The sequence below is a fragment of the Haliotis asinina genome, chromosome 4 (assembly GCF_037392515.1).
Source record: "Haliotis asinina isolate JCU_RB_2024 chromosome 4, JCU_Hal_asi_v2, whole genome shotgun sequence".
NCBI lineage: Eukaryota > Metazoa > Mollusca > Gastropoda > Lepetellida > Haliotidae > Haliotis > Haliotis asinina.
The window spans coordinates 81,635,485-81,707,573 of NC_090283.1; the positions used below are offsets into that span (position 1 = coordinate 81,635,485).

The following is a 72,089-nucleotide window of genomic DNA, read 5'->3' on the forward strand; positions in this document are numbered from 1 at the left end:
CTGGGAAATGAATATAAAGAATTATTCACAAATACAATGTTGTAGGTTAGTGATTGATGCACAATATGGAATGTCCGGGTTGTGTAGCTGTGACTGTGACTATGTCACAACTGGTGGGATCTATTATTGTGAAGGCGTGCGCCTTTGTCAAGTGATTGTCAGCATGTCCAAACAGTCGCTGTTTGACATCTCAGTGTTGAGAAATCATCAGCAATGTCCTAACTTTCTTTAGACAGTTAGCTGCAGATGGTTGAATATTTCCTATTCAGGCTATTCAGACAGTGAACAGCATTGAATCGAATTCTGAACGTAACTGACTTTATGTTGTACAGTTAGTAAACCAAACTTGATAGCTTATCACTCTAAAAACAATTCAGTTAAAACATGAAATGATATAATCTGTTTTTTCGAAGAGTTGTTTTCCAGAACAAGTTCTGTAACGATTCCCTGCATGCATGTTTCGCTGGAATGCAACAAAAACAACATTCCTTGCTCCTCTATTGAATGAAGTTAACTCGACCAGCCGTTTGTCCCATTTGACCTCCTGGCTCATGCATATGTAGGGTAGCTCAGGTCAAGCTGGACAACCAGTAGTTAGACATAGCCTGCAGAATGTTCATAATTTTCAGTTCAGTGTTTTAAAGTGTTTTAGACTTGCTTCTTATTGCAGGTGTTGTTCTCCCATGTTTCACTTGTGAATTTCACCTATGTATGTTACCTGTATGTTTCATGTGTGATTCCCCTTGCAGCTGATGAGAGGCGAAGATGGATCACAGCGCTGCCAGTATCCCTGAGTCTGTTATCTCCCAGACCAGTGAGGTATGTTCCAGTGTTGGGGAAGATCGCTTTGTAGATTCGGATCGAGCAACAAGTCTTTTGATAGGCTTCTCCAAACTCTACAAGAACAAGGAGTTTGTAGATGTGATTCTGTGTGTGGGAACGCAAGAGTTTCCGTGCCACAAAAACGTCCTTGCCGTCTCCAGCCCCTTCTTCATGGCCATGTTCTCCAACAACATGGCCGAAAGTCATCAAGAGAAGATAACTTTGAAGGACATGGAGTGCCAGACGCTAGCCCTTGTGTTGGACTATATCTACACTGGACAGGTTGTGTTGACAGAGGAATCTGTTCAGAATCTGCTCTCTGCATCCAATCTATTTCAGTTGATATCTTTACGTGATGGGTGTGCAGAGTTCATGATGAATCATGTGACAGTTACAAACTGTATCGGGGTGTATTTTTTTGCCAAATGTCACGAATGTGGTGTCCTTGCAATGAAAGCCAAAGAAATAATTAATAACAAATTTTCCACGCTGTGCAAACAACAGGAGTTTCTGTCACTCCCTGCAGACAAACTTGTAGAAATCATCAGTGATGATGACATTAATGTGACAACAGAGGAGACGGTGTATGAAGCATGTATGGAGTGGTTACAGCACGACACAGATAGTCGGCTCATACACTTAGTCGACATAATGACCTGTGTTCGATTTGCAAATATTAGCTCGTACTACTTCTGTGATCGAATCGATACATGTTCATTGTTGTTGGAGAGAGAGGAGCTTCGTAAGACGCTAGACATGATTAGGTATTATCACATGTTGAAAAATCGGCAACAAGAAATGGACTTGAGTTTGATGCCGCGTCGAGGAATGGCGTATGAGAGAGGTGTGATGATCATTGCAAACCCATATACCGAAGACGCTCTCAAGAAATACAACAGTATGGAACTACTGATGCCTAAGACAGGGGAGGTAATCCATATCTGCAAACTGCCACAGAGTCTATATACACCAGGTAAGCAATATGTAACCATGGTAACAACAATGCTCAATACTGTAACACTTTGAACTTTTATTGAAGATACGTACTTAAATTTTGATGTGTAACAGTGGATTGGAAGATCATGTCAAGTTCTGACAACATTGCAATGCCTTCAGACTTAACTTTTGTTATATACCTATTTCTTTGTCTCCAAGTTCCACTATACATTGTCGTAGGGTTCAGTACGTCTTAGTCCTTGCAAGTGGGCAGTGTGTTTGACATTCATGGAAAAACCTGGGATGCATTTCTGTGGCATTTCTGCCTAATTATACCAACTGCTGCTCACAGAAATTTAGTTTACGTTCTGTGGACAGCATCCAAGAGATACAGGTGGGGGCCTAAGTAAATATAATGCAACAGAAATCGTTCACCACAGTCATGCAAAAGACTATTTAGTCATGGAAAAATGTCCCTGAGCGATGAGGTCAGTCAATGAAAGTGTGTTTCTAAAAAGTCTTTCATTTGGTATCTTTCGGTTTCAGTTTTTTTTCATGATTGTGAAAATAATTACAGGTTATTGAAACAGTTCATTAGCATACAAATTAAAGGTCACATGCAACCCTAAAATCAAACATGATTGAATCACAGCTATCATATTGGTGATTGTGAAAAAACAAACAAAATTATAAGCGTATAATCGCAAATCAATAGTGCAATATTTTGTACTTGGGTTTACCTCCCTCGAAACGAAGCAGCCGCGATACTGAACCCAGTCAGAGCCGGTGGTTATGCACTCAAGTGTAATGAAGCTTTTTCATTGCATGTGGTCAGTATTTGAAGTTGTGTATTGCACATTGTCTTTAGCAGACAGGCAGACATATAGGTGTCAGTGAACCAGACATTTAGTTTTCTCTGTGACAGAGTCTGCATATCACAATTAACATGTTTTATGTGACTCTTAGATTATTTACTTGTTTGTGTACACAACCAAGATTAGACTATTGCTTACAACCTCATTCTCCAGGCAAGCGTACTGTTTCAAGCTCCACAGACCTCCCTGTGCATGCGTTATGACCCCAGCGGAGCACAGCTGTTGAAACAACTTTTTTTACCAGCACTGGGGGAAAATTAGTGAATTGTTTGAACTCTAATTTCACAACGTTTCATCAGGTTATTTATTGCAACTTTATAGGTTGAATTGGCATTTTTGATGATTTGTTTCAGTAAGTGCATACCGAAAGGTATCAGAATCTGCAAAGTTGTGTTTTAGGTTGACTGTGACATGTAAGTAAATACAATTAGCTAAAAACTTCCAGCACCCAAATCTGAAAGAGCCCACTTAACATTAACCTAGCCGGGTAAATGGACCCTATTATCATCATTATCGAGTACTGGGTCTCCATCAGTGTTCACCTCTGCATGGTTGCCTAGGGATTTCAGGGAACAGATTTTTAAAATAAACCAGCATGCGTAGGGTGAGGCTTCAAAATTGTTTTTTTAATTCACAGTTCACTTTATCTACAGAGTGAGCATGTTGAGTTGATTTTCTAAACGTGCTAAACATACATCTTTGTTTAGTAAATAGCTCATAAAGTTACCATGGTTACAGGATGTGCTATATCGGGAGACAATCAGATCTTCTTGGCAGGCGGGGCTATCAGGAAGATCAACTACCGAGGATCGATCACCACAGAGGGCGTATCGAACAACCTGTATATGTTCGACCAGATAGAGGGAGCATGGCAGACCAAAGCCAAGATGCACATGTCTCGTTCACAGTTCTCTCTCACCGTTGTTGATGGGTGAGTTATATAAACCTTATACACCTTATATAAACCTTGTCACTGGACAAGTGATGTTCAGTTTTATGTAGTGTAGAATTTCCGGCACCGCTGAACTTCCAGGGTTCATTTCCTCATTGATGAGGTCAGTTGTTTTGTTCTCATATGTGGCTGGATAGCAAGGTAAACAAACGCTGTTTGATGTAAGTTTTCAGGAAATGTTTGTTTTTTATGTATTGACTCTACAGAAGTGATCTCTTTAACCTTGCTAACACAACAAGCAGAAAGGAAATGTCTTTTTTTATTAGTTTTACTTTCTACATTGAATTAAATGTTGTATGACCTTTGAATTTAAGAAGGTTACAATTTGGGGAAGAGTTCATGATTTTGAACAGAAAAATTGTTTCTGTCCCAATTTCGCGTGCTAGGTTTGCTTTGTTTGAAAAGCAGAGTTGTGGATCAATGTTTCAGATTTGCGTTTGCGGTTGGAGGGCAGGATGGTACAGAGATACTGAGCAGCGTGGAGCGTTACGACCCCCACACCAACACGTGGATGTTGGTGGCACCGCTTCCTCAACCTTTGCGCTTCACCACGTCACTCAGCTACCGTGGCAAGCTGTATGTGTTCGGTGGAGAAAACACTTCTGAGATCAGTAGCAGTGCCTACAGGTAGCAATTCATACATGGTGGTGTCTCAAGTTTCTGATTGTAATGGACTATTTCACTGATCGGTTTACATACATAATGATGAGGATCTTCTGTCTTTGTTCATAAACGCTAATGTTATGTCGGATTAGAATGACATGGATGACTTGATGTAACCTCTTGAGTTGCTTGATGGAAGCAACAACGATGTTGATGGAAGCCACGACTAGGTCGATTGAAGCCATGACTAGGTTGACATGACTAGGTTGTCATGACTGGGTTGATGGAAGCCACGGCTAGGTTGACATGACTAGGTTGACACGACTAGTTTGGCATGACTAGGTTGACACGACTAGGTTGGCATGACTAGGTTGGTGGAAGCCACGACTAGGTTGACATGACTAGGTTGTCACGACTGGGTTGATGGAAGCCACGGCTAGGTTGACATGACTAGGTTGACACGACTAGGTTGGCATGACTAGGTTGACACGACTAGGTTGGCATGACTAGGTTGGTGGAAGCCACGACTATGTCGATTGAAGCCACGCCTATTTTGACATGACTAGGTTGTCATGACTGGGTTGATGGAAGCCACGGCTAGGTTGACATGACTAGGTTGACACGACTAGGTTGGCATGACTAGGTTGACACGACTAGGTTGGCATGACTAGGTTGGTGGAAGCCACGACTAGGTTGACATGACTAGGTTGTCACGACTGGGTTGATGGAAGCCACGACTAGGTTGACATGACTAGGTTGATGGAAGCCACGACTAGGTTGACATGACTAGGTTGATGGAAGCCACGACTAGGTTGACATGACTAGGTTGGTGGAATCCACGACTAGGTTGACATGACTAGGTTGGTGGAATCCACAACTAGGTTGACATGACTAGGTTGGTGGAAGCCACGACTAGGTTGACATGACTAGGTTGTCACGACTAGGTTGATGGAAGCCACGACTAGGTTGATGGAAGCCACGACTAGGTTGACATGACTAGGTTGATGGAAGCCACGACTAGGTTGACATGACTAGGTTGACACGACTAGGTTGACATGAGTAGGTTGTCACGACTAGGTTGACATGACTAGGTTGATGGAAGCCACGACTAGGTTGACATGACTAGGTTGTCACGACTAGGTTGATGGAAGCCACGACTAGGTTGACATGACTAGGTTGATGGAAGCCACGACTAGGTTGACATGACTAGGTTGGTGGAAGCCACGACTAGGTTGACATGACTAGGTTGTCACGACTAGGTTGATGGAAGCCACGACTAGGTTGACATGACTAGGTTGATGGAAGCCACGACTAGGTTGGCATGACTAGGTTGGTGGAAGCCACGACTAGGTTGACACGACTAGGTTGATGGAAGCCACGACTAGGTTGACATGACTAGGTTGATTGAAGCCACGACTAGGTTGACATGACTAGGTTGATGGAAGCCACGACTAGGTTGACATGACTAGGTTGACACGACTAGGTTGACATGATTAGGTTGATGGAAGCCACGACTAGGTTGACATGACTAGGTTGGTGGAAGCCACGACTAGGTTGGCATGACTAGGTTGTCACGACTGGGTTGATGGAAGCCACGACTAGGTTGACATGACTAGGTTGATTGAAGCCACGACTAGGTTGACATGACTAGGTTGGTGGAAGCCATGACTAGGTTGGCATGACTAGGTTGTCACGACTGGGTTGATGGAAGCCACGACTAGGTTGACATGACTAGGTTGACACGACTAGGTTGATGGAAGCCACGACTAGGTTGGCATGACTAGGTTGATGGAAGCCACGACTAGGTTGACATGACTAGGTTGGTGGAAGCCACGACTAGGTTGACACGACTAGGTTGACACGACTAGGTTGACATGACTAGGTTGATGGAAGCCACGACTAGGTTGACATGACTAGGTTGGTGGAAGCCACGACTAGGTTGACATGACTAGGTTGACATGACTAGGTTGGCATGACTAGGTTGATGGAAGCCACGACTAGGTTGACATGACTAGGTTGGTGGAAGCCACGACTAGGTTGGCATGACTAGGTTGTCACGACTGGGTTGATGGAAGCCACGACTAGGTTGACATGACTAGGTTGACACGACTAGGTTGATGGAAGCCACGACTAGGTTGGCATGACTAGGTTGATGGAAGCCACGACTAGGTTGACATGACTAGGTTGGTGGAAGCCACGACTAGGTTGACACGACTAGGTTGACACGACTAGGTTGACATGACTAGGTTGATGGAAGCCACGACTAGGTTGACATGACTAGGTTGGTGGAAGCCACGACTAGGTTGACATGACTAGGTTGACATGACTAGGTTGGCATGACTAGGTTGATGGAAGCCACGACTAGGTTGACATGACTAGGTTGGCACGACTAGGTTGATGGAAGCCACGACTTGGTTGATGGAAGCCACGACTAGGTTGGCATGACTAGGTTGATGGAAGCCACGACTAGGTTGACATGACTAGGTTGATGGAAGCCACGACTAGGTTGACATGACTAGGTTGGCACGACTAGGTTGATGGAAGCCACGACTTGGTTGATGGAAGCCACGACTAGGTTGGTATGACTAGGTTGATGGAAGCCACGACTAGGTTGACACGACTAGGTTGATGGAAGCCACGACTAGGTTGGCACGACTAGGTTGATGGAAGCCACGACTAGGTTGGCACGACTAGGTTGACACGACTAGGTTGGCGGAAGCCACGACTAGGTTGACATGACTAGGTTGATGGAAGCCACGACTAGGTTGGCACGACTAGGTTGACATGACTAGGTTGATGGAAGCCACGACTAGGTTGACATGACTAGGTTGATGGAAGCCACGACTAGGTTGGCATGACTAGGTTGACACGACTAGGTTGATGGAAGCCACGACTAGGTTGACATGACTAGGTTGACACGACTAGGTTGATGGAAGCCACGACTAGGTTGACATGACTAGGTTGGTGGAAGCCACGACTAGGTTGACATGACTAGGTTGTCACGACTGGGTTGTCACGACTGGGTTGATGGAAGCCACGACTAGGTTGACATGACTAGGTTGGTGGAAGCCACGACTAGGTTGACATGACTAGGTTGTCACGACTGGGTTGATGGAAGCCACGACTAGGTTGACATGACTAGGTTGGTGGAAGCCACGACTAGGTTGACATGACTAGGTTGGTGGAAGCCACGACTAGGTTGACATGACTAGGTTGACACGACTAGGTTGATGGAAGCCACGACTAGGTTGGCATGACTAGGTTGATGGAAGCCACGACTAGGTTGATGAAAGCTACGATTAGGTTGATCTTGTTCTCAGAACTACCTGAACATCCATATGAAACATTGTCTCTCTTTTACTAATGAAACATGATATTAATTTTAGCATCATATTCTTGTAGATTGTTGTTCACTCTAATGTTTTTTTTTGTTTGTTTTTTTTTTAGGCATGGCCATGATCGTGATGACCACTTGTGTATTGTAATCAAAACCCAACAATCACATGTCACATACAGATGATGCTGTTGATTAAAAGCATGTAAAGAACTTTTACACACAGAAAGCTCTAATTAAATAAGATTTGTGCTATTCTGTTGCTGTGTATAACTGCCAAAATACGGACACAGTGGAGATCAAACTTACCCATCACTCTTTCACTATACTTATAGGAACTGACTAAATTTTTATGTAACTTATTTTCTCCTTGAAACAAGTAAGTTTAAGGTGTGTGCCATGTATTCTGTCCGATCTCCGATCTTGTTGGTTGAGGCCATTAGTGGTTGTGAGCCATATACATTGACTGTCCTCCTTTCATATATGATCCACTCATGAAGATCCTGGTTAGAATTGATCTTTATAAACCTGTGCTTGTTGTAAGAGGCGAGTAACGGGTTCAGGTAGTCAGGTTTGCTTAGCTTGTTAAAACGTGTCATCTGTTCCCACTTGTGTACATTGATAGTCATGGTGTTGATGCTCACAGATTTGTCTGATCCTGACTTGATTATTTCCAGACTGCTGCCATATAGCTGGAATATTATAGTGCTCACTCACTCACTCACTCACTCAGAATCTGGCAGAGGACTTTTGGTTAGAGTTACCTCCCAACAACTTTGTTTTCCTGTTTCCAGATATGATCCTGCAGACGACTTGTGGGTAGAGTTACCTCCCATGAAGAAGCCCCGTGTGCTGGCTGGCAGTGTTGTGTACAAGGAGAAGATATATGTCATTGGTGAGGGAGTGGCTGTTGTTGATGGCTTGTACATGTTATGTGTTTATGTTGCTAGTGCATGTTGATAGCTAAAGACAAGTGGATGCTGAGAGTTTGTGGGGCATTGTTGCTAGTTCATGTTTGGAGCTGAAGTTGTTTATCCTCTGCCAACATTCATTGGATTCTGTTCCTATTTGGTACCTGGATTCATCATAGTAACAGACAGGTCTCAGTCAGATTTGGTGACCTTCACCTTCATTTCAAGGTCACAAGGGGAACTTTAACCTTTTACGCTTGTCAGTGAGATCTCTCAAGAACCATTCAATGGATTTTCTTCATATTTAAGCCCAAGCTTATTCTAGATAAGGCACAGGGCCCAGTCAATTTTGGTGACCTTCACATACTTTTCAGGGTCATGGTGACACTTTGAAGATTTCAGCATGTTAAGCTGCATATTAAACTTGTCAGGGAGATACCTCAAACACCGTTCTGTGTAATGCGGGGGAATATAGTTAACGCCTCGTCTGTCCGTCCGTTCGTAATCATTTTGTTTCCAGAGAATAACTCAGAAACCGTTCAATATTTTTAGATCAAACTTGATAGATATAGTAATCTCAGCCAATGGTTGTGCCTTTTGCTATTTACAGATTTTTGGCATTTATATTTTTTTGTTTTTCCATGGAACATTTTTGTGTTAGTCTTAAGGCGGGGTGGGCTTCGTTTCCGGAGCAGAATTCAAAAAGCGTACCATGTTTTTCTGCAAAACTCGGTAGATATATCAATCTGAACCTATAGTGGTGCCTTTGGTTTTTGTGATTTATTATTTTCTTGGTTTCCATGGAAATGTTTCAGACACAGTGATAGTCTCAAAATTGAGAGGTGTGTTTCGTTTCGGGAGCAGAACTCAAAAACTTCTTAGTATCTGTCAGTGTTACTTGGTAGATATGTGTGGCAGACCCCAAAGTGGTGCCTTTTGCTATTTGCAGGTTTTTATGATTTATTATTTTCTCTGTTTCTATTTAAATGTTTTGGACTTAGTCTCAAAATGGAGGGATGGGCTTCGTTTACGGAGCATAACTCAAAAACCATTCAATATTTTTGTGCAAAACTTGGTAGATATATCAATCAGAACCTAAAGTGGTGCCTTTTGCTCTATACAGTTTTTTTGTGATTTATTATTTTCTCGTTTTCCATGGAAATGTTTCGGACATAGTCTCAAAAGTGAGAGGTGTGTTTCGTTTCCGGAGCAAAACTCAAACACTTCTTAATATCTGTCTGTGTTACTTGGTAGATATGTGTGGCAGACCCCAAAGTGGTGCCTTTTGCTATTTGCAGGTTTTTATGATGTATTATTTTCTCGGTTCCATGAACACGTTGCTGACTTCATTTCCAGAGCACAACTCGAAAACCATTTCATATCTTTCAAAAGATCTTGGCAGATATTTGAGACAGATCTTGAAATGGTGACTTTTTTTTATTACAGATATATGTCATTTATATTTTTCATGAATTCCATGGAGACAATTCAGACTTGGTCTAAAAACAAAATAAGTAACTGTCAGATGATTTGTCCTTTCAAATATGTAGGGGCTGGGGGAATATATCATCTTCTGATGACTCTTCTTGAATTCACTTTCAACATCAAGCTTCATCTAGGGAAGGTGCAGGGCCCAGTAGATTTTGGTGACCTTCACATAAAGTTCCACGTCACGGAGACACTTTGATTAATTAGGCATATTCACTTGTATGTTAAGCTTGTCAACACGATGTCTCAAGAACTGGGCCCTTATTCTCGAAATGTTCGTAGCCCTAAGAATTCTTAACTTTGATAGTAGCCAATGTGTTAAGAATGGGCTTATGAAGTTAGTAGGGCTACGAACCTTTCTACAATCGCTAACCTGGTCACTAGATTTCCTTAATTGTCACCAAGCTTCATCTTGGGATGGCACATTTAACTTCATCTTAAACTACTACCTTCATTTTCATTACGTTTTAAGTTTGATTTGATAATTGCGGTATGGGATAGTCCCCATAGTGACAGTGCTTGTTTTTAATGTTTGTCACTTTGTGAGTTGTTGATGTTTACATTCAGTAGACAGCACGTTTAAGAATTTAGTGACAATGTTGAAAGTTAATGTGGATTGCTTGGTGTTGATAGTAAGGGTTGAGAGTCTGTGAGCTGATATTGAAATTTCAATAACTTGTCAAGCTTTAGAACCTGTTCTTTGATGTTATGTTTAAAGCTGGTGTTAAAAGTTCTGGTGTTGAGAGTTGTGTTGATGTTAAAGTGTGGTTCCTCTCGTCAGGTGGCAACTCTTGTATCAGCGACAAGTGGCGGAAGGAGTACCTGCCAGAACACTGCGTTAGCTCAGTGGAGATCTTGGACCCAGCTGATGAGACATGGAGCAGAGGACCGGAGCTTCCTAATGCCCTATGTGGAGCTGGTGAGCACTGAACAGACAAGTCTGTTTCCTTAATGTTTATGACGGGACACGTAGCAGCCAGTCATTGTGGTAGAGATAATGTCTGAGGAGAGTTGTCTATTTTAGGCATGCCAGGATCTTATTTTGGGTTTGAATCCCAGACCAACTTTTGGTTTCCTGGCACCACAAAAGTCAACATAAAGCATGTCCAAAGCAGCATAAAACACAGCTCACTGCCTCACTACCTTACTAATTCACTCACTCACTAATTAAGAAATACAACAGTGAACCTGGATTGTCAGGCAGATGTTCCAAAATATTTTTGCTGTGGGATGATAAATACTTACCATGGTTAAGATGCTCATTAGAGTCTTGGGCTTATTTCCCAAACTTAGTTCAGTATATGTCTTAGGCTGTCAGATTGCTCAAAATATTGTTAAGAGTAGCACTTGCTGGATCCCTCCCTCCCTCACTATTATTAGTATTGATAGTTTCCTGTCCCCAACTGTCTAGGTAGAGTTCTGTCACACTCTTCCCCATTCCTGCCCTGCAGGTATCGTGAAGTACAGCAACACCATCCTGATTGTGGGGGGTGAGGACGACAAGAGCTGGATGGCAGGGCTGTGTTGGCTGAAGGAGGACCGAGGCAAGGAGTCCTGGGTGGAGGGGCAGGAGCTCCCCACCGTCATGAGCACCTTCGGCTGCGTTGTTGCAAACATTCCCCACGAAGTTCTCAAGCAGCAATGACACATCATCATGCACACTCCAGCACCAGGAAGACGTGCAGTCAGTAGATTCTGAACATGTAGCAGGCTCTGTGCAGACAAGATGCTTTAAAAACTGCTGACACAGCACATTTCAAACAGACACAATGAAACTGTAAATGCAGGCACAATGAATGGGCAAATTTTGTACCAGCAGTGCTTGTGATAAAGACATCAGTGTTTTAGTGGTGCTGCAGTGACACAGAGTTGACAAGGACATTCATAATGGAGTTCAAATCCTGGAGTAGACGTGGTTTATAAACAAAGTGCGCCATGACAAACCTATAAGATGATGGAGTTGCAAACATGACATGATCACAACTGACATTAAGGTGACAAACATACTACAGACTGCAACTCACTTGGTGAAACTGTAAGACTGAGACTTGTGATGCCAACAAGTGATGTCCCGAAGTGACGACGCCCTTGAGACGAGCACAGACAAGCATGTTTTTCATGTATGGCTTCAGTGCTTTATGTTTAACTAGTTTAGTTTCAAACTCAAGTAATGAAAGTTCCAGTGAAAAGATTTCCATATGGTGATGAGAAAGGTCTTGAGGACGGTGGATGGGTGCAGTGCAATTCACATATTTTGTGACCCTGTGAAAACAGCAATATCAGTGCATCCTCAGAAGTCAGAATAATTGTCCAAATGTTGAAATTATTACAGGCAGTGTATACTTTTGGAGGTGTGGTACCAAAGACATTGCCAAAGTCAGTGTCAGAGTGAGTGTCACTGCCCTATTCCTTGCACTGGTCCATCACATGAACCGTTCATCTTATGACAAGCGGGCATGCCAGGATATGCATGGATACAGTCCCATACCAGTCTGTCATTGTCATCAATATTTGGGTACAAAGGTGACTTTTTTTCTGCGACACCTCATAAGTCTTCATCTGGAATCTACTATCATAGTTGACAGCGTCTAACATCTACTGCATTACCGTTACTATGGCTACAGCTTCAGTACCTAAAGACAAGACCAGCTTCAAGGCCATTGATGAGTGGTAAGGTCAGAGAGTATTTCTGTATGTCTGTATTGCTGTGCTGTTATTAGCCTGAGATCTGATGTCATACTTCATTGTTGGTTATCTGTAGTGTGAAAGTGTAAACCTCAGACACCAAGGGAGATAAGTCATGTTTTGCTAATGTTTTACAAGGGTACAGTGAGGTGATTTTGTGTCTGCACATTGTGTTATATGGAAAGGCTGGCTACCAACCACTGTGATTGCGTATCACAGACAGTATTATTGATCATGTTTATGCAGATCACAGAATGTGGTCCTGTATTTTGCTTCATGCCAAGTTGTTTGTTTTCAGCTGTACATATGTATCCAGTGTCTTTCAGTATATTGTTTGGTAATATTATACATATCACTTGTACACACGGCTTAATAGCCAGTTGATGATAAAAACTAGATTCTGCATCTAGTCAATGTTTACTAGGCATTTCACAATGGCTGAGTATTGCATTGACTTCTAATTTCCTCATGTTCCTGATGTCAGCACCCATGTCTACAAGACTTCATCAATGCCAGAAAAACCTTATCATGTTTGCTCACAAGTAGTGTTCAGGGCTTGCTTTGTAAATTCACCTCTAACTCATTACTCATCTTCATTCAGTTAGGTGGGCGGTGGGATAGCCTGATGGTTGATATTTTTGCTTGTCACGCCGAAGACCCAGGTTAGATTCCCCTTGCAGTGGTAATCCCATTTCTGGTGCCTCCTGCCATGACACTGGGTGAATATTGCTAAATGTGACGTAAAACCATGCTCAATCCATGTATTTTTGAGATATTTTTTGTTTTTGTTTTATATTTGACAAATCAGATATTTCTGAATTATGAATCTCATTGTACATATGAAACGCTTGGATTGTTTGGATATTGTTTGAATGATTGAATTGTGTTGTTTGGTGAACGACTGACTGACCAAATCTTTGAAATGTTTAAGTGCTAATTCCATATCAATTTGTTTTTTTGTTTTGTATTTCCAGTAGTCAGTTATGCCAGCTAGGAAGCATCTTTGTAAAAATTCAAATATTTAAAAACCTAAGAATTCTTGTGATAGACCTCATGCTGCCAGGTAAAGAATTTGGGTTCCTCGTATGTATATTGGTATAGAGGCAGTCTCAGGTGTCCCAGCATCCAGTGATGTTGCTGCCCTGACTGAGAGAGAGAGTCGTGGCATGTTGTCTGTTCATCTATCTGTCTGCCAGTAATCACACAGTGGCCAAATTGAAAATGTCACTGATATATTTCAGTTTTTGCAACTTTAAGCAGCTCATATGCAAAATACATGATGACCTATGTCTTACTTTTTGCTTCCTCTCCCCAAAAACATTGAGATATAACAGCTTGTCTACTGTCAGATTCCTACACAATGGAAACTCCCTCTACAGATCAATGGTGGACTGCTGCCTCTTGTGGATTTGATCATACTGTATGTTATTCTTCCTTTCAGTCTCATGATGGAATGTGAACCTAATCTGAATGTTCTGTTTTCAGAGAGATATCAGAAACTGCTGAGTATTTCTGGATGTTTTCTCTTTCTTCTTGTTACTGTTGGTTGTGGAGGACGCTAGTGACAAGCATGCTTCCGTGATGACCTATCTATAGCTGATAACTTGTTCAGCAGTTTTAGCCTCTTACCAATTACACGATGCAGGATGTGGACATATAAATGGATATTATATACTGTACACAGTGCAAAAACAGTGGTAAATAATTTGTTTTGTCCAAGTTTACAGTTTTGGTCAATAAAACATTAGGAACATATTTTTGGAGCAGGGAAAATGAACTTTGATATATTTCGTATTCTTGAAAAAATATGATAGGTGGGTCCAATAAAATTGGTCTGGCAAGGAGGTGTATTGATAGAAATGTAGTCAGATATACATACATGTAGGTTCAAAACAAAAGCTGTGTTTGCTTTTCTAAAGATGAACATATTTTCCAATAGAAAAATTAAAATAATTAGTATGTAAAAAGAGGTGAAGACTTAATTCTGGAGAGCTTGTCTTTTCTTTGAGCTCATTTAGAACAAGATTTAACAGTAGAAACATGGCAGTATGAAAAGAGGTGATGCTTCATTCTTGTGAGCTTAACCTTTCTTTGGGCTTGTTATAGACGAAACAAATGGGTTTGCTCTTGTACGCAATGTTACTTCCTTTCCTCATCATGATTATGCATTTATACCACAGTGTTCACTGATTCTAGTTTTCCTTCACATTATTCATGTTGGTTGCTTGTTCTCATCGTTGTTGGTTCAAGCTATACCATGATTGAAATATTTCCTACTTCACAGTATAAAACACCACTGAGAAATGCTCCCCAAAGATACAGAATAAATGGTATTCAGAAAATAAGGTATCAGAGATTATGTATTTGTGGATGAAATAAACTAGCTTTACCTCTAGTTGCCAGAAACATAACAAATACTTGTGTAATGAAGCATGTCAAACATGGAAACATTTGAATAATGAATTCATGTCAAGGTCATAAGTTGTCTTTGCAAGAATAACAGAAACCCCTACACTTCCAAAAAACCCTAAATACGAGGATACTGTTCAAATACCAGTTAAGCAAACGATAAACTCATGAAAAATGTGACACTATTTCAGGCCATCTCTTGTAAAATGTGACACTATTTCAGGCCAACTCTTGTGTTCCTAGCCTGGAAATAACTGAACATTTATGGCTTAATTTAACCAGTTTATGTATATTGTGTAACTGTAATATGTATATATATGTATATGGTGCCTACTACATAATTTGTGACTACACATTATACCTATGAAATTTGTAAACTTATAAAATTATCTTCATTGCTTCAGCGCAGCAAAGCACATGGCCAAACCATTAGTCCCACCTTTGGAGTTACCTCCCTTGCCCCCATGTGCATAAAAAACATGGATTGCAATCCAAAACAATTAAATCTTTCAGTTACAGGGCTTATTCAGAACAAAACTGCTCACCTCACCAAACTCCATCACACCCACCTCTAGGACATGTGTCAGTTTGAGAGTGATGACGTCATTCTGGAGAGGTTAACCTTTCTCTGGGCTCATTCAGAACAAAATTGTTCACCTGACCAATCTCCATCACACCCACCTCTAGGACATGTGTCAGTTTGAGAGTGATGACGTCATTCTGGAGAGGTTAACCTTTCTCTGGGCTCATTCAGAACAAAATTGTTCACCTTACCAATCTCCATCACACCCACCTCTAGGACATGTGTCAGTTTGAGAGTGATGACGTCATTCTGGAGAGGTTAACCTTTCTCTGGGCTCATTCAGAACAAAATTGTTCACCTTACCAATCTCCATCACACCCACCTCTAGGACATGTAACAGTTTGAGAGTGATGACGTCATTCTGGAGAGGTTAACCTTTCTCTGGGCTCATTCAGAACAAAATTGTTCACCTTACCAATCTCCATCACACCCACCTCTAGGACATGTGTCAGTTTGAGAGTGATGACGTCATTCTGGAGAGTTTAACCTTTCTCTGGGCTCATTCAGAACAAAATTGTTCACCTCACCAAACTCCATCACACCCACCTCTAGGACATGTGTCAGTTTGAGAGTGATGACGTCATTCTGGAGAGGTTAACCTTTCTCTGGGCTCATTCAGAACAAAATTGTTCACCTCACCAAACTCCATCACACCCACCTCTAGGACATGTGTCAGTTTGAGAGTGATGACGTCATTCTGGAGAGTTTAACCTTTCTCTGGGCTCATTCAGAACAAAAATTGTTCACCTTACCAATCTCCATCACACCCACCTCTAGGACATGTGTCAGTTTGAGAGTGAGGGCTTAATTCTGTTGAGCTTGTCTTGTTTTTTGGCCACATTTTGAACAAGACTTTTCATTTTGCCAATCTCCATCAGTCCCATCTCCAGGACATGTGTCAGTTTGAGAGTGAGGGCTTAATTCTGTTGAGCTTGTCTTGTTTTTTGGCCACATTTTGAACAAGACTTTTCATTTTGCCAATCTCCATCAGTCCCATCTCCAGGACAAACTGCACCATGCCCAGCTCCTGGTATTGTCGGATTGAGAGGTGTTACGGTGAAGAATTTGCCGTGACAAAAGGAGTAAGAAATCCCCTGAGAAACAGCAAAATAAAGCATTGACAAATCTAAAATATTCAGTAATATGTATTGACCAGAGAGCAAGATACAAAGATTCACAATAGAGGTTTCTAGCACAATGATGCTGATTTAAATCTAAAGTAATGGGTCATAAATATACCAAAGTCTTGGTTTGAGAGTGAGAAACAGTTATACTGAATGTAACATTGTGATGTTGGATATATGTTGACAATCAGACGAGGTACATTGACGAAGAATATTCCAGTTGATGTCAGGTCCAGTAAATCCATGCATAAGTGTGTATGTGTGTGTGTCAGTACAACAACCAGCCTTACATATACACAGTCACTGATTCTTGGGCATTACAGCGAAGTATGGAACCTTCGCAAACGGCCTCATTAAACAATAGTCAAAACACGCCAACAGGAGGCAACAATGTGCTTTTGGACACATGTTACTTCCCTTTACATCCAGTTTACTGGATCAGCTTTAACCATGCAGGCTGGCCAAGCCTCATTAGTGAAAAAGAGTCCTCATAAAATAACATCTTGAGACGTACCAATAGGATGCACTAACATATTATCTGTATAAAGATCCTCCAAATTGTCAGTGTCAAGTGCTGTTACTTTCATGAGAGGTGTTGCCATGAATTGGGAGTTTTCACCCATTTTACATTGGCATGTACTTCTGTCACTGTTCTGAGGGATGACCACCCAGAATCTGCTCAGCAAACACAATATTGAATAACCCAGTTCCCTGTTAGTTTCAGACAGGAGATTGGCTTGAAGCTTCTAATTGTCCGTCCTCTCATGTGGGTTTCAGGTGATCCTGGATTTATTGATGAATAACAGTGCTCTCTGTTCCTGTACTTACCTGATAAGCTGTCAGTTTTGTGATATTTCACTCAGTCCCAGCTTGAACTGAATATTTTTTATTCGTACTTATCCGCTCATTAAACTTCTCTTGTTCCCCCTCAAACTGCCAAGTGATATTGGTGATTCCTTGTGTCCCTGTTGACCCGTTAACTCCATGGACTTAAAGAGATAAGAAATGACGTACTGAATTTCATATTCATATTAACTAAAGAATACATATATTCTAGAAAGGTAGCAAACATTCTAACTTCTCTCACTGGTTTGAAACCAATATGGAATTACAATTACCAATTGTATAAATTCAATGCATATTCCCAGTGCAAATATGACTCTTTTGTGACATTCTGGTCGTCTTGCCATAATCTATGTACACAATAATAGTTTTGTAAATTTGGTTTGTTTCTAATTGTGTATACACAGATATGCTGACTTGTCAGTGCTGTACCCAGAATGAAAAGAAATAAAGTGTTTAGAAAAAAAAGAATAAAAACTAAGCACAATACATCAGGTTATAATTTAGAAAATGTAGCAGATACGGACCAAAGCAATGGTGTACAGACTTATAATTATTTACAGACATATTTATCTGAAAAAGAAATTGGTGTATTATTTATTGACCTGTTTGCGCAAGAGTAGCAATGTTGTATTTTTTCTAGTACTCACATATTGAGAAATAAAAAGTGTATAGTTCCGATGTTGAAAAATTGTCTGGAGCCCTGATGAGAAAAATGCATGAATTTTGGTCTTTCTCACCTTTGCATCCAGGAGAGACGGTCAGTTCTTCATGTAGAGGTATTGTACTGACAGTCACTGCCACAGGCTCTATCAAGAAAACAAATCCATGAAGTTCTGCATTTCCAATATTATATGAAAAGTATGGAACTTATATTATGTTCTGTTAAAACAATGTTTACAAGTCTGAAATTTTGGGTGCATATACATTAGGCAGGTTAACAGTTGCCTGGTGAACACTAGGCAGGTTAACAGTTGCCAGGTAAGCACTAGGCAGGCTAACAGAAGGCAGGTGAATTTAGACAGGGTAACATTTGCCTGGTGAACACTAGACAGGGTAACATTTGCCTGGTGAGCACTAGGTAGGTTAACAGTTGCCAGGTAAACACTAGGTAGGTTAACAGTTGCCAGGTAAACACTAGACAGGTTAACAGTTGCCGGGGAAACACTAGACAGGTTAACAGTTGCCTGGTGAACACTGGGCAGGGTAACAAAAGGCATGTGAACACTAGACAGGGTAACAGTAGCCTGGTGGACACTGGGCAGGGTAACAGAAGGCAGGTGAACACTAGGCAGGTTTACAGAAAGGCAGGTGAACACTAGACAGGGTAACAGAAGGCAGGTAAACACTAGGCAGGGTAACAGATGGCAGTTGAACACTAGACAGGGTAACAGAAGGCAGTTGAACACTAGTCAGGGTAACGGAAGGCAGGTAAACACTAGGTAGGTTAACACTTGCCAGGTGAACACTAGGCAGGTTAATAGTTGCCTGGTGAACACTGGGCAGGATAACAGAAGGCAGGTGACCACTAGACAGGGTAACAGAAGGCAGGTAAACACTAGGCAGGCCTCTCCATAACAGCTTAGGTTTGAAGTATGGGTTTAGGTACATACTCAATAGCATCAGGGTTGTCATGCATTCATGTTAACACAATTAACATCAAACTCAGCTAGCCTTCTTTTGCCTTAATGCACTCTGTATTCTCTCTTTTTCCTTACTTACATTCCTCTCTTGAATACTTGCTCTATATATTTCCTGTTCAGCATTAATTTCAGCTGCAAATGCTATGTTTTCAGCTTCACGCATTACATTATTGATTTGCCTATTTTCACATTGTCTACAATTGAGTTCATCAAGCTCATTATTTTTTCCATAGGATGTAAGTACCTCTGCTTGCTTATCAGATACACGACTCAACACACTTGAGGCCCTACTAATGTTTGAAGAAATATGTGACCGGGCATCACCAACATCAAGAATAAGATTGTTCACCTTGCTAAACTCACAGAGTCCCATCTCCAGGACGTGTGTCAGTTTGAAAATGATAACTTTATTCTGGATAGCTTGTCCTTTGTTTCCTTTTGTAGAGAAATTGATTTCACCTTGCCAAACTCCACCACACCCACCTTTATGACATGTGTCAGTTTGAGAGACATAACTTCACTCTGAGACCCTCTCCTCCTCCTCTACGAAGATTGTTCACCTTTCCTAACTCCACCACACCCGTCTCCAGGACATGTGAGTTCCAGTGTGATGACATCATTCTGAAATCATGCCCTTTCTTCAGCCACATTGAGAAGAATGATTGTTCACCTTGCCAAACTTGCTCAGTCCCAACTCCAGGACAAACTTCAAGACGCCTGTCTCCAGAACCTATTGGCTTGGAAGTGATGACATCATTCTGGTGAACTTGTCCTTTTTTAGACTTAAGAACAGTTTTGTTCATTTTGCTGAACTCCCCAACACCCACCTCTAGAACAGGTGTCAGTTTGAGAGTAATGACTTTATTCTGAATAGCTTGTCCTTTGTTTGCCTTTGTACAGAACAGGATTGTTCATCTTTCCAAACTCCACTACACCCTCCTCCAGGACAGGTGTCAGTTTCGAAATGATGACTTCATTCTGAAGACCGTGTTCTTTGTTTGCCTTTATTTAGTACCTTGCTGAACTCCACCACACCCACCTCCAGGACATGTCAGTTTGAGATTGATGACTTCATTCTGAAGTCCTTGTTCTTTCTTTGTCTTTTTTTAGAACCAGATTGTTCACCTTGCTGAACTCCACTACACCCACCTCCAGGACAGGTGTCAGTTCGAGAATGATGACTTCATTCTGGATTGCTTGTCCTTTCTTCTCTTCATACACAACAAGATTCTTCTCCTTTCCAAATGCACACAGTCCCATCTCCAGGGCATGTCTCAGTTTGAGCATGATGACTTCATTGTGGAAAACTTGTCCTCTGTTTGGCCAGATTCAGAACAGGATTGTTCACCCTGCCAATCTCACTGAGTCCTTTCTCCAGGATGTGTCACGTTTGAGAGTAATGACTTCATTCTAAGATCATGCCTTTTCTTGAGCCACATTCACAAGAATGATTGTTCACCTTGCCAAACTTACTCAGTCCCAACTCCAGGACAAACTTCAAGACGCCTGTCTCCAGAACCTATTAGCTTGGAAGTGATGACGTCATTCTGGTGAGCTTGTCATTTGTGTGGACTTAAGAACAATATTGTTGATCTTGCTGAACTCCCCAACACCCACCTCTAGGACAGGTGTCAGTTTGAGAGTAATGACATTATTCTGAATAGCTTGTCCTTTGTTTGCCTTTGTACAGAACAGGATTGTTCATCTTTCCAAACTCCACTACACCCACCAACAGGACAGGTGTCAGTTTGGAAATGATGATTTCATTCTGAAGACCTTGTTCTTTGTTTGCCTTTATTTAGAAGCAGACTGTTCACCTTGCAGAACTCCACTACACCCACCTTTAGGACAGGTGTCAGTTTGAGAGTGATGACTTCATTTTGAAGGGCTTGTTCTTTCTTTGCTTTTATTTAGTACCTTGCTGAACTCCACCAGGTCTGGTTCGCTCCTACAAGCACCTATTATATTTTGCCCCCCATACACCACCTACACAATTATGTGCTTATGATATTGTTACACAATGAATACCAAAGCTACATAACACTACACGAGAAGCAAATGTCTGTTCAAAACATATTTATAATTGTTCAAACATACACTGAACTACAAAAGAAACGTCGTACATGTATGTATTGCAAACTGTTTTATTTATGTGGAAACATATTTCCTATTTAAGGTTGAAATTGAAGGAACTGTTTTGTCCTGTTGATTAACAAGTACTCCAGAAACAAGTCTGACAACACATGGTGCCACATGCTGAGGTCATGTCCTTGACATTCAGGGTTGAAGTCAGTAGCGTGTGTGGCCACCATTTGCGTTGATAACTGCCATGCAACGCCTATACATGGAGTGTATCAAGTGGTTGATGAAGGCCATGGGGATAGCATTCCACACTCTGAGAAAACCTGCCGTGGGTTCTGCAGCAGTTGTCGGCCTTAGTCGAAGGTCATTCATCCTTCTCTGAATTTCATCCCATAGGTGCTCAATTGGGTTTAGATCTGGACTTACAGCAGGTCAGGGCAATGTGCTGATGTTGTGCTGTTGGAAGAAGTCCCTCATTATCCTGGCTGTGTGAGCACGTGCATTATCCTCTTGAAACACGTGGTTTGGATGACGGGCGAAATGTGGCACAACGTGCGGTCTTAACACTTGATCCATGTACGGACAGCAGTCACTCCATTTCCTCGACCTGGACCAATATTCTGCAAGACCTGGGGTCCAAGTTTGTGGTTCAGTCCAATGCCACCCCAAACCATGATGCTTGGTCCTCCCCACGAGTCCCTCTCCATAAGACATGCATCAATGTACCGTTCACCCCTCCTTCTCCAAACTCTAGCTCTGCCATCTGCCACGGATATGCAGTAACGACTCTCGTCTGAAAAGATGACAGTCCCCCACTGCTGATAGCGCCAGTTCCGATGTTGTTGGGCCCACAGACGACGTTCCCGACGATGTTGAACTGTCAGGACAGGACCCTGAGCAGGACGTCGACAGGCCAGGTTGAAAGTTCTCAGCCGACGACGAACTGTTGCTGCAGAAATGGGTCTGTTGTGGGTTCAAACAGTCGCTCGAGCCGATTCTGTCGCTGTGCGGAAGCGATCCTGCAAGTGCTCCCGATGAAGATGACGATCTTGACGTGCTGTTGTTACCCTGGGATGGCAACTGCGCTGACGATCGTTAGTGTTGTTGATTGCATTGTACCGCTCCAGCAGTCTCTCGACTGTCCGAACACTACAGTTGAAGTCGTTGGCAATGACCCGTGGACGTTGACCAGCGTGAAGACGTCCGATGGCTTGTTCCCTCTGATTTCGAGTCAAACGTGGCATGGTGACAGTGATCAGGAATCGAATGACAGGATGATGGTTTGGGGTCCTTTTTATACCCACTAGACCAGGGATTTGCACGTGCATCATGCTTTTCAGAAAGTTGCGTTCGAGAGCATTACCATGTTCACGGAAAGGGTATGAGTTTGAATCCTACTCAGAAATCTCATTTCTTTAAAATGATGTGTTATGAATGGTCAATGTCATATTTGTAATGTTACAATAGCATAAACTGTGAGTCAACCTATCAAATTCCACATCAGGTGTGAGTAAAATGACTTTGAAAAGTGCGACGTTTCTTTTGTAGTTCAGTATATATTTGTTAATCCAAAAGATTTTTTAATTATTGGAATTGTTCCACTCTTTCCCATGTTAATCTGTTCTTGTCTGTCCATCTTGTATAATGAATGTAAATAATACTATGTAAATACTATGAAGAGGGTGCTCTATGTTGTAGAACTTGTACCCAGTCCTGTTCTCATGAATCAATTATGTTTAAAAAAAACTAGCAGAACATTCTTACAAAACACTGTCTTATTTGCATTTATGATTACGTTTGATTTTTTATTTATCTACCAGCTGTGGATTGCAAGAGGCCAAAAAAATATCATAATAGAATTTTCAAAATGAAATTACTTACTTTGAAACTTTTTTTATAATAAGTAATTGTCATTACCATACATGTGCATAAGAATTTATCAACTAAATATATGAAATTTGAAATTATATTGTATATGGGCTTTCAGTCTATACATGTTATTGCTATACAAAGCAATTAAACATATCTTAAGTAATATCTTCCATTACCTGTAATTTTCCAACTGAGTTTGAGTTTAAATTATTTGAGAAACAGAAAATTTGACTATTAAAAAAACTCAGACTCAGTTTAAGATTTGTCTAATAACTAAATTTGTTTCAAGAAATTGTACACTGTTCTTCTTATTGATACAATATGAAATAACAATAACTGAGGCAAAAGCATGCTTCTACCATGTAGTAAAACAGTTCTGGAACTTTCGAGGATTTTCTGGGTTTTGCACATTAAGCTGCCATGACACCTGTATGACTCCATTTTCATAGAGGTAGGAGTCAAATTTGACAAGTTGGTTTCCTGTGACAGGTATCATTAGTCACTTTCAGTCTTCTCAAAACACTTGATACTTCAAGGAAGGGTTGCTGTTTTACTCTCTTCGCTGTTTCAGTTTCAGCCAGTTGTGGTGGATTGACTGGTGTCTGCCTCAGTTTGATGTTGAGACGATCGTGAGAGCTGTTCATGTAGCTAATGTTTACCTACAACGGAGGGTGATTAAATGGGGAAGCTCCTTGAAGGGCCATACAATATTTCATAATTCAGGGATATATAACTGATTGTATGGCTTTGTTGACATTCTGTACAGTTGACCATCATATAAGTGAGCTACAGTGCTGGGTCAGTGTCCAGTCCAGACATGACTGATATGATGAAACACATTCATCAAACATTTGCTCCAAAATAAGTGGTGTCAGTGCTCTGGAGTCAGTATGGTTTTACAACACTTTCAGCAATATATGACCCATGAAGATCCGGGTTAGAATAGGTCTTCATCAACCCAAGCTTTCCACAAAACTATGCTTGTTGTAAGAGGCGATTAATGGGATCTGGTGGTCAGGCTCACTTGATTTGGAACAGACTAATGCTCTTGCTGTTGATCACTGAATTGTCTTGTCCATACTTGATTATATACAGATTGCTGCCATATATATGAATAAACGTTATGGATGTCAACTTCTTCCTTATTGTTTTCACGTTTCTGGGCTATTCCTTGCCCCTTCATCATCCACCTGACGAAGGGGCAAGGAATAGCCCAGAAACGTTGTGAAAACAATAAAGAAGTTGACATCCATAACATTTTGTCATATATTAGAATACCGACTTCTTAATGCCTCTCAAAAACCTCTCTGCCATATAGCTGGAATATCACAGAGTGCAGCATAGAACTGCACGCATTTAGCAATATTCCAGCAATATCATGGCAAGGGACACTAGAAATAGCATTTACACATTGTACCCATGAGGGTAATCATACCCAGGTCTTCGGCGTGAGGAGCAAATGCTTTTACCAATAGGCAGCCCTACCACCCTGGAACTGTCATACATTACAACCAACCTTAAGGCTCACAAAAGAATTGTAGCTCCTGTAATTAGACATGGCAGTAGTCATAGCGATATGTTCGCATCAGCCAGAGAACCACCTGTTCTATGATGCTATGTTGGTGCTAAAGTTGTCATAACTCACATACTTTACCAAGGGTTGTTAGGTGGTATTAGCTGAGGCACCTCCACATGTCTAGCATCCTTGGAACAGACATGGTGTTTTTGTACTTTTGCTACACTACCATCACCATTTGTGACACTGCACTTCACCACCATATGTGACATTTATCTTACCTGTCTCTATGATTATCTGTCTCTACCTGCAAATGTTAGTGATTATAGAACCTATCTACTTCATTGTTTTGGAATGCTTGACTATTTTCATGTTTATACGTATACATTTTTCATGACTTTACCAGCCATTAGATATGCACTAGTTTTTTATGTATGTGTTGTCATTTGTTACTGATTACAGTCTCCACATGAAAGTTATTGATGATATTGTGCAAGCAGTGCAATAAAAAGTAAACAATTGCTGATGTGTTTGTTTTATTTCTTAGAAGTCCTTGGTTTGTATTTTGTGTCCAGTGAGTCAATTACTGTATGTGTCCCCATCTATGTGTATCACACCCCGTGTGTCATGTCAGTGTGTCATATCCCATGTCTGTCATGTCCCATGTGTCATGTCCCATGTCTGTCATGTCCCATGTGTCATATCCCATGTGTATCATATCCTGTGTGTGTTACATCCCATGTAAGTCACATTCTGTGTGTCACATCCCTTATGTCACATTCTGTGTGTGTCAAGTCTGTGTGTCACATCCCTTATGTCACATTCTGTGTGTCAAGTCTGTGTGTCACATCCCATGTGTGTCATATCCCATGGGTGTCACATCTTTGCTGTGTCAAATCCCATGTGTGTCTTGTGTGTCATATCTCATGTATCACATCCCATGTGTCATATCCTGGTGTGTGTCATCCTGTGTGTGTCCTTTTGTATGCGTCATGCCTGTGTCAGGGGATTGGAATGTCATGTCATCAGATTGCATGCTGTCAGCCAGTGGTTGCTTGGGTGCAGCTTTAATATTGTTGATTGCTGTGCAACAGAACATTCACTGACTTTTCCAGTGCAAATACTCAGGGTGTTGAGATGATGATAAGGGTGTGATGGATGTCCTTGATGGATAATACGTGTCATTTGGTCAAACTGGGGTATATGAGATGGGTGTTTGGTGACTTGACCTTGATGTTACATATTATCAAAAAGAATTCAAAACACACTGATCATTGAGAAGATTCAGGGACTGAACACTTCACTCACCCCCCAGGCTAACCATACCAGTAAGATAGCAAGTATCAGCAGATTACCACTGATTGTGTGTGGATTGTACCTCTGGATGTTTTGGTTGCAAGTGATTGTGTGAAAGTTGTAGCTGAGGATCAGTTAGCTAGTTGCAAGTGATTGTGTGTGGCACCATGACACTGAGTCAATCACCACAGACATCCAGCAGAAAAATTGCCTAGTTGCACTTGTGGGTATCAGGGTTTAGCAATGGTTTACACTGACCAGGTGGTCAGGTTCTGCAATATGGTTCACAGCGTTCCATGTTCCAGATTGCAGCTCAGAATATCAACTACTGGTTTCTCTCATCCAGATTCAAACAGAGGCCAGGGGTTAGCATAGTAGTTACAGCATCCACTTATCCCTCAGAACATCCGGGTTTGAATCACCAAATGTACAGATGTATGAACCCATTTCAGATGTCTCCCTCCATGTTATTGCTGGAATATCAATGAAAGTGGGGTACAGTAGTAAGCTGTCATTCACTTCAGTTTCAGTTATGTGCACTTACTGACATTTTGCGAGAAGATTGTAAACATGCAATAAATGAGGTGAAAAAAAAACAGGTGACAATAAATTATGTTTTATTCTGTTTTATTCATTAGTTGTATTGCAATTTGATATGGGTATAACATTATTTTTAAGATTTTCGCTGTAACGCGAAAACCTAACACTCAGACAGGTCACACATGACAACACAATACGCGTGTGGAGCCCATTTCTCATGCCCACAAAGACAGGTGCTTGCGCATACACTATATACATGTCTGTTACAACTGCTGTGACGATCTCTCAAAAACAAGTACTTGCACACGTTATATACTTGTCTGTTACACTTGCTGTGACGATCTCTCAAAGACAGGTGCTTGCACACATGTTATATACCTGTCTATAACAACTGTTGTGACGATCTCTCAAAAACAGGTTCTTGCACACATGTTATATACTTGTCTGTTACACTTGCTGTGACGATCTCTCAAAGACAGGTGCTTGCACACATGTTATATACCTATCTATAACAACTGTTGTGACGATCTCTCAAAAACAGGTTCTTGCACACATGTTATATACTTGTCTGTTACACATGCTGTGACGATCTCTCAAAGACAGGTGCTTCCGGAAACGTCATGTACCTTTCAATTACAACTGCAGTGACGGTCTCTCAAAGGCAGGTACTTGCGGGCACGTTACATATACTTTTCTCGCTATCGCTCGCTTGATACCAAATATTTAACTCGTTTAATAAAACTAGTATTACGCGGAAGGTCGTTTAGTATTCTCTGTTTATTAGTCGCCCGAAGATGTTGTAGTGTAATATGGACGGACGGAGTCATAATGTTAGTACCGCTGTTGCAGTGGTACTTGACCTTGCTTGACTCCAGGAAAGGAGAGGAGACTCATCACACTGTAAGCAACTTCGGAACAGTTTCTCTCAATTGCTGGGGAGTAGTAAACAGAATACTGAACTCGCTTCTGTGAAATACCATTCGCTTTCGCTCGATACCAAATCATTACTCCTTTAATATAAGATAATGTTACACTGAAGGGCGTTTAGTATCCCCTATGTCTGTTACAACTGCAGTGACATCCCCCGAACACAGGTCCTTGCGGACACGTCAGCTATTGATGTCATCAGCTGCTGAGAGTGCTACAGAAGACAGCAGTTATCAGAAGACAGCAGTTGCAGGTCAATATCAGGACTCCCTGACTCACCAGTGAGTCTCCCACACATTTGATGCCTCGTACCATATTGTCGGTACAAGCGAGATGTAGATCACCGATGCAGTCAGTGGGAATATATTTAGTGTGTTGAATTTAACAAAGATGTGGAGTAGGAAGTTATTAAGTGCCCACTGTGTTCTGCACTGAATGATTACCTACCTTACCAAGTACCCACTCACGAAAACATCCTTTCTATAAACTAACTATCAACCTACAGACCCCCTGCGCCCCATATATACACCAAACCACTCATTCTACAATGAAGATGATAGACCTACCAACCATCAACCCCACATATCACCTCTCCACAAGTCACTACCTTCTCATTTCCAAACACGTCGGACTGTAACGCTAAACACTGCCATCAAGGTACGTTCTGTCATTAACGGGGTCTTAAGACTAAATAAAAGAAAAGTCTAATATAGTGCTCTACCCCGTTAGTGACAGTACATGCCTTGATGACAGTTTCTGCGTTACAAGCCCCTGTATTGTCAAGGATTCTGAAACAGAGTGTTCATACAAGTCAGCACTACTGCAGTTCCATGGTGAAGAATGTCGCCGGGCTCTTTTTAATTATATTCTATTTCGATGATTTAAAAACTTTTCGTTAACTGTACTCATTTCTGAAACTAGATGGTATCACAACTATGTTCTTCCAACTCACAGCCCTAGCCACCAACCCTCCGCCCTAGAAACTGTCATAGCCACCATACCCGAAATATTCCACCCTACAATCCATCCATCTTACAATCCACCCACTTACAATCCCTTAACCATAAAAAGCCCTTGTCCCAGAGACCTGAGAACCACACGCCCACGAATCCAACCCCCCCCCCCCCCCCCACCCTACACACACACACACACACACACACACACTTTAACACAACAATCCGTCCAATCCATAAATCTTCTGCATGTGGGCCCTCCCCTCTTGTCACATCTAGGGTCATAAGCACATAAGCACCACAGCATATATATTTGTCTCCACTGAGGTCCCATCTCATTGTACCCCTGTTACTATTAATACATCGCTGATGAGGCGATATGCAATATTCATTGTACATGTGACCAGCTGTAAACACAATCAGATACACGAGATGCACTTACACTGCGCTTCACAACACCTCGCGCCGAGTCGTCAGTCTGTCCATCATTTCAAATCTCCGCCCACATTTCCTTATAAGGCATCACTTTCAGGGAATTACTGCCAAACAATACTAATGTGTACACTGATATCTACTCACACCGACAAGCACCCCAAACAGACAGAATTCCTTATGTAACTATCAATCACGGCGATAATTTCACCGGCGTAGGAACGCTATGGAGAGACAATACGGTTCGCGACTAGGAAATGGATTTCCAGCATCAGATAAACGCTACCTCCAGTGTGTTAACGACATTGCACCTGGACACACGTGCAACTGCAGACACTACGTACATATATGTGTTGTTGTTTGTGTGTTGCTGACACTGTCGACGTTGTGCGCGTGTTGGTACACAGTCGTGTGTTCACGCCAGGTCAGAGAACAGGTGATACTGTTGCAGAAGCTGCAGACACACAATAGTGACGATGAATATTACCAAGACTCTGACGAGATTCTCCAGATCTACCCTGATCAGGTAAGAGGACGCTAAGTGTATGTCATGTCTAGAAGTGGGTCACACCGGGTGTGTGACACATATATAGTTGGAGTACCAGTAAAGGTAGGTAACTCCTGCTGCCATGTGAATCATTTATCGTCGGACAAAGCATGGCAAGACATGCAGAGTTAACACTGTACCACAGTGTAAAAGATGGTCACCTACGCTTGGTAGAACATTGGGGGTATATAAAAATAGATGTGACATGGGCCTTACTGAAAATTTATTTGCTATAATGTCATGTACACTCGATCATGACTATCACTTACCCATTGACCTGATGCATGTACATATTCACAGTTAGTTCCTGCCACTTCAGTCGATCCACGTGCCCTCTCAGAGCTTATTCACTTTCACCTCATGCACGTGTTCCTTCAGGACTAATTCACTTTCACCTGATGCACGTGCTCCTTCAAAACTAATCCCTGTACCTAAACTCTATGCACTTGTCCCCTCAGAACTAATTCAATTTCACCTGATGCCCGTGCCCTCTGAGGACAAATTTACTTTCATCCGAATCACGTGTCTTCACAGAACAATTCCTACACTTACACTTTAAGCAAGTGTCCTCTCAGAACTCATTGTCACACATTCACTTTAAGCATGTGCACTGTCAAAACTAGTTCCTGCACTTTTATATAATGCACGTGTCCTCTCAAAACTAATTCTTTTTCACCGATAGACGTGACCCTTCACAATTTATTCAATTTCCACTGATGCACGTGTCGCCTCAAAACTAATTCAATTTCACCTGATGCTTGTGACCTCTCAGAACTAACTTAGTTTCACCCGATAAACGTGTACCTTCAGGACTAATTCATTTTGATCTGATGCGCGGTTTCTCTCAATTCAAAATTCACTTTACCCAATGCACGTGTCTTCGCAGAACTGATCCACTTTCAACTGATGCACGTGTTCCTTCCGGACTAATTCACTTTCATCTGAAGCACGTACCCTCACTGAACTAATTCACCATCACCTGATTCGTGTGCCCTCCATGAACTAATTCACCATCACCTGATGCATGTATTCTTTCAGAATCATTCCACTTTGCCTTATGCACGTGTTCTTCAGGACTAATTTACTTTCCCTTGAGGCACGTGCCCTCCCACAACACATTCAAGTTCACCTGATGCGCGTGTACCTTCAGAACTAATACACCTTAACTTAATTCGTGTTCCCTCTCAGAACTGATTCACCATTAACTGATTCGTGTCCCCTCAGAATTAATTCAATTTCACTTGATGCACTTATCCTCTCAAAACTACTTCACTCGCGCCTGGTGCAGTGCCTTGTCAGAACTAATTCATTTTCACCTGATACACGTGCTCCTTCAAAAGTAATCCCTGTACCTACACACTATACACGTGTCCCCTCAGAATTAATTCAATTTCACCTAATGCTCGTGCCCTCTGAGGACAAATTTACTTTCACACGAATCACGTGCCCTCTGAGAACTAGCTCACTTTCACCCGATGTATGTGTTCCTTCAAGAATAATTCACTATCACCTGATAACGTGCCCTCTCAAAACTAATTCACTTTTACCTGATGGACGTATTTCTTCAGGACTAATTCATTCATTCTGATCTGATGCGCGTTCTCTCTCACAACTAATTCACTTTCTTCTGACGCACGTGTACTCTAAGAACTGATTCACTTTCATCTGATGCACCTGGTCACCCTGAACAAATTCAGTTTTACCCGATGCACGTGCTCCTTCAAAACTATCTCCTGTACCTGCACTCTATGCACATGTCCCCTGAGAACTAATTCAGTTTCACCTGATGCCCGTGCCCTCTGAGAACAAATTGGCTTTCACCCGAATCACGTGTCTTAAAAGAACTAATTCCTGCACTTATATTTTAAGCACTTGCGATTAGAAAACTAATATCTACACGTTCACTTGAAGCACATGTCCTCTCAGAACTTATTCCTACACTTTCACTTGAAGCACGCGCAATGCCAGAACTAATTCATGCCCTTTCATTTTAAGCACATCCCCTCTCAGAACTAATTCGTACAAGTTCACTTTAAGCACGTGCCCTCTAAGAACTCATTCCCATACATCAACTTTAAGCACGTGCTTTCTCAGAACTAATTCCTGCACTTTCACATAATGCACGTTTCCTCCCAAACCTAATTCATTTTCATCCGATGGGCGTGACCATTCAGAACTTCTTAAATTTTGACTGATGAACGTGTCGCCTCAAAACTAATTCAATTTCACCTGATGCTCGTGACATCTCAGAACTAACTTAGTTTCAACCGATGTACGTGTTCCTTCAGGAATAATTCACTTTCACCTGATACACGTGCCCTCTCAGAACTAATTAGGTATTACCTGATGGACGTGTTTCTTGAAGACTAGTTCATTTTGATCTAATGCGCGTTCCCTTTCAAAACTAATTCACTTTCACCTGATGCACGTACCGTCTAGGGACAAATTTACTTTCACCTGAAGCACGTGCCCTCTCAGAAATAATTCATTTTCACCCGATGGATGTGTCTCTTCAGAACTAATTCACGTCCACCTGATGCACGTTCTCTCTGTGGAATGTCTCATGCGCCTTCACCTTCAGTGTTCAACTCTCCAGACAGTGTGCTATATCCAGTAACCCGATCAGCATAGAGACAACCGCAGTCCATCGTCAGCACCTCGATGTGTTTTCAGTAACCGTTGATTTGGAGTATCAGATACTGATGCTTGTATGTCTTCTGCAGACTTCAACCGGGTTCCCCTACTCTGGGCATCCTAGGGTGCGCCGTGACACCCACTCAGCCACCAAGAAACCTACAAAGAAGAAAAGGAAAAATCAGAATGGGGGAAATGGAAAGAAACGATCACAGAAGGGACACAGCAAGTGTAAGTTGGGTGGGGATGAAAATTTCATGATAGGGTACATTGCAATGTCTTCCTTCGGAGATGTTTATAATGTAAACATTCCAACATAACTACACCTGACATATCCTCCGACTGATTAGTAAACACCATTGCGTGTATATTTTCAGTTTGTAGGAGACTAGCCAAGTGCCAGCCACTGCCTTCCCCATCACTGCCGGGTGAGTACCTGTGTGTAGACGCACGGTCTGGGCTGCATTTAACTGGGCTAAAACAGGGATCTTGCGTCTTTATCTCCAACAGATTCATGGATGTGGTGAATTTGTCTTCAGCAACCCATCCTTGTTGTAAAGGACAATTTACGGGATCGGTTTGTTGGTGCACATGTCCCAGCTGTGTAAATCGACACTCATGATCGTCTGGGTCCTTATGTTCGTAGTCCTAAGAACTGTTTGATCGCCGCCTATGTGTTTAAGAGTTTAAGAAGTTCGTAGTACTAACGTTTCGAGACTAGCTAGCCTGATACAGACTAAATTGACTACATACCGTCTACATATAGCTGAAACATTGGTGTTCGGCCTTAAACAACAAACAAAAGTTTATTAAAAAACGTTAATATATAAATTACAGCACACAATCCCTGACACTTACAGACACTCGTAGTTAGGAACACGCACATTCTCTCTCTCTCTCTCTCTCTCTCTCTCTCTCTCTCTCTCACACACACACACACACACACTGACTCACCGTTAAACACTGTCGCTCTAGTGCCATATGTGTATCTACCTCTAAGTAAAGGCACACTACAAACCGTACATTGCAGATTCTCTGTATCTTCCATCACATACAATCAACAACCATGAACTGCTTAGTACATTGTTAAACATTCAACAGACACTGTGGTAGTTTTTGTTCATTCACTATTTACACCATTTTTCTTTTCAGCTCCAACCGCTCCAACAAAGGTAAGCTAGCTTGTGTTGTATCTCACCCCCTTCCTCAACAATATGGATCAGCTGGGCACTACTTCCGGGTACAGGGAAATATACACAAACCAGATTGTGACACAGATCAGAAACACCGCAAGCTATATTTCCAATATCGCAGTTGTGTTCACATCAGGGATCCCTGTGTCATACGTGTGGCCATGCTGGAGTAACCATATTCGCGGCATGACTGCTCGTGTAGCGTTATTGAATTGTAACCACTACAGACTATTAGAAGCAGACGCACGTGCTCAAACAGGTGCACATAGAGGTACGTGTGTATGGCTGTGTATGGACAAGAAACATTAACGTGCTTACGTCCCTACATGCCAACTCTTGTTGGAACCGTTAGTTAGGTTTAAGGTTACAACCGAAGTACGGAAGGTGAGGCTAAATCGACGGATTGTCATCGTACAACCACATTGTCGATTTTTGCTTATACCATAACCCTGTGGGTTGCTAGTCCACAGCTATCTGTGGTATATTTGGGATAGTGTGTCAAAGAGCTCTCACTCCCGTGCTATGTAATAAACGAGCCTTTTCTCCTTGCAGACCCCTTCTCCTAGGGCTTCACATTTCACCGTAGAAGGACTCTCTGTGTCTGGTAGGTTCCGGTGTCGATGACTGATCCGTGACGTGTCTGCTATGTGTTCTCTGTCATCTCGCAAACTAATCGAACTCACCTATAAAACTAGTGCTCGTTAAACAATCTCAGTTGCTTACAATAAGTCATGATGACTTTTAGATTGTACGAGTGGATGTCTGCTTATCAAGACTTATTCAGGGTAGAAACTTTAGTTCGCTTTCATGTCCTTTTTACTTATCTATATTGTCACTACACAGTGATAGTTACACATTTCTCGCACTGTTCCCACCGTGGAGATCCGGGATAGAATTGATCTTCAGCAACCCACACGTGTCGTAAAAGGCAACTAACGGGATCGGGTGGTCAGGTTCGCTGACTTGGTTGACACATGTAATCGGTTCCCAGTTGTGTATATCGATGCTCATTCTGTTGATCACCGGATTGGCTGGTCCAGACTCGATCGTATACTAACCACCGCCATTTAGCTGGAACATTGCTGAGTGCGGCGTAAAACTAAACTTACTCACCCATCTTGATCGTGCGCAGATCGGCTGAATAGAAATTCAGTGATTTCATAGAAAACCAACACCCCCATCTCTTGACCTCATTGGTGTCGTCAAAACGACTTCCATGAAGTGGCTTCCTAATCGCTGGATCATCAAAATAGACCCAACATTAGTCCATGGTTACAAGACATGTGAAGAAATCGTCGTCATCCGGCTCCAGAAGCTCCAATGACTGTCGCGACGTCCAGTTAAGCCTGTCGTGATATGTTCAGTTAAGCCTGTCGTGATATGTTCAGTTAAGCCTGTCGTGACATGTCCAGTTAAGCCTGTCGTGACATGTCCAGTTAAGCCTGTCGTTATATGTTCAGTTAAGCCTGTCGTGACATGTCCACTCAATAGTCTAGTGGATAAACTCGTGAAGCCTGTCTTCGATCTAGGTTCGATTCTCACATTGTCCCCCGCAGTTTGACGACTATCACACATTACAGAGACGCCCATTCATTGTATTGTTGATGGTAAAGTGAACGTGGTGTACGTATTTGACCTGTCCACTGGGGTAACAAGTGACATCCAATATCGCTCTTAATAATGCGCCAATTGGTCAGTGAAACACACGGGTGTAGACAGTTTCCCTGACACTTGAATGAGGTAGCCTAGTCGTTCAAGTGCTCGTCTGTGACGCCAAATGTCCGGGATCAGGTAACTATGCTATGACTCAATCAGCAGCGACTCTAACGCAAGTATGTACTTCGGTCCAGGTGGCACTATAGGGCCTCTTCATCCAGCACCCTGGATCAACGCTCATGTCACACCGGCGGCCGTGTCACGTGACGGTAGTTTGCATGTATTGGAGAATGGTGTTTACCTCGTCTACACAAGTGTGAGTACCGCATTTCCAGATGTCTTAAGTTTGTAATTTTAGCACCAGACTCAGCAATAACCCAGAAATACGACATATGAGACTAAAGATCCAAGTCAAATCAAAGAATCCGGTGACTGATACTGTGAAGGACAATCCACACAATAACCCATATAAACCACTATACGGACAAGCCGATAACATGTACCTTGACTTCTGACGATGGATGTCAATGTATTGATAATAACAGAATCCACTGTCATATACCATATCTTCCTCTAGATAACAAAGTATGTGTGATATCTTTGTGTACATTTAGAGAACCAATAATCAGATAATTTAATCTGCAAGTTGTTTCGCAATTCAACTGTCGTCCAAAACAAAGTATACATACAATGTATGTAGTGTGGATATTTATAAAAATAGTGTTTGAATATTGTTTTCATTGTGATGCACAAGGTGTGCTTTCGTTAGTAGGTCATTTTATATAGTTTTGTAAAGCACATGGAATGTTTTCCTGAAGAACTATCGGGTCTTGTTATAGAGTGCTAGAAAATTCTGCCAGAATTATCAGTCGATTAAGAATGACGAATGTGGGCTGTTGTTGCCGCATGGTCCGATGCTTTGCTCTTTGTTTAGCAGTGTTACCTCCCCTGATGCAGGTGAAACCCCTTGTGCTGAAACACTAACTCACCTGACCATCAAGAATACCTGGTCAAGATTCACATGCATGAAAACATCTGACTATACACAGTGATAAGATTAGTCATGTTTGTGTCCTCTGTAGGACTGGAAGGTACTTCTACTCTCAGATCAATGTAGGAAGTAAACGAGAAGATTTAACAATATTTTAAAGCTTATAGAAGCAAATATTGAGTTTCAGTCAATGTTGTAATTCAGACATCCAGACAAGTACATATCACTACCGCACCACCACTCATCACAATGAAGGATATCTGCTTCGCCCGATAATCTAGAATGCCCACTGTCTGACGTTCACAGTTCATATTTATTGTGGACAAGAGGTTGTAACATGTACAGTTTTTGTTTACTCTGAATGAAGTGATATGTTCCTAACTTATCAAATTTGATAATACTCCGGATGCCTTAAGAGGTTTGAGGTTAGCAGTGTATTTATATCACGCAGATCTCGAACACAGAACTGTCTCTTTAATGACTGGATATGAGGCATTCCTATTACATTGTCTAAGGTCTGCTGTGAACGTTTCTCGAGAAACTAGTTACTGATTCATACATGAATACGCGGTACAGATGTGTTAAAGCGGTTTCAGTCAGCATGTTCGGATAAGTGTCAAGCTACAATATCGTCCCCGCGATGCTGGTCACGGTGTGGTAAAGTATATGAGCATGGGTTGACCTCGGACTAGGACACTTACTGGTGTAATATCTGTCGCAGTGACGGTAACCCGGTCAACTGACCTACTGAACCCTGACCTTTAATAAATAAATATTGATGTCTGAGGGCAAGATATATGTATGTATATATGTGTGCGTGCGTGCGTGTGCGTGCGTGTGTGTGCGTGCGTGTGTGTGTGTACACATATATACTTATATATACGTACGTACGCAAGTGTGTGCGCACGTGCGTCTACTGCGTGCATAGTGTGCGTGCGTGTGAGTGTTTATTTATGTTGGCTCAATGGTCTTTTAATCCGATATCCACAAAGCACACTTGTTAAGGTAAACTAGAATCATTGATGCGGTTGGGGATTTCCTGAAACCATTTACCCGCCGCGCATCGAGCAACAGCGGAGCGACGTGGGGTTAACTCACTATCTGTAAAGCGTGGCGTAATTTCTATTTTATGCACGTGATGTGGTTAATAATTGCAACCTCCTGGTATATATAGCCGCGATTATGTCAGTCTGTTTATGTCACAAGTAGCTGATAAACAGGCAGTCGTGTTACGTGATACGCAGCTGTCAGCTTACCCTGGTTGCCCTGGTTGGTTTTGTATCCTCCAAAACGCAGATCCGTTAAAACAACACTTGTTATGGTTGGTTGCCGGCATGGTTAGTCGACTGTATCCTTCATCAAGAAAAAATGGTATCTCCCATGTAAAGAGTTTTGACAATATAGCAAGTGATCCTTTATTTCATCAATATCTATTTCATCAATGTTGGTAGAAAATTTGTAAAAAATATTCATCCAGGCCCAAGTAATTAGTGTGCTATTTTAATCTGCATTTTGGTAGATCTGCGTTTTGGTAGGTCTGCGTAAAGGGAGTGAACCTTTGGTGTTATTAACATCTATTTCCGTACTAACCTCAGTGCCGCAACCACACACTAACCGGTCCTACTCCCACAGCTAACCCCTGTTAATCACCCTTTGCTCAACTGTATACTGCAGCCCTGTAACCGCGGTTTGTGTCGGTCCGGTCGGTTCGGTGACTGATATTACGGTGGTTCGGTGACTGATATTACGGTGGTTCGGTGACTGATATTACGGTGGTTCGGTGACTGATATTACGGTGGTTCGGTGACTGATATTACGGTGGCTCGGTGACTGATATTACGGTGGCTCGGTGACTGATATTACGAGCGTCGTCGTACGCATATGGGTATGTGTCAGCCAGTTCCACGAAGCGAACGTAGCGCTGGGACGATGTCTACGATAAAGTTATCGCCATCTTAGCGCTGCGATCGCTTCGTGAATCGGGGCCTAGGATTGTTTTGCTGAGGACCTATATTCTTAAAGGGGTACTTGCAACGGAAAACCCAAATCGTATTCACCAATTTCTATGTTCCGGGGAATGCACCTGAGCTGAGTGTGACCTCAACGTTAGTAATTGTAGGACCACTTTATGTAGTAGAAAAGAAATGAAATAAACTTGTAAACTTGATCAAATCAACGAGTGAGTGAGGGAGTGGGTTTAATACCAACTTGTCCAGTGAGTAGTAAGTATAAGCTATTGACGTCACACCAGGAGACTTTTGGTCACATTGAGGGCATATTCTGTTGCCGCCATGTCTGTATGACCATAGCGGTGCGACGTATACAACAGAAAGATAACTGACAGGTGGATAGAGGCATCAGACTCGGGCTTGACAGGTTCCAGTCTGGGGACGAATCTGTTCTCTGGTGAGAAGAGATTCGGGATTGTGATGTGATGGATAGGAAATGATATTCACCTTGCTGCCTGATGAGACCCCGGAATCTGTGTGTGCATTTAAATTGCATATGCGTGATATCTTGTCTTATTGTTTGAAAGGACAGCCCTCCCCCCACCCGAAAACATCATGGGATAGTAGATACTACTATGGGATAACATGTTGCTCAAGATGATATACCTAAAACATCATGGGATAGCTCATACTAGGGGATAACAAACTGTTGAAATAATTTTAAACACTCATCTCATCACGGTATTGCTGTATGGAGACTGTAATATCATTTATTCGTGATGTAAGTTACGAGGATTCGAGATAATCATTAAACTGAATTGCCCGATGAGGTGATTTCTTTCACATATTGTTGGCGGTGTTGTTGTCACGTGATGACGTTTCCGCGATCAACCGCTCAGCTGTCACTGTCAAGGACGTCCATGTCCATGTATGCGTGAATGTGTGCAGCTGCACAATAGCACGGGAGTCATTTCTGAGAAATGAGGACTGGTTCTCGAGGAGTAGATTTCTCAAGGAAACGACTTCCCGAATACTAGCTATGTTACTCTTGGCATTGATATATGGGTCAAGAGGAAACGGCCAAGCTCAAAATGTCAAATGTCCTACCCGTGCATCACCAGGTGAGTGTATTAGTGAGCCTAACAACTGCATGATTCCCGGAAGTGCAGGACAAGGACAGTCCAGAAGAAGTCGCTGTTCACCGCAAATGTCGAACTCCGAAATGTGATACAAACTAAAATTTAAAATCATGAAAACTCCGAACAATTATATGCTTCCGAAGAAACATGCAGCAGGCGTGTCTTGAAGGATAAAGTATTTGAAACATTTGAGCACCCAATATGCTAAAAACAAGAAAAACACATTTGTCGACCCCGTGGGTTTGTTGACGGATGATACCGGAAAACAATTTACTTAATTTATAAAACAACATTCGTTTGGATAGAAGCGTATTACGATTCAATTTTGATAATGCATTGAAAGATCAGGCAAATAAATTCAATTGTAGATTTAAAAGATTACTGGCATGATATTGCTGTTATTGATAATGTTGTTTTCAAACTCAACATAGCTCACTGGTGACATATGGACAAATGACCAGTGTTATCATATTGATCTGATGGACAAATGGTCATTTTCGTTGTCAAGATTTCTTTGCCGGCATAGGGATGGTATGTAGGTAGAGAAATCGGTTGTCTTGATGACAGTCCGGCTTGTATTCGAATAAGCTATCCTTCAGGGCTATAGAAAGTACCTGGGGTGAAGAGAATCTGTGTTTGACTCACACTGACCGTTATCCAGGTGGTGTTCAAGATGTAGCACAACACCGACACACATGTTTTGACTGTTATCTAAGTGTTCTTCAAAGTATAGCACAACCTACTGACACTCATTGACTGTTATCCAGGTGTTGGTCAAGATGTGGCACATCAAAGACACAGTCTTACTGACTGTTATCTAAATGTTATTCAATGTAGAGCACAACCACACCGACATACACTGACACTCACTGACTGTTATCCAGGTGTTATTCAATGACACCAAGTTCCGGGAGGGGCTGCTGGTCACCAGGAATGACATGGATCTGTTCAAGTGTTTCGATGGTGTGGACTATATAGACCGTAGCAAGGAGAGGAAACAGAACTTCAAGTTCAAGACATGCAGTGTGTCAGGTGTGTCAGCCGTAAATACCCATGTCATCACTACGGTGACATATACATACTCACATAGGAACATATACTGTTGATAAATCGGAATACTACAAAGGGCAGTGGTTCTGTAGCTTTTAAACTGAAAAATAAAAATCCATCTCTGAAGTTTTCTGGAACATTACTCAATTTTGAAGACAAGGTGGGGAAATTTGTGGACCGTTACAAAATAACGCACGGTTTTATTCTGTTTTCTTTCAGGTATCGCCTATCTTTCCAAGGGAGACAAACTACAGATAGTGAATCTCTACCCGAACACAAACATCGATGTTAGTCCCGACTCGACGTTCATCGGCTTGGTACAACTGATTCCCTCGACAGACCCGAACTAACTGATAACATGTGCCTCGGATGACAAAAAGCCATATCATTTACTTAAAACATCAGCATTTATGAGACTAAGTGTTCTGTAAGTGTTGAAAACAATCAGCAGTTCATGAGCTGATGGGCTGCTGAGCTGAAGTAAGTAAGTATTCCCGTTGTGTGAAGGGAACAAACCCGGAAGTGACGGAGAATCCCAGGAACATTGACAAGGCGCTGTCAGTCTGGATTCCAGGGATGAGGGCTGGGATCATTGCCCGTCATAGTTTTCATTGAACACGGCGTCGTCGACGTCTGACCTACTCGTGCCGCCGGTGAAATGTAAACAGTTAAAGATATAGTCGCAGCGTTTCGAGATAACAATATATTAATATATATACTTGTAAGAAGTACTCCGGGATGAGAGTGTAGATATTTGGCTGAGATAACCTTTAACTATGCACTCTGAGTCAGAGTGGTTTGTTATTATGTACATACACAGGGGAGCTTAGTTAGCGGTGTCAGGCATAACATGAAATAACGAAATGAGTCACGTTGAACTTCAAACATATTCCAAACATACGCCAGATGAGCATCGACTATATCCCATTCGAAATACATCAGGAAATTTCACGTTGGGCTTTGCGCATGGTCATTTACGTATTCTCAGTACAGACAGAAGCACTGCACGGCTTGATTACTGTCCTGAATACGAGAGTGTGTGTACGAATGCACAAATGCGGCTGAATTTTAAATGCTAGTGATGTTCACTCTACATGTTTTATGGAGGCAGGTAGCCAGACGTTGCTAGCACCGCACAGCTTGTAGGAACGTTGAGAAAACTAAATGCTACGCTATGTCGTGATTACTGTCCATTCCTGTTGAATACTGTTTAATACATTCATTTCATTACTCATTCCTTACATCCATATCGTACGTTCATTTTACCGTTCTTATAAACACTAGCCCTGTACACATCAGTGAGATCATGGAAAATATTTTCATTTGTGATGCGCTAAAATACCTTTTGTGACAGCTGATGACGCTAACAATCGACGCACAATACATGATTACGAGTAAACAGCATTATTCAGTTCAAACGTTTATCCATTCTTAACGATTCTCGAACTGAAATACTGTCAAATCTCATTTATCAAAACATTTCCTTACAGGGACAATCGTAGTGTGTGATTATGGACTTACGTAGCTTCAAGTAATATTTTCAGTAGTATCACAGTGAGAGACACGTGAGACGGGCTTCACATATTGTACCGTCTTTGAGATTTAAACTCGGGTCTCCGACGTGACAAGCGATCTGCTAACCTGCTAGTCTACCCCACCGTCTCCGGCAAGTCATGGTAACGTTATGGACTTCATCACGTGACTGATCACACATGGACGCAGTATGTACAGTCCTGACTCCCAAGGTTCCACTGTAGGACGCTCGACGTAAACAGAGTTATTATTTTTTTTCTCATAAGCATAAATAGAAACGTAAACACCCTTTAAGCTGGGCGTATCAGGAGCACGTCAAGCATGAACTACATCTTGACTTTGTACTGGGGTGTTAGGTGGTATACATCTATTGTATACACCGATGTGTATATGTTCTCACATCTACCCAAAGCTTGCTCTGGCTGACTGCACTGTGATTTGAGTGTCAATAAACTCTTTCCAAGAAATAATCTCTGTTTCTATGAATCTATTATATAACCGGAAACAAGTTTTCAGTGTTCACGACTATTTGTCCCTGTCACCTGAAGTAGGTTACATTTGGCTTGCAGCATGAGGTTCTGATTCAGTTTTCAAACCTGTACTGTATAGTGATAGTTTCTACTCCTAGCTTAGGTGTAGTCGGTTTGCTTGTATTCCATCATGTTTCTGAGGCTACGTAAAGCCGTGTACAGCTATGTACAGCTCTGTATAGCAGTGTATAGGTTGGTATAGTTGTGTATACCTCTGTTCAGCGCTGTATAACTCTGTATAGCTCCGTATATCTCAGTACAGCATTGCATACCTCTGTATCACTGTGTACAGCTCTGTATAGCTGTGTATAAGTGTGCAAGCTCTGTATAGCTGAGTATCACTGTGCAAGCTCTGTATAGCTGTGTATAACTGTGTAAGCTCTGTATAGCTGTGTATCACTGTGTAAGCTCTGTATAGCTCCGTATAACTGTGTAAGCTCTGTATAGCTGTGTATACTGTGTAAGCTCTATATAGCTGTGTAAGCTCTGTATAGCTGTGTATCACTGTGTACAGCTCTGTATAGCTCCGTATAACTGTGTAAGCTCTGTATAGCTGTGTATCACTGTGTACAGCTCTGTATAGCTGTGTATACTGTGTAAGCTCTGTATAGCTGTGTATAACTGTGTAAGCTCTGTATAGCTGCGTATAACTGTGTAAGCTCTGTATAGCTGTGTATAACTGTGTAAGCTCTGTATAGCTGTGTATAACTGTGTAAGCTCTGTATAGCTGTGTATAACTGTGTAAGCTCTGTATAGCTGTGTATAACTATGTAAGCTCTGTGTAGCTCCTTAGTGCTCTGTGTAGCTGTATGTAACTCTATATAGTTCTGTACAGGATGTCTGTACGTGCCATCCGTATTATAGAGTACAGTATATGCATGGTCCGCTGACAACCTGACGCGAGTAGTCCTTTCGTCAATATACACAGCGTGAACTGATCTCACGACCCGTTGCGTTGTGCAGCACTGGGCAAGGTGACGTCTAGATTGACTAGAATGGCACTTACGGGTGCTGTTTGCGTTATGTAGGGGAGCCAAATATTTATCAAACATTCTGAATATGGCTCTATTACTTGTACAATAGAGTAGTGAAGTGTTCGGAGACGTTGAGTACTCCAGATTCTCAGAGGCCGAGTGAGTGAGTGAGTATTGGTTTACTCAGTATTTAGCAATATTCCTGCAATTGTACGACAGGGGATGGAAGAAATGGACTTAACACATTGAACCCGGGGATTCATCGTGACGAGCGGACACTTTAACCATTAGGCTACCCCGACCCCCGTCCGTATCCGAGGTATAGATGCTGTTCTGTGGCAGTGACTCTGGCCGCCATTACGATAAATAGAATATATTGATACAAGAGGTTGCGTGGCATTAATGCATTCTCATTTTCCTTCCGAAGTTCATGATGTCACCAACTCTCAGCGTTTTGTCACGTGACAGGGAGGTTTTGTCAAATTCAAAAAGAACGTTTCGTGGAAGGTGACAATCTGTCGGCCTTGACCGTTTCCTCGTGCACAATGAAGGCATGGCATATCTCTTGCGTTGTGGCTCTTCCAAGAAAGCTAGCTGCTACGCTCACTGTATGTCAGATATTATTCGCGTGTTTAATGCTGATATGTAAACGCAAAATGCTTTGTATCCCCCAAATAGCTCGTATAACACACCTGTCTGCTCGAGATATATTTCCTCTGCATTTACATCCTTGCACTATAAACACATTCAGGTATAGCTTTAATATTTATGATATCCCCAACCATCGGGACAATACCATACACAGTAACTATGATATACCCAACCATCGGGACAATACCATACACAGTAACTATGATATCCCCAACCATCGGGACAATACCATACACAGTAACTATGATATACCCAACCATCAGGACAATACCATACACAGTAACTATGATATACCCAACCATCGGGACAATACCATACACAGTAACTATGATATACCCAGCCATCGGGACAATACCATACACAGTAACTATGATATACCCAACCATCGGGACAATACCATACACAGTAACTATGATATACCCAATCATCAGGACAATACCATACACAGTAACTATGACATACCCAACCATCGGGACAATACCATACACAGTAACTATGATATACCCAATCATCAGGACAATACCATACACAGTAACTATGATATACCCAATCATCGGGACAATACCATACACAGTAACTATGATATACCCAATCATCGGGACAATACCATACACAGTAACTATGATATACCCAATCATCAGGACAATACCATACACAGAAACTATGATATACCCAACCATCGGGACAATACGATACACAGTAACTATGATATACCCAATCATCAGGACAATACCAGTTACAGTATTTATAATATCCCCAACCATCGGGACAATACCATACACAGTAACTATGATATACCCAATCATCAGGACAATACCATACACAGTAACTATGATATACCCAACCATCGGGACAATACCATACACAGTAACTATGATATACCCAACCATCGGGACAATACCATACACAGTAACTATGATATACCCAACCATCGGGACAATACCATACACAGTAACTATCATATACCCAACCAACGGGACAATACCATACACAGTAACTATGATATACCCAATCATCAGGACAATACCATACACAGTAACTATGATATACCCAATCATCAGGACAATACCAGTTACAGTATTTATAATATCCCGAACCATCGGGACAATACCATACACAGTAACTATGATATACCCAACCATCGGGACAATACCAGTTACAGTAACTATGATATACCCAATCATCAGGACAATACCATACACAGTAACTATGATATACTCAACCATTGGGACAATACCATACACAGTAACTATGATATACCCAATCATCAGGACAATACCATACACAGTAACTATGATATACCCAACCATCGGGACAATACCATACACAGTAACTATGATATACCCAATCATCAGGACAATACCATACACAGTAACTATGATATACCCAACCATCGGGACAATACCATACACAGTAACTATGATATACCCAATCATCAGGACAATACCATACACAGTAACTATGATATACCCAACCATCGGGACAATGCCATACACAGTAACTATGATATCCCCAATTATCGAAGCCATACCTGATAGACTATGTTTGGTATTCCCAATCAACAGGACAATACCGGACACATTAACGATGTCATCGGGACAATACCTGGTAGACTATGTATGATATTCCCACAGCATATATGATATTCCCAGTTATCGGGACAATAACAGCCACAGTAACAATGATATCCCCAATAATCGAGACAATATCAGCCACAGTAACAATGATATCCCCACTTAACGAGACAATATCAGCCACAGTAACAATGATATCCCCAATTATCGAGACAATAACAGCCACAGTAACAATGATATCCCCAATTATCGAGCCAATATCAGCCACAGTAACAATGATATCCCCAATTATCGAGCCAATATCAGCCACAGTAACAATGATATCCCCAATTATAGAGCCAATAACAGCCACAGTAACAATGATATACCCAATTATCGAGCCAATAACAGCCACAGTACCTATGATATCCCCAATTATCGAGCCAATATCAGCCACAGTAACAATGATATCCCCAATTATCGAGCCAATATCAGCCACAGTAACAATGATATCCCCAATTATCGAGCCAATAACAGCCACAGTAACAATGATATCCCCAATTATCGAGCCAATAACAGCCACAGTAACTATGATATCCCCAATTATCGAGCCAATAACAGCCACAGTAACAATGATATCCCCAATTATCGCGCCAATAACAGCCACAGTAACAATGATATCCCCAATTATCGAGCCAATAACAGCCACAGTAACAATGATATCCCCAATTATCGAGCCAATAACAGCCACAGTAACAATGATATCCCCAATTATCGAGCCAATAACAGCCACAGTAACAATGATATCCCCAATTATCGAGCCAATAACAGCCACAGTAACAATGATATCCCCAATTATCGAGCCAATAACAGCCACAGTAACAATGATATCCCCAATTATCGAGCCAATAACAGCCACAGTAACAATGATATCCCCAATCAGAGTAACTATGACATCCCAATCATCTGAATAATACCCGATATCCACCACCATCGTGACAATACCTGATAAACTATGTATGATGTTACCAATCAACGGGACAATACCAGGCACAGTACCTATGATATCCCCAGTCATCGGGACAATATGATACAGCATACACGACAGCCTGCAGAGACAGTAACCGGGACACAAGAGTGGCTTGAAGGCTCTCACCATAAGGCACCCCACTGCCTCACCTACAGTCGAGATGCCGGTACCACAAGCAGTCATTGGCGCCGTGATGCCATAATCATGTGTTCATTATATCAACCACTAGGTTTGTCCCAGATTTGTACGAGCTACATCCTTATGTGTTCAGTATCAGACAAACAGTACTGCACAACACTCACATATTTCTCCTGGTAATGTCGATATCTCCTCTTTGTCTTTCATTTCCATGAAGACAATCACTACACGTGACTGAGATTGTACCAGGAATTCCAGCTCACCACAGGATGAGATAGTATATCCGTTAGCGGATTACTGGTCGAGTCAGGGTCAATGACACAGATGAGTGGGCAAACAGTTCTCTGAAAACCAGTCGGGTTGTTTTACTTCCACATCTCATGAATATGCTTAACATCGTCCTTGAATGGGTCAAACGCCAACACTTCTTGTTCCAGGATACCAACCATGGTAACATTGGCCTGCAGATACGTCGGTATGTTGTTGTTTCAGTTCAGGTGGTGACAACTTTGATGGCTAGTTCAAAACTGATATCAGTCTTCCTCGACCACGTCACACAGAAACAAACAGTAAGATGTCAACTGTTTTCTGATTGCGGTTTCATTATAATGGCCATTTGCCTCTCAGTGAAGTCTTGCAGCTGTTTACGTTATTACACCGCGAGTCTTTTTTTCAGATATTACATCGTGAGGCAGTGCTTCAGTTATAACGCGGTGTGTAAGTAATTCAGTTCTATCACGACATGCAATTCAGTTATATCACGGCATATAAGTAATTCGTTATATCATGACATGTAAGTAAAACAGTTATATCATGGCATGTAAGTAAATCTGTTTATATCATGGCATGTAAGTAAATCAGTTATATCACGGTGTGTATGCAATTCAGTTATAGCACTGTCTGCATATTCAAGTATAACACGGTGATTCCGTATTTCATTTCCAGAAATGAACTTCACACTTTGTACCCATGTGAGGAATTGTACCCGTATCTTCCAATTCAGCGTAACGAGTGGATTCTTTAACCATTATGGAACCCCAATGCCCCTGCATGTGTTCTTCAAAGTTGCTCTCTGCAATATTCCTGCTATATGTCCACGGTCTGTAAATGATCGAGCCTGGACGAGACAATAGCATTATTTTGACCACTGGAGTGTGATGACCGGCTACTGGCCAGTATAGCCGATAGTCGGTGGGCGAGGCGGCTTACAGCATCTCCGTGGTCTGTGTCCCCGTCATTGAACATCAACGACGTGGACGTCGCTTGCAATATAGAAGTCATAGTTTCAAGAGGGGGCTTGCATAAATGTGCCCTTATAATGTATCTGACAAAGTTAAGAAGTTTCGTTTTAGAGAATATGACAAAGGTCGAACCGTGTCATTTACAGAATCAGTGTTATCATTTATCTTTTATCAGTGCTTGTGATGACATTGTCATTGGATTGTCCGGTCTAGACTTACATATCATGTCATGGGGATTGACTTTTTCTGAGTGTGTAGTTCAGCATCAGTCAAACAGACCAACATTAACAGGCGACCAGAAGACGGAACAATTAACATTATTTTGGACATATTGGCACTTTCACTCAGGTCATGTGAGTGAGTGAGTGAGTGAGTAGCGTTTCATGCTGCTTTTGGCACTATGTCAGCAGTATTATGGAAGGAGACTTCAGATGTTGTGCCCATGAGAGGAATCAATCCCGGACCTTTGGATCGTGCACAATTAGGCGACCACACCCATTAGACCAGGCCCACTGAGAAACATGTGAGCTTCCAATAAACGCGTGTCTGTTTTCCCACGTGACCCTTCTCCATGAACAGAGGGGGGCAGGTTCGTGACGCGAAAGTGGCAAGAATAAGCAGCGCGACTGAAGTATGGTCTCTTGTGAAACACTCAGTTCGAGACAATGGACTGTACATAGTCAAATGACACATGTAACAGCTCTGACACAGGTGTAAATGAAACTACTATTATTTACTGTTATGAAAAACCCGCACGTTTCGTCCGAATGTCGCGATGACCCACCAGCCAACAACTAATACATTCACCAGTCCTTTAATTTCCTATAATTATGTTGTGACGTCCGATCGATTTGTCAGCTGATATGAGTAACCCATGTCGAAAGTTACACTTGCATGAGATTGCATTACATTAACTCGTGACTCCGCCCCTTCTCCATATTTGGGAGCCCACTATCCACGGAAGACAGTCGTTTCCCGGAAGGCCAGGCACTACTGTATGTACACACGATACAATAATTCCGTCAGAACAGTCGTTCACGAAGCAGCGCTGGTCTCGATGTGTCATTGACAATGGGAGTTCTAGCGGGCTCAGGTACCGGGGCAACTGTCCAGATGTCTCCGGTCAGTTCATCGGACATCCGGAGTACATCAGCTGTGAAAGGCGATGGACTGCAGCCTGTCCGCAGGTCCAGTATCGGACAGTGTAGTTGCAGGTGCGCTCACGCCAGGTTGCAGAACTTTCTGCTGCCGTTGACTCTGGGTATAGCACTGCTTGCTCTTCTTGCCGCCACACGTGCAAATTTCAGAGAGGGAAACACGTGTGGAATAAGTGCAGAGGATAAGCGATTGTTGCAAGAATTACAATCATTTAAGACTCTACTCAAGGGTGAAAATAAGGAAACCGAGGAAATTGATGGTAGGCCCCAAGACACCCTCACAAATCATTTTAAGCAGGTAGGTCAACATGATATTTCTGTCTGTATATTTCCCATTCTTGTGAAATGTATCAACAAAGGGGAGGTAACTCACGTGACCATAACATCCCCCGAGGAGGTTGTATTTCCACAGATAAGCTCAGCCGTAGCGTTGCGTTTTGTTCAGACAAGAAACTGTCGACAAGCCAGTACACTTCCTTGTGTGGCTAACTTTATGTGGATCAGATACCCGGGATCTGAGTGAAGAGATCACTGTGGTGATGAAAACATGTAAACAAACATGACACTGCTTACGTTGGGATTTCAGAAACACGATACACTAGATGTCGCTTGGTTTGAAGTGTGTGTCAGGTATCAACAAGTCAGGCTGTCGGTACTGGCGCACGTGGGCTATACCCCGTAATGACGCTAGCGTTCCCTCAGCAATAAACACACAAACAATCGCTTGGAATAAATAATTTGATAAGGTTGGTACAGTGACTGTGCAGTAATAATTAGTAATTAATAATATACAAATGCATAAATAAACATACATATACACGCAATTTACACACACATACACACACACGAACACACACACGAACACACACATCAGACCAAACCAACACAATGGGGTTTGGGTTTGGGGGTGGGTGACATTCTTCTTTCTGACAAATCTCTATCCCCAGTTAACTTGTACATTTCATTTCATTCCATTTTGTATGTTTCAGATCAAAGACCTGGTTGAGGATGATGTCAATGACGACAGCGTGGGCGGCTTGCCTCTACTCCACCGTGTTGCACGTGCGGCAGGTTCGACAGCAGCCCCTCGGCGCAAGTCCAAAAAATGTAAGTGTTCAGATGGTTGTGTTTGCATGTCAGAACTAGTCAGTCATTCCGCTCTCACTGGGCCCATCGACACATGTACAGACGGCATAACGTAGTGTCATTGTTCATTTCTAGAATCAGAACTTCCATATTTATTCGGTGAAATCAGCTGCGTATTTTCAGATATTACACAGAGTTGTTTTTTAAATAAATATATTTATCAATTACAGGTATAATCTTTACTTGTAGTTTCACATCTTGCATTAGATTACAATATTCATGCAAACAAATAGCTGCTTTGTTAAGTGTTTCTATCAGTAATGTTTAATTTATTGAAAACACTGCTAATTTGTTTTTCTCATTTCTTTTCAGCTAAGAAGCGGAGAAAGGTGAGTCTATCATTATTTGTTGACAGTATGCATAGGTTATCTGAAATGTATTAATTTTATTTTTATTAAATATTTAATATTATTATTGATTTTTACTGCTGTCCTTTTTTCCTGATTCATGTGCCATTGATTATTATTATAAGCATCACTAACAATAACGATGGCATTTCAAGGGCAGACTGATAGCAGAATCATTTCACTGTTTAATGAACTTTTAATTATAAGAAGCTAAAGAAATATACTGAACAGCAAAACAAACGCAACTCTGTATTTGGGTAAAGTTTTAAGCAGAAATATTATGAACGCTTACTTTTGTAAAATTTCATTTTTACGAAACTTTACGGAATTTGTTTTATTTAATTTTTTTTTAGCTGTTCAGTATATGTGTTAATATTTCTTGACAGCGTCGAGAGACTGTCACCACTACGGCTGTAACAGGTTTTAGTAGTTGAATTTTGGTTCTCAGTCCAAGTCCAAGTCCATCCGTGCGGCCCATTTCATCCCCAAGTTCTGGACGGATCTGAAGGAGAAGGAGTTTGGGCGTGGTCAGTATAACTAACAGCTTGACCCACGTGCCTTCATGTCACCTTCACGTCAACTCACATTTCCTATTGCACATACTACCCTCAATTAATTGGTTACGAATAACAATTTTAATATTCTGCCTGTTCACATTACCTGTTACTACTAATATACATGGCCGTTACAGACAATATAGATTACACAGTTTTACCCTTTGGATTTATGTTTACGTATCACAAGAAGTTCAGTTAATTGTCTCTTCAACCGGATTGATACCTTATATACATTGTCAGATTGTGGTGGAATAACATCTGTGTGGAAATACTTGATATAGTGTCGACCGGCCTATTTCCCCCACGCTGTTCATCTCCAGACATACTCGAGTAGAGATAACTGGGAATCATTAAGCAAACGTTTCCCCTTTGAGCTATCACTTATAGGTTCGGTGAATTATGTCTTTTTAGTTTCAAAATACCCAAATAAATTATGTTTTGAAGAAGAGTTGTGTCCTTTCATTGCAGATACAATGTGCATTAGTGTGGCTAAATGGGGCGGTCGCGCATGCCGAAACAGAACTCTTGAAATGAAATGTAATATTCTTCTTGATTTTTCCTTGATAAATACATAAAAATAGATACATAAAAATAATATTTCAATTGTGGTTTACTTGTTCACTGACATTCCTGAAATCTACGTGGGTCTTTTCAGTTTTACTTTTTAATATTTCGCTTGATAATTTTAACTCATATTTTGAAAAACACTCGAAAGCCATCGAGCGGGTATAAGAGATACTTGCAGATATTTCTGCATATAAATGTGTGACACACAACGTTGCTCCTTATATTTCTGCACAGTGCACAATTAGGGTGTGTTTGGGAACTCTCTACAGAAACGCTTTAGATTCTGATGTCAGTCCGCAAAATTAAAGATACGACACTGTCACATAGTTTAATGAAATGAGGACTAGCAGTAGAAACGGATCCGAGAAAATCGTTAGACAGATATTTTCACGGAGAAAACTTTTTAAAATGCAATCACAAGTTTGTATATTGCAAATGTTTAGCACTGTAGTCGAAATTATCCATATACATAATCTACTCTTTTGTGTTCGTCATTACAAATATTGTTTCACTATTAAGTATTGACGTTTTTCTGTTCAGCCGGAAGTATGAAGTTCTTTCATCCGGCCGACTGGGTGGCGAAGAACCGCCACATCCACATGCCGGCCACACAGGACAAGGAGGGTGGGAAGTTCACAATCACGGACAGCGGCCTGTATCTGTTATATAGCAGTGTGAGTGCCAGTGTGAGTGTCTCGAGTGTAGTGGAAGAGTAGAGTGCCAGTGTGAGTGTCTCGAGTGTAGTGGAAGAGTAGAGTGCGGAGTATGAGAGGTTCTAAGTGCACTATGTCCCTACATAACGTCTAAGATACGCATGTGTTGGAAAACACCAATAAGGAGCAGAGTGAATGAGTGAGTTTGGTTTTACGCCGCTTTTAGCAATATTCCAGCAATATCACGGCGGGGGACACCAGATAATTGGCCGCACACATTGTACCCATGTGGGGAATAGAACCTGGGTCTTCGGCGTGACGAGCGAACGCTTTAACCACTAGGCTACCCCACCGCCCCATAAGGAGCAGAAGGTATAATATCTACGTAACGGCCACAGAAAAATGTTCACTTCAAGAAACAATTGTCGTATTCGTATTAATAGTAGCATACAGACCCCAATTCTGTAATCAGAACAAATCAAAAGCACGGACACATTCACAAAAGAATAGTTTGCCACGATAGTGGCGTGTAGACTTCACAAGTCTGTAAGGTAATGATTAATCCTTTGAACGCTAATTTCTATAAATAACCTACAAATACTAAGAACCCATTGTCCTTCAAACAGAATGGTGCTCTGAAATGTCTGCTTGTCTTGACGTTCCTTTTAAAATGATCGAAGTACCATTTTCATGGCTTATCATTCAGTACAACCCTGGAGCAAGGCCGAACTCGGGCTTAACTGACACATGTTCAAGTCTACGTTATCAGGAGTTGAATGAATTCACAGTAACGTCAGTCAGTAACTTCCTGATGGACATGTTACTAACACTACGCCCACAGGTCCCGAATATTTGTTTTCTGGACACCCATTAACCGAAAGTGTGATATGATATATTGTAAACTAAGATAATATATACTTATTTGAATGTATTAAGAGATCTATCCATCTAAATTGAAACCACTTGAAATATTTACGGATCTACGTTCTTGGAAGATATTACTAATGGCAGACAGTATTTGCTCATTGCCTTACTTGTCCATTTACAAAGACACAATGTCGTCTATTATAATACTATATAATCTTAATGATTAATCAACAAAACTGCTTTATGTTTACAGATTCTGTTCTACGACAGCAAACTGAAACAAAGCCAAGCGATCATGAAGAACGACCAGCGTCTATTTAAGTGTATGGAGGGGGTTGACTACATCAACGTGACAGCCGGAAAGGCCTTCAACTCCAAATACAGAACATGCAGTAACACAGGTGAGACCAGCTCGGGTCAAAGGATCAAACACGTGTTCGCGATGTAGCGAAAAACATCCTTACAGGAATCCTAGTACATGTGCCCAGAAAATTAGAAAATTATACGATATGATATCGTATATAATGACTTCATTGGGAAGGGACCCGTGAAGGTCCCGGGGTAGAATAGGCCTTCAGCAACCCATGCTTGCCATAAAAGGCGGCTGTGCTTGTCGTAAGAGGCGACTAACGGAATCGGGGGGCTAGGCTCTCTGACTTGGTTGACACGTCATCGGTTCCCAATTGCGCAGATAGGTGCTCATGTTGTTGATCACTGGATTGTCTGGTCCAGACCCGATTATTTACAGACCGCCGCCATATAGCAGGAATATTGCTGAGCGCGGCGTAAAACTAAACTCACTCACTCATTCACTGGGAAGACATTGGGAATATATGTAATGCCATTGTGTATTTCCCTGTTATGTAGAATAAAACCGTAAATAAGGTCATATGATCGGCAAATGACAGTGTAATAAATACTGATATTTTCTAAAACCCCCAGGTGTGACTTACCTTGAGAAGGGCGATGTGATATCCGTGGATCTCCTCTATGACAACAGTGTCATTGACCTATCAGAAGACTCGACATTCTTTGGCTTGGTGCAGTTACTTCCGGGTCCAAAGAAGAAATCCCGATCGTAGCCAGTACCCGACAGCATATACAGAACAGCCATCTCGGCAGCTACATCAGCAACAGCAGTAGCGACAACAACAGCAGTGTGTGCCAGAACCATGCTGACAGTAATGACGTAATTCTTCGTGACGGCTAGTGGAAGACATCTGCAGGTCACAGAGGCGTTCCCCAGGACAACAACGTGTCCAGTTTGTCTGTAAATATCAGAACTGAGCACTCGACCGTGTATAGAGCTGCTATAGTTCAGAATCTCTGTACATACAAATTTCGCGTCATTATGCACAGGACATTTCGCGTTCATACAGCTATATTTGTTGTTTTCATTGTTCCTCCTGATATTCATTCCACACATTAACACACATCGGATCCATTTACTCTCATTCCAGTTTCAAACATGCACACTGACACATGTCCAAACAAACACAAATATACAACATATAATTAAACTCGCCCATTCATGCAACATATGTCATATTTGGGATTTCACTTCCTTAGTAAATAAGACATATGCTGCATTTGACCACTTCCTAAATGGCATCGTGTAATCATCGCCCATTCATGCAGTTAAACATTGTTGAAGGGTTGGCATGAAAGTGACATGACAGCACTGAGTCATGAACTCATCTTGTTTATTATATATCTGTACATGTCTACCATCATAATCATATCGCTGCTTTCATCACACTGACTGGGACTCATGATGAATATCCAGTTATACATCACACAACCTTTGCACAATTCATGAGAATGTATAATGCATTTTGAATCAGGCTTTAACATTTTCATCTTAGAGAGAGATCGTTGTCCTTATATGTCCCTTTTGACATCGTGTGTAAATATGTAAATAAACATACCATATAAAACCTGAACAATAAAATTATCTCGAACTATTAGAGTCTCTTCTGGTTCGCATTGCTTTCTTGTGGTCTCTTCGCTGAGGCCATACTACACTGTTGTGGTCTCTTCGCTGAGGCCATACTACACTGTTGTGGCCTCTTCGCTGAGGCCATATTACACTTGTGGCCTCTTCGCTGAGGCCATACTACACTGTTGTGGTCTCTTCGCGGAGGGCATATGACACTGTTGTGATCTCTTCGCGGAGGGCATATTGCACTGCTGTGATCTCTTTGTGGGGGTCATATTGCACCGCTGTGGTCTCTTCACAGGGTCATAATGCACTGTTGTGGTCTCTCCACATGGCTGAAATTGCACTGTTTTGATCTCTTCATGGGCTTCATATTGCACTGTTGTGGTCCCTGGCACTATTGTGATCTCTTCACGGATGTGAAACTGCACTGTTGTGGTTTCTTTACGGGGATCACTATGCAATGGTGTGTTCGCTTCACGGGAGTCATATTGCATTTTTTTGTCTCTTTAAAGGGGTCACATTCCATTGTTTTGGTCTCTTCACGGGGGTCATCATGCATTGTTTGGGTTTCTTCACGGGGGTCATACTGCACTGTAGTGTCTCTTCAGGGGTCATACTGCACTGTTGTGACCTCTTCAGGGATCATATATTGCACTGTTGTGACCTCCTCAGGGATCATATATTGCACTGTTGTGACCTCTTCAGGGATCATATATTGCACTGTTGTGACCTCTTCAGGGATCATATATTGCAGTGTTGTGGCCTCTTCAGGGATCATATATTGCAGTGTTGCCTGTTCACGCCTTATTGCAATGTTGTAATCTCTTCACGAGGTGATACAGCAATGTCGTTGTCTGTTCAGGGATCATACTGCACTTTTATAGTGTCTTCAGGAGGCATATATATTCATGAATCACAATACGTTGTAGCGGTCTCATCGCAGAGTCACATTGCATTGTAATGGTCTCTTCACGGGGGTCATCATACATTTTTGTTGTCACTTTACGGGGGTCATGCATTGTTGTGGTCTCTTCACGGGGGTCATCATACATTGTTGTCACTTTACGGGGGTCATTATGCATTGTTGTGGTCTCTTCACGGGGGTCATCATACATTGTTGTGGTCTCTTTATGGGGTCATCATGCATTGTTGTGGTCTCTTTACGGGGGTCATTGTGCATTGTTGTGGTCTCTTCACGGGGATCATATTGGGTTGCTGTAGTCTCTTAACGGGAGTCATCATGCATTGTAATGGTCTCTTCACGGGGGTCATCATGCATCGTTGTGGTCTCTTCACGGGGGTCATATTGCATTGTTGTGGTCTCTTCACGGGGGTCATCATGCAACGTTGCATGTAGAATGTCTCAGTGGGTAGACGAAACTGAAGTGGCGATCTGCGCTTAAGATCTTTTTTGTAAATATGTCAATAATAAAACCTTTGAATATAATACTTTCTTTGTTGTATTTAGACGTAAACTCGGCCATGCGCTAGTAACTGAAAGAACGCATTACACGTGAGATGTAAATCATTAAGGCACAGTCTGCCGACTTGGCTTCACCTGACAAACACTGTTTACCTTACCCTCACGCTGACTCATGAGCATATATAGGTCATATTTTTGAAAGAGTAAATAAAAAACAAAAAATGCCCAAATGTATTGCTACGTCCATTGTGTGAGACCTCTTCCAGTCTTCCAGTGAAAGGTGTCCGTATGATGTATCAACGTAAATACGTTTACTGACTGTGACGAGACATATTCAATCGGTGGGAGGAGACATGATGTCACCACATCACGATTTTATGCATGTGTAACCACGACAAGTCTCTAACGTACCCTGAGCCCCGGGAGTAAACACTGTTTGTAGTTTTCTTGGAACTCTTTTGTTGAGAAGTCAATTCTCGCAATCACTACCACTCGCCACTGAAATGCACTACGCCGTGAGTCTGCGCCCATGGCAACGACCTTTAATCGTACACAAACTGGTAGGTGACATGTGGAGCACCCCGACCTGGTGACCCAGGGGGAGGGGTAGTCAGATAGAGCCAGGTATTGGATGACGGCCTGACTAGTATACAATATAGCTGGTAGTAAGCTGTGGATCTAACCACTGGCTGACTGCCATCAACAACAGGCCGGCAATACACAAGAGGGCACATGTGAAACAGAACGTATAACTGATTAAAATGTCAGAGACGATGAACTTTGTCCGCGTGTTCGTGTCGGTTCTATATATAACACGATATGCCTGCACACAGCTAGTGACAAGCTTGGAGGCGACACAGCTAGAGTCGATGTACATGTCACGAGAGTACCTCCAGTTAACGTGGCATCGTATATAGAGTTATAACAGAAGAATGCCATCAGATTTTCAGTTGACTCAATTAGGGCTTTGGTTCAGACGGCCGTCCAAGACATACAATTATTGCAGAGATGATACCAAGCAAAACACCTCACTGAGTATGTTTCCAGGAACATTTACTGTTATATACAACATATTATCATCCGTCTTGCAATATTTACTGTTAAACACAGCCCTGAAAAATTGTCTCACAACATGCACTGTCATGAACAGCCCTGAACATGTGTCACACAACATTTACTGTCATATGCAGTCCTGAACATGTGTCTTACACCATTTACTGTTTCACACAGCCCTGAACATGTGTCTTACTACATTTACTGTCATACACAGCCATGAACACTTGTCTTAGAACATATATTGTTATATACAGCCCCGAATATGTGTCCCATAACCTTTACTGCTGTGTAACATGGAATACAAGGTGACACAAGAGTTCGGAGTGTGATTGAAAAACAATTATCGGAGATATTCTATTCCGAATCAAAACATATACAAACGTTCAATATCTGCATTATTGTGCGTCTGGTGAAAAACGTTTGGAGTATATTTACATATCTACACCGGGAAGTGCATCTTCTGTGTAATTTGTTCAGTCGTTATAACATTTATGATACAAACATGGAAGCCAAAGCTAGTCTATCTTCATTCGATGTTTACACAACCTGTTGTTGTGCGCGTCAGGATCAGGAGTTACCATCAAACATACTCAGGTCATAACTAAACAACTCACTCGACCATCAGCCACAAACAAAATTACAAAATGTCACGTCGAACACACAAAATACCAGTTAATAAAACAGTAGATTACGAAACTGAAGAAAATCATATAAAATATCCAGGGGTAGACTGTGTTTTCTCACGAATTATAAAACGTAAATTATTTCTGAACGTGTTGACAGTAGGAACAACCATAAAGGTATCAGCTTCAGTATTACCCTTAATCAGCACTTTTAACAAATGAATATATGTGAGGAGCCTCTAGAACTGATGGCTACAGAAACTGATTTATCCTACCTCTCCGACACTCCTTCGTCTCCCAAATGATTAAATCTTCCCAGAAATGTATTTCTGATGCGGCGTCACGCAGTATTATAGGTATCTGGTAATCCCTGTCTATTAATAGATCCTGGGAAAAGCCCGAGGCCGGTATTTCCACCTCAGCAAGGAACAGTGACGCTGCCAGCCAATCAGGAGTTCTGGACTTTCCTGATGATATTTCAAAGTTCCGCTTATATTGAATATTTGAAGCATGTTATGTGTATTCGAAACCGAGAACTCAAAAGGTAGGTTTCTGCATCATTTTCTATACTTTCGCAAAATAATATGCATTTGTTACATTTCCTCTCGGATGAAAAGTGTGATATTTCCATCACATTTATTTATGAATCTATGTCATGAATATGTTATGTCCCTCTTGCATGGGACTTTCAACCTCTGGTCCACTTTCTGAACCTAGTTGCTTATCTCAGTTGTAAATGACGTTTTGCTCTGATATGGGAACTTTTCAGCATCCCTCGCTCACCGGCGATAATCCATAGAACAATATCAGAACAAACTCTTCTATCAGTATTTCTTCAACATCACGGTGTATACTATATTTAATCGTCGTTGAAACTTTGAAAGTGTCAAATACTTATGTTATATGTGTCAAGTGATTGTGCATCAAATTAGAAATTAAATATAATTAACATATTGTTTTCGTGATTATTGTGAGTGTCTTGTTTGTTGCTAATGACTCTTCTATGTATGCCAGTATCTATGTATTTTAATCAGTATTTTCTACAACAGTATATTTGTTCATCTCTAAACGAGACTGGACCTGTCTCGGTGTGGCCCGCTCGCCTTGTTGAGGTAGGGGGTGCTTCACCGAGACAGTCAGTCATTTATACAGGCTAGCAAATGCCACTTTGATGGAAATGAATTGTTATGTCATAAAAAAGACTTTGTATGTACGAATACTTCAATATGTCTTAAGTATTTAAAAAAAGTTTTTTAAACATTGTCATCGATTTATTAGTGTGTGGATGTCCATATTTGTAGATATGGGTATGAAGGTTTTCGGGGTACAATACCCCTGGCGCGTATCATCTGTATGTATAGTTATGTTTGTATGGACTGAGATAACTCTCAGTGTAAACGTGTTGGACACATGTATAAGATGTGTAATGTCTACATACCTAACGTATTTGGTATATTTTGTGTGAGCATTATCTTGTGGAAGACACCTGTTGTATTGTGAACTCGCTGACTCTTTTCACATGGAGGGGACGTACATCTCACACGCATAAACTCCACCAAACCTGGCAGTATTAAAGACTTCTACGAACATGTTGCATGTCGTAAATGTTGCTATAAAGGGCTGAATTGCTTAAACACTATTTATCGCCATTGTATTCCGTCATAACGATGCGACATCAGCAACCGCCACGGTTCTTTAAGGATGGGAGTCATGGTGTATTCTAACATTCACAATTAACGGGTAACATCGGTGCAAAGCCATGTCGCGCTACCTTTTTGCATCACTGAGACTTCGTTCCGGTAAATCCAAGTTTTTCTTTCACCTTCCGGGTCGGTACGTGGGCTTCTTCCTCCATACTGGGAGGGGAATCCCCTCAAATACACAACACTTGCATGTTACACTTCCTTCGTGAAAAAGGAATTTCACGAGATTTCGCAACTGTAAGTTTCGTGTTTCACGTTTTGATAGTGGGGTTGACTGGCAATTGTTGCAGTTTGGACACAACCAGGTCAGAGTTGCAGGGCCGTGTCTCCTCAGCTCTGGAGCACACTAAGGGTTATTTCATTCGGCAGATGTAGAAGGTAATGACACGTCGCAGACGACATGGACAGATATTCAAATGTCCCAATAAAAGAAAGGTTTTGTGATGCTTGTAAAATGTCGGAGTATCACTTCATGTTGAAGAAATCTTTGCAACTGGTGATATATCTGCCAATGTAGGCGATAAGCATTGACAGATATATAAATATTTGACATGCACACATACACGAGTGTACACGAGGCATTCAAGAGAATGACCTATTGGGCATTATTGAAGGCAATAGTCAGCCTAATTAAGTTACCTTAACATTGCTCATTGTTATATTAACCAGGGATTTCTTATCTTAAAATGGCTCACCGTTACACATGTATTAACCCAAAAATAGTTATATTAACTACTGACTTCTTATCCTAAAGGGGTTCATTCTTATATTAACTATTGATTTCTTATATCAAAATAGTTAATTTTTATATTAACCAGTGAATTCTTATCTTAAATTCTTTATTGTTATATTCCCGCTAAAATTACTATTCCGCGATAGGCTGATATGGATGTTGTCAGGTAGATGTACCTGAAAAGTTCATGTGGTTTTACTCCTGAATTACAATGCGACAACATGACACCAGAAATGGGCTCCCACCATAAACCTGCATGGAAACAGAACTCGGGTTCTCTGAGTGACGCGCAAACGCTGTAACGAGTAGACTACCTTAAAACCCCAAATACTTTCATACCATTCAATAGCGCTTGTGAGACAGTAGCTTGTATGGACAGGTACAGTCGACAATGACGGATGCAGAAAAGGGATACAATATCATACTTTAGTATAGTTACAATCTCCAATATAAACTGACGGGCAAAAGAAACTATGCCAATACAAATTTGTCTCTGGGAAAATATAAGAAGAAGAAATGCCAAAAGGTATGCAATTCATTGTTCAACCACTCATTTGTCAATGGATATTCATAAAAGTTACAGCAACTGGGATTGACATTAAAGATGTATAGAAGTTTAAATGAAGAAGGTGTGATTTGGAAATTTGCAGTTTGTTAGGAGAGTTGAACATTCATGTTGTTATGTTGTAAAACGTCCTCTACAATCCTGTCAGTATAGGGCCTGGCGTTTTCTTGCTGAACCATGACATGCCGATGTTGTAAGAATGGCCGCACAACAGGAAGCAAAACTTGATCAATGTAACGCTGGGCTGTTAAATGTGCACGGAAACCTAGTAGCTGTGTCGTCAAATCTCTGCCGCCCAAGACCATAACACTCCCTCCATCAAAAGGAATCGTCTCTTGAATGCAGCAGGGTGCTGTTCTCTCACCTCTACGACGATAGACTTGAACCCGACCATCTGTATGGAATAACTGAAAACAGCTTTCATCAGTAACAATTCGAACCCAATTCGTTGCCACTTCCGGTTCTGCCAGTGCTGCACCTCGTCGATGACGAGAGGTCAAGGCCATCTCACGGAATGGTTGATAAGCACGAGTACCATGACTCAGTCGGCTGGCAACTGTTCTTCGACTGAACACATGATTCAACGATTTTGCTGCTGATGACGTCCCAGTGGTGGAGTGATTACGAAGATGCAATAAACGCAGATACCTGTCTTCATTGTCAGTGGTAACTCGTGGTCTGGTGCTCCTTGGCCTATCTGCAGTGCTACCTGTTTGCCTCAGTCTAGTCTGCAGCCTTGCTATTGTTGTTCGAGTGCAGCCGAGGATTCTTGCCACATGTGTATGCATCGCCCCCAGTTGGAGCATACCAAGCGCCGTCTCGCGCTGTTCTGCATTTAATTTCGGCATGTCAATTAAAGCAATCTTCTTGTTTATGGTTTTGGAATACTGACAACAGGGTTCTTATACCCATTACCATTTCGATCATACGATGCACGTGCAGTACATTAATGTTTCATCATTAAAACTGATTTTTCCCGGAACCAGTGCATTTTCACATAACTTGTGCTCAAGTTGTTGTGTGTTGTGTTTTTGTGATATGTTTATGTAATCTGGAAACAAAATTAAGTTAAAATATTCAAAGTATTGGAATCCGAAATTTGGTATAGTTTCTTTTGCCCGTCAGTTTGGTTCCCACTAAAACAATTGGTCAAGCAAACCTTAGAACCTAAGTAAATCTAGATATGTTGGGCTGCAGTATTGCTTAAAGGATGGGCTTTGTAAACAGGGAAAATGTATCGGTTCATTGAATGTATAACAAACTACTATTAAAAGAACAGAAGTGTATGAATATGGGGCGACATGGACTTGAGACCTTCTCTCCCAGAATATCATTTGACAGTGGAGAGCATTTATCAGACGTGTGGGTTTATCACTAACATTAGCATAGTAATAACACAGCTGAGGTCAAATATACTGTCCCTACCATGCTATCAAATATACTATCCCTACCATGCTATCAAACATACTGTCCCTACCATGCTATCAAATATACTGTCCCTACCATGCTATCAAATATACTGTCCCTACCATGCTATCAAATATACTGTCCCTACCATGCTATCAAATATACTGTCCCTACCATGCTATCAAATATACCATACCTACTACGTTATCAAATATGCCGACCCGTGAAGGTCCCGGGGTAGAACAGGCCTTCAGCAACCCATGCTTGCCATAAAAGGCGACTATGCTTGTCGTATGAGGCGACCAACGGGATCGGGTGGTCAGGCTCGCTGACTTGGCTGACACGTCATCGGTTCCCATTTGAGCAGATCGATGCTCATGTTGTTGATCACTGGATTACCTGGTCCAGACTCGATTATTTACAGACCCCCGCCATATAGCTGGAATATTGGTGAGTGTGGCGTAAAACTAAACTCACTCACTCATCAAATATACCATCCCTACATGTTATCAAATATACCATCCCCTACATGTTATCAAATATACCATCCCTACCATGTTATCAAATATACCATACCTACCATGTTATAATATATACCATATATACTATTATGTTTTTGTCGTAACTAAAAAAATATAGTGTATTTGCCAAAGGCACACAAGTAAACGAGGTGAACTTCCTGATTGGAATATTCTGGGACTGCCTGAGATCTTCACTGACTTATGGCTACCTTGAGTTATCGGAATAACTCGAACTTCCTGATTGACTTCTCCTCCTTTCCGGCCGACGGTCTACTACAGTTATATAACAGTGTACTAATACATATCAACTTCCTGATTGACTGCTCCTCCTTTCCGGTCGACGGTCTACTACAGTTATATAACAGTGTACTAATACATATCAACTTCCTGATTACTCAGGGACATCTGCTTCCCAGACGTACAGACTGTATGTATCAACTGCACCGATATATCACCACCCACCCCATGACCCGTGACAATGTTTGACCCACAGGGGCTTGTAACGTGACAGTTTCTACAGTTTAGCAATACCCGTTTGACATCAATAGCAAATCTCTACAGACCGTACACATCCGATTGTATCACGAGCATACGAACCACAGTCAAGTAATGATGACATTTGTTGGTGCCTGCACCACCAGTCACACTCGTCATAAACGGGTCTGTCAGTCAGCTGTTTACATGAAAAGCAACCAAAGCAGTAACACAACAAATCACCACAACACAGCAACCACAACAAAGCACCAGAACAACACAACGAACCACCACAACACAGCAACCACAACAAAGTTAAGAATTTGGTGTGCCAAAAGGTGTAAAAAATCCCCTGTGAACCAGCCAAACAGAACAAAGACAAGTTTAAAATACTCAGATATTATTATTTAGCAACGAGAGCAAGTTATACACAGTCACACGTCAGTTTCACAGTACAGATTTCGGCAAAATGCGGCAAAATCTAAGACAATGGGTCACAAAATATATAGTATAGCAAACTCACCAAAGTCATAGTGTGAGAGAGGAACAGTCGAGCAGAATGTAACACGACGAACGGTCTGACAGCAGTTTCAGGCGTTGGCAGATTGATGATGATACTCCAGTGAATATCCAAATGTGTGTCTGTGTCGTTCACAACACGGTATTTAGCCTTTATACACACTTTCAGTCTTCTCCCAAACGTACGAGCACTTACTACCATCGCCAACACTGTAAAATGCCCTCGAAACAATGTCTCCCTGAAGTAAACAAACAGGAAGTGCAAGGGCAGATAATTCCCGGACAAGCCAGCTGCCAAAATCCAAAAAATGAGGATCATCAATCATGTGAAATGTGACCCATCACAACTGTTATTCAAAACACTAAACGTTGTGACCCAATAATAATTATTTCTGAATTAATAACAAAATGTACAGAAACTACACACTCGTAACAAAAGCACCAGAACAACACCACAACAATCCACCACAACACAACACAACAAACCACCACAGCGCAACACAACAAAACAACACAACAAACCACAACAACAACACAAACATATCAACACATATTAATCAACCACAACACAAAATATCAACACATTAATCAACTACAACAAAGCCACAAAAACACAACAAACCACCACAACAAGAAACAACCACAGCAACACGTCTAACAACCACAGCAACAACCCAACAACTGGCCCTGTTTGTGGTAATTGCCTGGGTGCATAACAGCACAGCAACCTCAAGAACACAACAACAGCCGATCAAACAACCAGAGCACACCAAACAACCACAACAGCAACACAACAACAATAGAACAGACAAACAAGAAACAAACCTACTGGAACACATCGTATAAGTAAAACTATTACATCTGGCATGATTTTCACACTGAGGCTCAGGTTTAAACATGTTCAGCATGCTTTTGTCCTAAACCCTGGGAAAGCTTGGCTGAGGCCTTGAATGCTAAATGTTGAATGCGAGTCGCATTACGCTCCCTGAAACTCTGGTGGAATGATAATGTACCTGAAACTCTGGTTGAATGATTATGTACCTGAAACTCTGGTGGAATGATAATGTACCTGAAACTCTGGTGGAATGATAATGTACCTGAAACTCTGGTGGAATGATAGTGAACCTGAAACTCTGGTGGAATGATAGTGAACCTGAAACTCTGGTGGAATGATAATGTACCTGAAACTCTGGTGGAATGATAGTGAACCTGAAACTCTGGTGGAATGATAGTGTACCTGAAACTCTGGTGGAATGATAGTGTACCTGAAACTCTGGTGGAATGATAGTGTACCTGAAACTCTGGTGGAATGATACTGTACCTGAAACTCTGGTGGAATGATAGTGTACCTGAAACTCTGGTGGAATGATAGTGTACCTGAAACTCTGGTGGAATGAAAATGTACCTGAAACTCTGGTGGAATGATAGTGTACCTGAAACTCTGGTGGAATGATAGTGTACCTGAAACTCTGGTGGAATGATAGTGTACCTGAAACTCTGGTGGAATGATAGTGTACCTGAAACTCTGGTGGAATGATAGTGTACCTGAAACTCTGGTGGAATGATAACACGTCTAACAACCACAGCAACAACCCAACAACTGGCCCTGTTTGTGGTAATTGCCTGGGTGCATAACAGCACAGCAACCTCAAGAACACAACAACAGCCGATCAAACAACCAGAGCACACCAAACAACCACAACAGCAACACAACAACAATAGAACAGACAAACAAGAAACAAACCTACTGGAACACATCGTATAAGTAAAACTATTACATCTGGCATGATTTTCACACTGAGGCTCAGGTTTAAACATGTTCAGCATGCTTTTGTCCTAAACCCTGGGAAAGCTTGGCTGAGGCCTTGAATGCTAAATGTTGAATGCGAGTCGCATGACGCTCCCTGAAACTCTGGTGGAATGATAATGTACCTGAAACTCTGGTTGAATGATAATGTACCTGAAACTCTGGTGGAATGATAATGTACCTGAAACTCTGGTGGAATGATATCGAACCTGAAACTCTGGTGGAATGATAGTGAACCTGAAACTCTGGTTGAATGATAATGTACCTGAAACTCTGGTGGAATGATAGTGAACCTGAAACTCTGGTGGAATGATAGTGTACCTGAAACTCTGGTGGAATGATAGTGTACCTGAAACTCTGGTGGAATGATAGTGTACCTGAAACTCTGGTGGAATGATACTGTACCTGAAACTCTGGTGGAATGATAGTGTACCTGAAACTCTGGTGGAATGATAATGTACCTGAAACTCTGGTGGAATGATAATGTACCTGAAACTCTGGTGGAATGATAATGTACCTGAAACTCTGGTGGAATGATAGTGTACCTGAAACTCTGGTGGAATGATAATGTACCTGAAACTCTGGTGGAATGATAGTGAACCTGAAACTCTGGTGGAATGATAGTGTACCTGAAACTCTGGTGGAATGATAGTGTACCTGAAACTCTGGTGGAATGATAGTGTACCTGAAACTCTGGTGGAATGATACTGTACCTGAAACTCTGGTGGAATGATAGTGTACCTGAAACTCTGGTGGAATGATAATGTACCTGAAACTCTGGTGGAATGATAATGTACCTGAAACTCTGGTGGAATGATAGTGTACCTGAAACTCTGGTGGAATGATAATGTACCTGAAACTCTGGTTGAATGATAGTGTACCTGAAACTCTGGTGGAATGATAATGTACCTGAAACTCTGGTTGAATGATAATGTACCTGAAACTCTGGTGGAATGATAATGTACCTGAAACTCTGGTTGAATGATAGTGTACCTGAAACTCTGGTGGAATGATAATGTACCTGAAACTCTGGTTGAATGATAGTGTACCTGAAACTCTGGTGGAATGATAATGTACCTGAAACTCTGGTGGAATGATAGTGTACCTGAAACTCTGGTGGAATGATAGTGTACCTGAAACTCTGGTGGAATGATAGTGTACCTGAAACTCTGGTGGAATGATAATGTACCTGAAACTCTGGTTGAATGATAGTGTACCTGAAACTCTGGTGGAATGATAATGTACCTGAAACTCTGGTTGAATGATAATGTACCTGAAACTCTGGTGGAATGATAATGTACCTGAAACTCTGGTTGAATGATAGTGTACCTGAAACTCTGGTGGAATGATAATGTACCTGAAACTCTGGTGGAATGATAGTGTACCTGAAACTCTGGTGGAATGATAATGTACCTGAAACTCTGGTGGAATGATAGTGTACCTGAAACTCTGGTGGAATGATAGTGTACCTGAAACTCTGGTTGAATGATAGTGAACCTGAAACTCTGGTGGAATGATAGTGAACGTGAAACTCTGGTGGAATGATACTGTACCTGAAACTCTGGTGGAATGATAATGTACCTGAAACTCTGGTTGAATGATAGTGTACCTGAAACTCTGGTGGAATGATAATGTACCTGAAACTCTGGTTGAATGATAGTGTACCTGAAACTCTGGTGGAATGATAATGTACCTGAAACTCTGGTGGAATGATAGTGAACCTGAAACTCTGGTGGAATGATACTGTACCTGAAACTCTGGTGGAATGATAATGTACCTGAAACTCTGGTGGAATGATAATGTACCTGAAACTCTGGTTGAATGATAGTGTACCTGAAACTCTGGTGGAATGATAATGTACCTGAAACTCTGGTTGAATGATAGTGTACCTGAAACTCTGGTGGAATGATAATGTACCTGAAACTCTGGTGGAATGATAATGTACCTGAAACTCTGGTTGAATGATAGTGTACCTGAAACTCTGGTGGAATGATAATGTACCTGAAACTCTGGTGGAATGATAGTGTACCTGAAACTCTGGTGGAATGATAATGTACCTGAAACGTTACTAGTGAAACACGGACACAACAGAGTGGTCCTGATTGACATACAGTCACCACTAATACTCCTGTCATACTGTCATCTGGACAACGTTATCTGACCATATTTTGTAAGACATGGCTGTTGCTCTACTGCATGCACTGAAGTCATGAGATAGAAAAAAGGGAGTGTGAATCGTTGATGTCTGACCATGTTTTGTAAGACGTTGTGTCTGCATTATCCCTACCTTATCCCTCGTTTTGGAGCTATTTCTCTGGCACTTGTTCAACCTAATGCATTCTACTATTCTGGTCAGCGAATAACACCTACTAACATCTAATAACATCTGGTGTATTGCATTTAGCAACGGTAACGTAGATTCTTGCATGGATGACTGGCTCCTGATGTTGGGATTTAGATTCTGACACTGATATCCGGGTTAACAGTGAACTGCAATAGATAACACATATATAAAGAGATCAGACCCTAGTTAGATAGAGCCTGTTGTGGCACTTATCACAGACTCTAATAACAGAATGAAGGTAGTAGATGGAAATAAACAAAACATTTTGTAACCAACCGTGACCAGTCATAACTCTGTTCATATTTCTGTTGTCAGACAGTGACAGCAGCTATAGCGTGACACTTCCGGGTCCACCAGGGTCACGTACGAGGATGGAGCAATGGGCGTTCCGCAGCTATCCTTACACAGCCAGTGTTACTGAACATTGATACTTAAATTAAGGCAACTTAAGGCTTTGGTGCGTTGTGTTGTGTTGTACGTGGTGAGGTGTGACGTGGCTTTGCGTGGCGTTGCGTGGCGAGGTTAGGTGAGATAAAGTGAGGAGAGGTGAGAAAATGAGGTGAGGTGAGGTGAGGTGAGGTGAGATCAATGTTCAACTCGGATAAATCACGAACAACACTGTAAAGTTTAGACTTTACTTCCAATTGCTTACTGTGCATGAAAGCACTGATGTAACTCTCTCTTAACGCGGATAGCGCCCCCTGTATTACGATCAGTTAACCACAGACCTACGGGGCAGAGGCCGGTTACCTGGATGGTGTAGGACATGTGATAACAACACCGGAGGCTGACCTTCCTGGTCTCGTATTTCACTTGTACCTTTAGTCTAGACGTAGTTAGTCTAATCTGGACGTTTTCACCCTCTAATGAAGATACTTGTCTCATGATCTGGGTATGGTCTCTCTCCATCTACTTCACACTCCCTGTGCCAAATACGATTAATCTGTTGTTGAAATTCATCCCACGTCTAGAAAGCTTTAGTCCATTAGATATCAATTAGGGATGATGTGAGCAGTAATATGTGGCAGAGACTCTAAAGTAACATATGTGCTATATAATATATGTTGATATGTCGGTAGGTAGGTAATTGGTATGTCGGTAGGTAGGTAATTGGTATGTCGGTAGGTAGGTAATTGGTATGTCGGTAGGTAGGTAATTGGTATGTCGGTAGGTAGGTAATTGGTATGTCGGTAGGTAGGTAATTGGTATGTCGGTAGGTAGGTAATTGGTATGTCGGTAGGTAGGTAATTGGTATGTTGGTAGGTAGGCAGGTAATGAGGGAGGGGAGTAGTTGGTGTGTATGTAGGTAGGTAGACTGGGAGGCAGGTAGGTAAGTAGGTAGGTAGGTAGGTAGGTAATTGGTGTGTTGGTAGGTAGGGAAGGAGGTAGGTAGCAGATGAGGAATGAGGGAGTAAGGCAAGTAGGTAAGTGGGTATACAAACTGGAAGATATGTAGATAGGTAGTTAGGTAGTTAGGTAGGCAGGTAGATTGGCTGTCATGTAGGTAAGTGGGTGTACGTAGGTAGGTAGAGGGTAGTTGCTGTATCACCATTGAGTTGCTCCGACTTTAAAATGGCCCAATTTCACATAGGCGTTATAACCAACTCACTCACTCACTCACTCATGTGTGATAGCTTTTTCAGGCATGTCAAGACAGACTGTGCGTAAGCTGATCTCATCCAGGTACATGGGCCTTGGCAGTCTGCTACAGGTGATCTCATCCAGGTACATGGGCCTTGGCGGTCTGCTACAGGTGATCTCATCCAGGTACATGGGCCTTGGCGGTCTGTTACAGGTGATCTCATTGTGTGAGGAAGGCGAGCAGTGTACAACACTGTGGACACCTCAGACTTTGAGACATCAGCGACAGCCACAGGCACTGCTTTCTTTAAAGTCATCTGACTGTTGTCACAGCCACTAGCCCGGTTCAGGAGGAGCTTCATACATTTGTGTTATAAATAGTGATGACTATCATTATAATCAGTGATAAATCAGTTCTGGCTTTATGCAAATTAGAAGCCCCTGATTTCTGGGAACGGAGAGCTGTCATATTTCCAAGAAGCTGACTTTAAAGCATTGTAGCACGTAGGGAGGCGTGGCTTGATGTGTTCCTTGGCACCGCCCTCCATCATGCATATTCATGCCCTGACGCAGTGTAAGTCAACCACTCCGCTGCAAAGGGTTTGTCTTATATTTTAGAAATATATAAAATATCAATTATATTTCAGAATGAGAGTCACATATGTAAGTACAGATAAATTCATTCAAAGTGAACCAAGTGATAATGTAGCCAAATGTATTTTGAGAAGCGAACATGGTAGGGATATGCAATCACGAACAAGAAGTCATGTTCCACGTGTATTTCTAATATGCTGTAACAGCTGTCTTGATAAATGTAAGATATAATATTTCATGGAAAATGACCACTAAGATATATGAAACTACGAATAATAAACTGTAAGAAAAATGAAGCATACGAATGATAAACTTTTGAAAAAATGAAAAGAAGCACGCGAAGAATAAAATATTGGGAAAATGACACTGAAACATTGGAATAATAACATATACGAACAGAAACACTAAAAGCAGAATGGATATCGAGAATGTCTAAAAGAAACATTTTAAAGTCAGAATTGCCATGCGAATATATAAATAAATGAAAAAAAACCCCAACAAACAACCAACCAAATAAATAAATAAATAAATAAATAAATAAATAAATAAATAAATAAATAAACTGGAATGGCCATAGAGATAACGAAGGAATTGATAAATGACTAAAATAAATGCACACTAACAAGCATAAAATACCGAGAAGTAACAGCTGATGTCAGTAAGACCTGAGTCAAGTCCGCCAGAGTTCCTAAAACACAAAACAATTTTCTAAAGAGAAGCAAACCATTAACGGAACGGAAATCAGAATTAGTATTGATGTGGCACGTGTGTGTATAGATATAAATGTATGTTATATTGTATGTACATATTTAAGTTAATGCATAAATATGTGCAAGTATATGTTCAAACAATATATCAACATATACTTGTCTTGAAAGGAGAATATATCAAACTATTTGTCGTGCTATTACAGGTCCACATAGTGTGCACATTAAACATTCAACAACAAGCCAGTGCGGGGTAGTACCCTTATATAACATGCGCTGAATTATTCTCTCACCCGTAATTACGCTGAAGTCAACTGGGACCGATTCAAGACATCCTTATGAATTACCCCGAACACAAGCGAACACAGAATCTTCCTGCGATTGTGAAACGTCTAACAATAACTGATTTAGATGAAACAATGTGGTATTGAAATAGTGAAACAGGCCGTGGTTACGCAGTGAGAATTCATATTTCTTTGAGGACTGTCTCTATATTGACTGATATAAACTAATAAATATTTAATTGTCCTACTCATGTGAGCGGTTTAATTGCCAGCTGAAACCAAGCACGGGAGTTTTGTGATATTTCACAATACTTACACCAGTGTTGTTGATGTGAAACTTGGACTGTACCTGAAGATTAAATAACGAATGGACAAAAAAGTATCCATACATTATCTAACAATTGTTACCCATTCGTACTGTACGCTAATGTTTAAGATGCCATTAGAAGAAGGCTTGCTAATGACTGCAATTTTTACAATCTGCAGGCCCTGAATGAAATCTGCAGGCCCGTTTTGTCAAGTCAAACCAATAAAAACAAAATAGACTACACTGCACAGTTTCACACTGTTTCCACAAAATCAATTGGCGAACCCTAGGGCGCAGAGAGACGTAGCTGCTGACATTATGACTAAGTTACCGTAACATGATGGATCACGGATGATTCCCGATGATTCATAAACTTTTAAAAAGAGGGAAGATTCCAGGTGTGAAAAAAAGACAGATAATTTCGTCACAAATGCCTATAACTAGTTGAAACTAGTAATATACTAGTATATGCAATATAATAACCGGCGCTGGGCTTCCGGGTCGACAATTATTTCGAACGCTAATTACAGGTGTAACAATATAAAGGGTATTATCTCTTTCAACTAGGTA

At 41.5% G+C, this 72,089-nt stretch overlaps 3 protein-coding genes and 1 long non-coding RNA gene across 6 annotated transcripts; 3 read left to right on the forward strand and 1 right to left on the reverse strand.

Moving 5' to 3' along the window:
* Positions 1-765: 765 nt before the first annotated feature.
* On the forward strand, positions 766-13,347 carry LOC137282772 (kelch repeat and BTB domain-containing protein 8-like). The gene is made up of 6 exons (XM_067814561.1): positions 766-1,795; positions 3,372-3,564; positions 4,015-4,212; positions 8,317-8,417; positions 10,703-10,840; positions 11,373-13,347. Exons 1-6 carry the CDS (start codon positions 766-768, stop codon positions 11,564-11,566), a joined length of 1,854 nt encoding a protein of 617 aa, XP_067670662.1. The 3' UTR covers positions 11,567-13,347.
* A 15,620-nt stretch (positions 13,348-28,967) lies between these two features.
* Positions 28,968-41,985, forward strand: LOC137281987 (uncharacterized). Its single transcript, XM_067813744.1, has 8 exons — positions 28,968-29,352; positions 32,097-32,238; positions 32,385-32,435; positions 33,160-33,179; positions 33,753-33,804; positions 35,051-35,172; positions 39,820-39,967; positions 40,205-41,985. The coding sequence occupies exons 1-8, from the start codon at positions 29,053-29,055 to the stop codon at positions 40,333-40,335; spliced, it is 966 nt and encodes a 321-aa protein (XP_067669845.1). The 5' UTR covers positions 28,968-29,052; the 3' UTR covers positions 40,336-41,985.
* LOC137281988 (uncharacterized) lies at positions 29,346-58,296 on the reverse strand. The gene is made up of 3 exons (XR_010956777.1): positions 58,249-58,296; positions 53,883-54,197; positions 29,346-32,166 (listed from the first exon to the last, which is right to left on the reverse strand). It is a non-coding gene; the product is annotated as an uncharacterized lncRNA (long non-coding RNA).
* Positions 48,597-54,896, forward strand: LOC137281986 (uncharacterized). Of its 3 annotated transcripts, none has more exons than XM_067813741.1 (8): positions 48,599-49,090; positions 49,782-49,899; positions 50,251-50,267; positions 50,734-50,812; positions 51,311-51,379; positions 51,950-52,095; positions 53,183-53,330; positions 53,872-54,896. In XM_067813741.1, the coding sequence occupies exons 1-8, from the start codon at positions 48,707-48,709 to the stop codon at positions 54,009-54,011; spliced, it is 1,101 nt and encodes a 366-aa protein (XP_067669842.1). In that variant the 5' UTR covers positions 48,599-48,706; the 3' UTR covers positions 54,012-54,896. The 3 variants fall into 3 exon arrangements, with proteins under 3 accessions (XP_067669844.1, XP_067669842.1, XP_067669843.1); XM_067813742.1 differs by having other exon boundaries at positions 48,607-49,090; positions 51,950-52,083; XM_067813743.1 differs by lacking the exon at positions 51,311-51,379 and having other exon boundaries at positions 48,597-49,090.
* Positions 58,297-72,089: the final 13,793 nt, after the last annotated feature.

Excerpts from the sequence above, each read along its gene's own strand:
- LOC137282772 (XM_067814561.1), top strand. The coding sequence starts at position 766 with ATGGATCACAGCGCTGCCAGTATCCCTGAGTCTGTTATCTCCCAGACC. Across the intron at positions 4,213-8,316 it reads ATCAGTAGCAGTGCCTACAG|ATATGATCCTGCAGACGACT; the intron begins GTAGCAATTCAT and ends TCCTGTTTCCAG. Across the intron at positions 8,418-10,702 it reads GGAGAAGATATATGTCATTG|GTGGCAACTCTTGTATCAGC; the intron begins GTGAGGGAGTGG and ends TCCTCTCGTCAG.
- LOC137281987 (XM_067813744.1), top strand. The coding sequence starts at position 29,053 with ATGGAGAGACAATACGGTTCGCGACTAGGAAATGGATTTCCAGCATCA. Across the intron at positions 32,436-33,159 it reads GCCTTCCCCATCACTGCCGG|CTCCAACCGCTCCAACAAAG; the intron begins GTGAGTACCTGT and ends TTTTCTTTTCAG. Across the intron at positions 35,173-39,819 it reads TTTACCTCGTCTACACAAGT|GTGTTATTCAATGACACCAA; the intron begins GTGAGTACCGCA and ends ACTGTTATCCAG.
- LOC137281986 (XM_067813741.1), top strand. The coding sequence starts at position 48,707 with ATGGGAGTTCTAGCGGGCTCAGGTACCGGGGCAACTGTCCAGATGTCT. Across the intron at positions 49,091-49,781 it reads TCACAAATCATTTTAAGCAG|ATCAAAGACCTGGTTGAGGA; the intron begins GTAGGTCAACAT and ends TGTATGTTTCAG. Across the intron at positions 51,380-51,949 it reads CAGAACTCTTGAAATGAAAT|CCGGAAGTATGAAGTTCTTT; the intron begins GTAATATTCTTC and ends TTTTCTGTTCAG.